Here is a 72089-nt window from a genome sequence, read left to right on the forward strand (position 1 = left end):
GAATTTTAATGTAACACTCCACACAAAGTTCTGATCAGTATTTTAAACAGTCAATTGAATTGGAAATGCAGAAAAGTTTTCCAATGAAACAACTCATTCCTTCTTTCACAACTTTTTGCTGTGTGAATCATATCGCAATCCATCATCCAGTCTGATCACAAAGTTGGCAACAATATAAGATCTACGAATTTTCTTTAGCAATGACAGCGTCTGCACATACCCATCTGTGGTGTGAATATTTCTTGTTCATCAGTTTATGAGCCGAGTTCCTGATCTGTCTGATCAGTTTGATAAACCTTTTATATCACTTCATCCCATCCCTCAGAATTCTAAACTTATCAATAAAATAAGGCGTTACATCAAATGATATAGGATTGGAAGTCGGCCATTCAGCCCATTGAGCCTTCTCCACCATTCAACGAACTCATGGCTGATCTGATGATCTTCACCTCCATTCTCCTGCCGAACCTCGAGAAGGCTTCATCCACTTTCTGGTTAAATATCTGTCTGGCACAGTTTGAAAATACACAACAAATCAGCCTCAATAACAGTTTCAGGAAAGAGTTCTACAGAATCACTGGGCCCTGAGCAAAGAAATTCCTCCTCATTTCTGAATTAAATAGGCAATATCTAATTCTGAGTTCATGACCTCTGATACTCTCCTCAGACCAGAGAGCAAACCGTCTGCCCGTAATTGCCCTGTCAAGATCCCACGAATATTGGAAGTTTATAATTGATATTATGTGATTATAGAGCTCCATTTTAGCTATTTAGCTACCCCATCTACCACAATGTTTTCCTGTCCCAAGCTGACTCGACAAACTAGTGATTAGATATTTAATGTCATGTCCTGCTACAAGCGTCTCAAGCAGGCTGACTCTACTATCAATTTATTATTTAAAGGCATGTCCTAAGTATTTATTGTCACGACTTGTCCCAGCCTGCCATGATGATATTTAGTAGGCGAGTCTGACGTTATTAATTGTTATTATCTCAGCCTGCCATAGTAACCTTTCAGACCAGTCTGACTCTGCTAATTGGTGTAGCAACATTCCACTATTCTTATCCCATCCTGCCACACTGGTCCCATCCTGCCCCAGTGACCTTTTGACGCGAGTAGCATTCCGCAGACCCCTTGTAACAGATCGTCAGTAGTTTCCATGTCTTTACCCTTTCCATGTTTTCATGCTCTGTATTTTCTGTACAGTGTTTGGATTTTTCATCAGACTTCTATTTATCTTCACCCCACTTTCTAGTACCTGGTCCTGATCCATGTGTGCTCTAACTTCTCAAGTATTCGGCTAAATACTCCTGATGCATAGCTTTACCACACGTTCAAACAATGAATTCCAAATAATCAACACTCTCAGAGTGAAAACGTTCTTCCTATCTCTCCTCTGAACATCCTCTTACTGGGGTTTGACGGAGATCCCTGGTAGTTAACTCTTCCCATAAGAAGTTTATTCCTATCACACATATCTATCCCTTTAATGTGCAGTTTAATCACTTCCTCACTCAGCCCTCTCCGATCTCAGAGAAGGCGCCTGAGCTGAGCTCGTCTGTATTCGCCATGGCGAAAGTGTCGTGCTGGAAAAGTACAACAAGTCAGGCAGTATCCGAGGAGTGGGAGAATCGACGTTTTCTGGCATAAGTCTTTCATCAGAAATGAGTCTTGTGGGTGGGGACTGAGAGCTAAATGGGAGGGGGTTGGGGTTGGGTGTAAGATAGCCGGAAAAGCGAATGGTGGATGGAGGCGGGGAGAAGGTGATCAGTCAGAGCGGGGGGTGGGGGAGATGAACGGGTCCGGAGGGTGGTTCTGAGTTTGAATGCTTCAGACTGTGATAATGTCGGGGGAGGGGAAATGAGGAAGCCGCTGATATCTACATTTATCCCGTGTGGTTGCAGGGTCCCAAGGCAGAACATGAAGCGTTTATCTTCGAGGCGTCAGGTGGTAACGGTTTTATGGTGGCTTATGCCCGAAACGTCGATTGTCCTGCTCTGCAATTCACATGACAGGAGAGATGTGAAAACCAAGGACTGAAAAAATGGAGAAAAGCGTATAGATTCAGAGTTTATGGAATTCGACACAGTGCAGACAGAAACCATTTGGCCAGTTGAATCTGCACTGTGCCGTGGAAGAGATTCACACTCCCCCACTCTATCTTTCTAAACCCGCATTTGTGATCCCCCTACAAAAATAGAAATTACTCCAAAAGCTTAACGAGTCAGGCAGCATCAGTGGAGAGAAATTAGAGTTAACATTGAGAATTCAAAACAGTTCCGAGGAAGGGTCTGTTGTCCCGAAATGGTCATTCTGTGTTCCCCGAGCTGCAATTCTGACTTTTGTCTCTTATTTACAGCACTTACACTCCATTCAGATTTTGTTTGCCATTGACCTGAATTGCACACCTTTGCACTGTGGGAAGGAATCGGAGCAGCCAGAGGAAACTCACACGGGAGAGAGAGAGCAGAAGTGTGCAAATTCCACACAGTAAGTCACACAAGACTTGACTGAAGCCGGGTTTCTGACGCTGAATGGTACAGTTTCACTCACTGAGCCCTCCCAATATACCAGCGCACGTCCTTGAAGCGAATTGAACCCGACCTCACGCAGTGACAGGCGGTGGTACTACCCAGGAATTCTGTGCAAAAAGAAGCCGATTTGTTAATACTGGAAATTAACATTCGCTTAACTATCTGAACTCTTTTTAAAAATTACTTGGCCTATAGCCTTATATGTCTTGGCATCACAAATTCACATCTGAAAACTTCTGAAAGTTATGAGCATTTCTGCCTCTGCAACCTTTGCATGCACTGAGTTCCAGATTTTATTCAACGGCTGTTTCAAAACATTTGTCTGCACATTCTCTCAAATCTTTCCTCTTCTATTTTTATATCTATGCCAACCTACCGCTCCCCCCGTGATCGGTCTCACCATCCTAGAGAAACGTTTATTTCAGTCTACCCCATCCATATTCCTTATTACTTTGTACATCTCAATCATGTTTCCTCTCAATTTCTTCTGCTCTAAGAAAAACACCTCCAGTTTATACAATTTCTCTTCATAACTGAAACTCTTCTACCAGACAATATTCTGGTAAATCTCTGCTGCATCATTTGCAGTGCTATCATATCCGTGCTATCATGCGAATTGCAGAACTGCACACAATAGATAAGATAGAGCTAAATGACCAAGTGAAATAAATGATGTAGAAGTCCACAGAAAGAGGTAGTTTCGAATAAAGTTTCTTTTCCTCAGTTCTACCCTGTGTCCTTTCCCAGAGCCTGATGTTCCAATAATCTCTGGTCTATGAGGTAAAAGCTGCTACATGTGAATTGATGTCACAACCATTGTTTCGAAATCGATTGACTGATTTGAACACGGACACGTGTTTCTTCTATGACGGCACAGAGGCGCAAGAAATACCAAAGCTGGGAGTGCTCCTGGTCAAAGGCGGGCAGGAGGATCATATTTGTCTCCGTTTATTAGATTATTAAAATACAACAGCAGCATTAACCGCACTGCAGAGTAGCTCAGCTGAAGCATGCTGGAGCCTTGAGCAAGAGGTCAATTAATTGAAAGCCTTCTCTGAAATTTTCCTGAACAATGCGCTGTTTTGTTACTTTGACAGTAAGGCCTGTTTTTGATCACATCGTCTCCACATAATCCGCTTGCTCCCAGTAAACACTCCAATCGAGCGTACATCACTTACATTCCGACACAGCCACATATTATATTCTCATTCCCTCTGTGATAATTAGAATTTACAATGTCATTCTCTGAGATGCAGCAGTGTAACATGAAGTTGGCAGAGTATTAACAAAGAAGAACAAAGAACACAGAGAAAATTCACAGCCCAGGAACAGACACTTGGGGAGTTGGGGAGTTGAAACAATAGCAGTGAGGATTCTGAGTGGTGTACAGGAAAAAAGAGATCTTGGAGTAAACATTCAGAGATCCCTGAAGATTGTTGGACAGGGAAATCAGATGTTTGTGAGGCTTTTTGGATATTTTCTATTGGTGACCACAGGCTCAGGATGAGATTCGATCTTTATCAACCGCCAGTTTAGGGAACAACTTAATGAATGGGCACAAGTCTGGTCCATGCAATAATCAACATTTTTAAAAATTGTAAAATAAAAGGTGGATGGCTGAAGTATAAGTCTTTGCCCATCAAGACCGCTTCATCACTCAATGAATTTACCACTGATTCCTCTCCAAGTCATGCTGGTATGTGCCTTGGAGGGTAATTTGTAAATGGTGACGTTTCAGTGCATCTTCAACCTTGTCCTTATCGTCGGTAGAGTTTTTGAGCTTTGACGGTTGTGTCAACAAAACCTGGATGACTTACTTCAGGGAATCTTCTAGGAGATGGTCTCTGCTGAAATTGCGCCTTAGCAGTTCAGGGAATAAATATTCCGGTGTTGAACAATGTACACTTATGTGACTGTATTGTCGTGGAGTGTGTCCAGTTCCTTCAATGGTATTGAAGCGACACCGACCTAGGCAAATGGAGAGAGTTCTGTTAAACATCTAATTTGTGCGTTGCAGACGATGTATCCTTCACGGTGAGAAGAGTTGAATTAATAATCAAACAAAGTCGACCGACGGACATTATTTTGGAGTCAACTTCTTTATATGGGCGATCAGGTTCCATTTCTCCTAAATACTAGCTCCCAGGACGATTACACGGAGGAATCCAGCTACAATGAAGCCTTTAAAGGCCAATCGAATATGATAAGATTCACATTGGTCAGAGTAATCATTGCTGTATTTGGTCCTTCTATACATCAATCCGATTCCAATTACTTTCTGATTTCAAGTTCCAATTCCGTCTGCGCCTGAAATTTCAACCCGTTTCCTCGCCGACATTTCTTCAGCTTTCTTAATAAATGTAAGGACGCTGCAGGGGACAGCAGATATTTACAAGGATGTTGCCAACTCTGTATCAAATGGAGCTCGTGAACGGAATGGTTAGGCTGGGCTTTTTCTCCTCGAAACAAAGGAGGTGGAGGGGAGAATTATAAACGTTCAATATTCGTGGAATCTTGACTGGGGAGAAACGGGCTTGTGGTTTTCCCCATGCTGTGAGGAGAGCACCAGAGGACATATCTCAGAATTAGATATTGCCCATTTAATTCAGAAATGAGGAGTAATTTCACATGGACCAAAAGATCTGTGGCATTTTTCAGCAATCGCTGTTGAGACTGTGTTGGTGGGCATTTTTAAACTGTGCCAGATAGTTAATCAGAAAGATGATAAAACTTTGTCGAGGTAAGTGAGCAGAAAGGAATTAAAGATTATCAGATCAACCATGATTTCTTTGAATGGTGGGGCAGACTCCATGGGCTGAATGGCAAACTTCCACTTGCTTAACATTTGCTTTAACGCCTTATTTTATTCATAAATTCAGAATTGTGAGGGAATGGGATGAAGTGATAGAAAAGGTTTAATAAACAGATCAGACAGATCAGGAACAACGCTCATAAACTCAGGAGGAAGAAATGTGCTATGACCTGGGGGCAACAAATGACACTGGGCCCAGCACACGTGGTTGTGTACTGAAGCTGTGATTGCTGAAGAAAGTTGGTAGACCTTATACAGTTGGCAAGTCAGTGAACACGCTGGATGATGGATCATTGCATGATTCACACACAGCAGAAATTTGTGAAAGAATGAGAAGTTCATCTCATTGGAGAGGTTTTCTGCGGTTCCAATGCCGAGTGACTGTTTGAATAACTGATCAGATCATTGTGTGAAGTGTTCGTTTAAAATACTCATGAACGACCCCACTGGATAAACTTGCGTCCGGTCTCTTGTTATTTGTTTCTCTTTCTTTCGACGAAAATTCATAGAAAGACAAGATGGAATGTGGGGCAGAAAGAAAAATGCGTTCAATCTCATTACACCAATTTAATCGAAAATTGAATGGAATGACTGCTCTCACTCATCATTTCGACTTTAATGTGGTGTCGATTATTCCTGAATCACCTGTGCAGTGAACAGCAAGAACAAGATCCTCGAACCAGTGTATACGAGAGGTGCAAAGAAAAACTGCTGGAGAGGTTTGTGAAGTTAGCAACCAGAGTGTGACTCTAACCCGTGAATTTGGAGCACAGTGGTATAACAACCCACCACCATAATCGCTCAGTCTCCTCAGCACGGTTTGTAGAGGTGTGACTTGTAACCTCATCAGGTTAAATGTGGTGAAAGTCATGGAAATTTCCAGAGTGGAATCGAATCCACACCATGGTGTTTCTGCTTTCACCAGAATTATAATAATAACAACAAATATCAATAAATACCCATGTTCGCAGAATGAATAGCTGTCATTGATACATTCTGAGTCAGAACTATGTCAGAGTGAAACATAGAACAAGAATTTGCCGTCATCTTCACAACTACGTTTGACTCGTAATTTCTTCAGTCACTTTCTCTCTCACGTGAAGAAGCAGCCATGGAGAGGGAAGTAAAAACGATGTTGTGGCTCAATGGCCTTTCTCATATGGCTGAACCTGAATTGGACTAAATCGCAAAAAACACTGTTTTGTTCATTTCATTTTATTTTTGCTGCAACCTCACAATGTTCATTGTAATAATCGGAAGTGAATTAGACCTATCCCATTGGAATGATAAATGTTGTATTCAAATTTGCTCCGACTTTATTTCAGCTTAAGGAAAATCCTGCATAGAAAAACAGCGGGTTAAAGTGCAAAAGAAAACCCAACAGTTTTATTGCTCGTTGCTTTGGCAGATTTCACCGAGTATTAAATAGAACAAACATCATGGTGTTTGACCTCACATCCTGAACGCATTTGATTAAAGCTGGAAGTATATCTCCAAGCAACTGATCACTTCCTTTTCATTATGTAATATTTTCCTTTCACAATAAGAAAATCCACTCAGTTCTATTTACAATGGTTTAGGTGCAAGATTATGCCAAATCTTTCAAAATCCAGAGTTTTTGGAACCGAATCTTATTCAGCTGCACGCGTTCACGAAATGTCTTTATATTTAAAGTCAACCAACTTAGGCATTTTTCCCCACAACTTCTGACCAACTACATCCCACCCCAATACCTTTATCTAGCCACACGCTTCTCTCTCTCCTTGTGAAATTTATTCCTTGTGTGTCACCAAATGTGCCTTTCCAAATATTTTGAAAAACAGATTATCAGAGTGACAGCGATTCTGTTCTCATCATTTCTTTGTCCTTCAAAGGTTTAATCAAAGGCTTTGAATGGCTGACGTCGAGATGTTTACTTACTTGAAAGAGGGGATTTTCCACCTATCTACTCTGTCCAAACATTTCATAAGCCCCATTAAGTCTTCCTTAGTACATGGATAACTGTTGTAAATTTTCTAAGGCATCAAGTGAATAAAATCTCATCCTCAGTACACCCCGTCAGCATCGTCTCTCATGGTGTTACACCCCATTATTTACCGTCATTTCCACTCCGATAGAATCACAGAATCCTACAGTGCAGAAAGGGCATTTAAGTCAATCGAGCCGGTGTCGACACCCTGAAGAGCATCTCACCCAGACCTAGCTCTCCTCCCTATTCCCGTGTATTTCACCTGAAGAAGGGGCAGCCGTCTCCCTTACGATTTCAAATAAACCTGTTGGACTATAAACTGGCGTTCTGTGACTTTTCACCTTGTCCCCGTGTAACCCATGGTTAATTTACTCTTAACATGCTTTATTCATTCCCTGGACACGAGAGGGCAATTTAACTTTGCTAATGAACCTAACCCTCCGACCGAACAGCAGTGCGAATTACTGAGTCAATGTTCCATCATAGTGAGCAAATGCTATATCATTTTTATTAGCTTTATACCCTGGTAACTCAGCCTCATCAATGCAAATCAACCCAAATTCAATGTATCGAAACACTACCCTCTACTCTACAATTTCATTCGTGCTGCGGGAAGTGTTTCTGCACTTATATTTGAATGTTTTTATCCTGTTTATTCCTCACCTTCGTGCTTCCGCTAAACACTTCAATCCGGAACAAATCTGTCAAATGGTTTTCATTCCATCACAGTCACAAGATGCAGCTTGCAAAAGTCACATGTTTGCACGTTCACTGACACTCTGCCTCCCTGAGAGCTGTAGCTCTTCCCAACATGAATCAGGCAGCAGTGTCCTACCTGTGACATGCCCCATCGAGAATAGAAGGACAGGTATCGATACCCGCACTTGGAAATGGAATGACAGTTTTAAAATATTTCCACTGTCTCCAGCGGAGAACTGAGCCCTGTGACAGGCGGGGACACAAACCATTATACTACCAAGGACAAGAGTGTCAAAGAAGGCCACACTAGTCAAAAACAACTGCTTAATGAACTGAATCCCATTTGACTATGTTTATCCCACAACCTTATATGTTTTGGCATCACACATTCACATCTGAATATTTATTCAGGTCATTAGGGTTTCTGCCTTACTGAACAATACAGACAACGTATTCCAAATTCCACCCCACCCCCTCTCCCCCTCCCCCCGCGCTGGCTGATAAAGCTTTTCCGCACATCTTTTCAAACTACTCAGCCTTTCTCCTTAAATCTCTGGTCCCTGCTGATCGATCCCTCCATCAATGGGAAACCCGTTCAGTCAACCCTGCCCACACCCTAACTAAATCATGTCTTGTCTACATCTCCTTTGCACTGCGACAAACACTCCACTCTGTCCTGTCTTTCTTCACAAATGAAACTCTTCAGCCCAAACAATATCCCGGTAAATATCTCCTGCACTTTTCTCAGTGTGATCACTTTCCTGCTATAATGTGACTTGCAAAACTGCACAACAACACTCTTGCGTGAGCTTTATGAACAGTTGTTTTAAAATTTCTGGATTAGTATGAGGGCGAATCTGGCTAAGCAGAATTTATTACCCATTCCTAATTGCCTAGAAGGCAGTTGAGACTCAACCATATTACTATGAGTCTGAAGTCACATGCAGCCCAGACCAAGTAAGGATAGCAAATTCCATTCCGAAATGACATCAGTGAAACAGATTTTTTTTCAACAATTGTCAATGGATATATAGCAGTCATTAGATTCTTCATTGCAGATATTTATTGAATCCAAATTTGACGATTATGTTACGGTGGGATTCAAGCTCGAGTACTGAGACTATTACCTCGGTCTCTGGATTATCAATCCTATGAAATTATCACAAGACCAACGCAGAAAGCCACAAAGCTGATGTTTTCCGATAAAATGTGTTTTCACCAAAAATGCCCTGGGTCTTTTCCATGAGCCTGACGCTCCAATTGTCTCTGTCCTATGTCAGTAAAAGCTGCTACATGGGTATTGATTTCACAACCGCGGGATCCAAATGGATCGATTTGTTTGAAGGTCCCGATGGTGGGATTGGGGCACGTTCACCCAACAACAGTGACCGCAGCAGCAGCACAGACAGAACAGTGTGAATGTGAAAGAGAGTGATAGATTGGGCATTGCCTCAGAGAAATGGGGGGAGGGACGGAAAGGAGGTTTAATGATCGTGGGAAGGAGAGAAATCTCCGACAACGGCTGTGTTTGAATCCTGATATATGAAACGCAGAGATGTGAGAGAGCGGAATTTGAAGGTAAAACAATTAATTTCTTAGCATGTGTCACAAAAAAAAGACAACGAAGGGAACACTTAGTGTTGTGATTTGGATTCAAATTGAAGTTGCTGTGGTCACAATGCAAAATACCGACAACCACGATCACAGTAACCACAGAACAGGATGCTTGCAAGCAGCAATAAATATACTAGCAGAGGAAATGTTCCAAAGAACAGCAAGTGTACAATATCAGTACTCAACGAACAGTGACAGATATGTGGGAGCTGAGAATGAGCTGAATATTTCAGTTCGATGTCTTCAGAGGCTGTGGAGATCCCTTGAATGAGAATGTTGAAAACTGAGATTGATAGCTTTTGACAAAACATCAAAGACTCAGGTGACAGTACAAGATATTGTTGAAACGTATGCTTCAATAGCATTTTAGCATAACATCGGCGACTTCACCAGCTTCCTAAAGTTGTAATCAGTGTTGCAGATAATCACACACAATCCCAGTTCCCAACCTCGGAATCAGAGAAACTGCGGCACAACCGCCCAGATCCCAACGGAATTGGGATGGGAATGAGGTGCGGAGTTACTCTCTGGCTCCAGTGATGCAACGGGTGAGCGTGCAGTCCTTTTATGATGATATGGAGACGTTCCTGATCAAGGGAATGGTTGTCCCCGTTTATATTCTCATAGCGATCTACAGTACATCTTGCTAAGACAGCTGAGTGGCACAACTGGAGCGTGTTGAGCTGTGAACTTTGCAGTGGTGAGTTTAAAAGATGATTTTGCTTTTGGATCTGTGTTTCCGACACTGGCGGTGGCAGCTACATTTGCTTGCATCAGCTCAGTATCAGTTTCTTCCACACAGTCAAGACTTCAACCTGGAGAAGGTGGTGTTGGGGTGATATTTTAAACTGGTCATCCCTGGCGACTGGGACACGGAAAGGGTGATGTTTAAGTTCGACGAATAAAACCTGGAATGCAAGCCTGACCTCAGGAACAGAGATAATAAATTTAATTTCCTGCAATCCCATTCATTCATGTCCCTTATGCAGGGGATTCTACCATGTTCACTCAGTCCTGCCTACTAGGGACTCCACGAGCAGAAAAACATGAGCTTACCCTTAATTCAGGAATCCCCACCGTGTGGGGAAGCAGGCAAGTCGGCACGGTCCATCCGAAGCGCATTCCACCAGACCCCACCACGGTATTCCCTATCCCATAAGCCTGCATTTCCCATTGTTTATCCCTGTAACTGGCACATTTTTGGTCAGAGGGAGAAATAAAAACGCAAACACACAGAGAATGTGCAGACTGCCCACAGACAGACACCCGAGGCTGGGATCGCACCCGGGTTTGTGGTGTAGCCAGACAGCAACGAACGAGGGGCGAAGAATAAATGTTATCCTGACCAGTCATACTCACACCCTGTGGGTGAATGAGAAACAATGAAAACACATTCACAACATGGAAAACGGAATTTATATCTGTGTGGACACAATTTGAAAGGATCGTTCACCCTGTGTTGTAAAAAGGACACTGATACAACAGAGAAAGCAGGGCAATGTGAGAACTGCAGGAAGAGATTCAATTAACCACAGAAATGGAAAATCATTTAATCAGTAACACTGGGGAGAGACCGTTCACCAGTCCCGTGTGTGGGAAGGGGGTATCACAGAGCAAAACAACCTCTGGAGACTCCAGCAGGATTACATATCCCATCAGGTGTTCGAATATGCTGTCAATGCTGCTGTTAATCCCAACCAGCTATTTGTTCGATAGTGTCAATCGTAGAATCATACAGCATGAAAACAGGTCCGTCAGTCCAACCAATCCATGCTGAACATACTGCCAAACTAATCTTGTCCCATCTGTCTCCTGTTGAATCAGCTGAGTGGTTATCATGCCCTTGTAGTTTTATTACTGTGTTGCTAATCCAAAAACCCAGGTAATATCTTGGGGACAAAAGGTTCAGGTCCTGGCATGACAGATGGTGGAGTTTGAATTCAATAAGCACCTGCAATTGAAGTGTCTCGTGGTGACCTGAGTCAGTTGTGTGGAAAATCCCATCTGATTTCAGGAAGCAAACTGTTATATTCAGCTGCTCTGTCCCACATGAGACTCCAGATGGATAATATCGTGGTTGACTCTTAAATGCCCTCTGGGAAATAACTGATGTGCTAGGCATGAATAAATTTATTTTAAAAATCCCACTTTCCCATTCATTTTTGGATCCAATTGTCATTTAAATGTTGCAAATATACCCTCATCCATCACTTCCTCAGCAGGTTAATTGCGCACGTAAAACACCTTCTCTCGAAAAATGCCTCACATGTCTTTTTTTTTAAATAATCTCTCTCCATCTTGAACATATGCCCTCTCTTCTTGAAATTACCCTGCTGGGAAAAGGCAGCTATGGTTAACTCTAACTTACCTCTCATAAACTTCCATCAGGTCGCCGCTCAAACCCCTCACCTGGAGTGAAAACAGTCGCAACGAGGAGACCGTGAGAACTGCAGATGAGAGATCAGCATCGAGATTGTTGTGCTGGGAAAGCACAGCAGGTCAGGCAGTATTTGAGGAGCTTGAGAATCGATTATTCGGGCAAGAGCCTGATGAGCGACACTTGTGCGAAAGGCTGATTCTCCTGCTCCTCAGATGCTGCCTAACTTGTTTTGGTTTTCCAACACCCCGATCTCGAATCTTAAAATAGACTCAGCCTATCCAGCTTTTCATTATAACTCAAACATTCCACACACGGCAATATTCGTGCATTCCTTTTCTGAACCTGCACCAGCTGAATAATATCATTCCTACAACTGGGCTACCAGAACTGGACATAATATTCCAGAATCGGCCTCATCAATGACCTGAAAATTTTAAACTTAACGTCCCAACGAGTGTATACTGAAGACTAAGTTATAAAGGGAAGTAAGTTAAATGCCTTTGAACCATCCTGTCTGTTTGTGATGCAAACTACAAGGAATTATGTACCTGCATCCCTAGCTTCCGTGTGCTCCAACACGACGTAAAGCCCTGCTCCTTTTGCTGTACCAAAATGGAATACCTTCCATTTATCCAGATTGAACTCCATGTTACATTTTTCAGTCCAACGACTCATTGGATTAAGATCCTTTTGAATCTTAGATAATCTTCTTCATTGTCTACAATTCTGATGTCGCCTGCAAACCTACGCAGCACACCTGCTGTGAGTTCCACTGCTTTCTCATATAGATCAATGATTCATATTTACTTGCAGTGGCCGTATTTTAGCTGTGTGCAGATCATACAATAGTTAATCATGCAGTTCACCATGAGGAAGAAAGCCGCAGGCTACAGGGTGAAAGCAATTCATTCCAGGGAAGTGGGTGAAAGTGAAGTAAAATCAAACTTCAAACCAGCTGTCCACGCTCCAGTTGTGGCACTCAGTTATCTCAGTAAGATGCACTGTAGATTGCTGTTATTATAAACGGGAACAAAGTTTCCCTTCTGCCCCGCCTTTGACCAGGAGCACACCCAACCTCGGAATTGCTTGCGCCTCGAAACCGTCATAGAAATACCGTGCATTCTCCGGTTGTGTCACTGGAGCTATCGAGTATCTCTGTGACCTCATTCCCATTCCGATTTCAAGTTGGATCTTCGGGACTGCGTCACTCAGTTCCTCTGATTCTGGGGCTGGGAATTGGGACTATGTGGCAGCAGTGGTTACTGCCTTGTGTGGGGAGCTGGTGAAGGAGCCGATGTTAAACTGCATTGCTATTGCAGCATACATTTCAACAAAAGCTACACTGTCTCCGGAGTCTTTGATGTTTTAGAGAAATCTATTTGTCTCAGTCTTCAGCATATTAATGATGGAATCACCACAGCCACTTGGGGCACTGAAGTTAAACGGTCAGCCCATTCTGAGTTCCCACATGTCTGGCACTGTTCGATAAGCACTAATATTGTGCATTTGGTGCTCTGCCTAACATTTCTAATGATACTGTACTTATTGCCGCGACCTTGTGTGCTCAACTGTGGGGTGCCGTGATCGTATAGTGGTTAGTACTCTGCGTTGTGGCCGCAGTAACCTCGGTTCGAATCCGAGTCACGGCAGCCATTGCTCCATTTGCCCCAGTCTTTTGTGAAACATAAAAGAATCAGTTATTTTAACATGGCAATTTTCTCCAAAGTGATGACTTTTTCCTTCAAGTTCTGCTCGCTCACATCTCTGTGTTTCAGAATTCAAATCCAGCCGTTCTCAGAGATTTCTTCCCTCCTACGATTACTAACCGAACTTTCCATCCCATACCCCCATTTCATTAATTTGGGGATGCCGGTGTTGGACTATGGAGTACAAAGTTAAAAATCACCCAACACCAGGTTATGATCTTACAGGTTTAATTGAAGAACTAGCTTTCGGAGCGCTGCTTTCATCATGTGTTTGTCGAGTCATTTCCTATTTCATGAAGGCACTGCAGAATCTAACACTGACTCTCACGTTGATACCGTTCAGTCTTTGTGGCTGTGGTCACTGTTGCTGGGTGAACGTGCCCCAAACCCCACCATCGGGACTTACAGACCATTTGATTCATTTGGTTACCACTGTTGTGAGATCAATCCTCATGTAGAAGATTATGGTGGGGTGGAGTGGGGTGGGGCGGTCAAGCTCAGGAAAATGGCTCAGGACAGTATCGGCGAAAAGCGACTTCACTGGAAAAGATCAGTATCTCCGCTTTTCTGCAATGGCCGAGCGCTGTTACCACTGACCACTGGACTGTTTATTCAGAAACCACGGACTCGGGTTTGACTCCGACTATGCTAGGTGGTAGAATTTGGATTCAATAAATATCTGGAAATACGAATCTAATAGCTCCTGTTAATCTATAGCCAATTGTTGAAAAAAACAAATCCATCTGACGTCATTTAAGGAATGTAACTGCCATTCTTACCTGTTCGGGCCTCCATGTGACTCCAGACTCACTACAATATGGTTGAATCTCAACTACCCGCTGTGCAATGAGGGACAGCAATAAATACTGCCGAGCCAGCGACACCCTCATACTGTAAAAGAATCGTAAAATAAAAGTTCATTCGGCTCCAGCTAGGTTAGTGTGTGCAGTCTTGCAACTCACACAAGAGCATCGATGTTATCGCACTGGGAATATTGCAGGAGTGATTCACTGGGATATTGTCTGGGCTGAAGAGTTTCAGTTGTGAGGAGAGATTCGACAAACTGGGGTTGTTTGTCGCCGAGCAGAGGAGATTGGAGAAGATATGACTGAGATGTATAAAATAATGTGGGATATGGATAGGATAGACTGAAAGAAGCGTTTCTTATTGATGGAGGGATCGAACACTGGGGCCAAGAGACTTCGGGAAAAGGCAGAAAAGTTTGAGTAGATTTGCGGAAATGGTCAGAGAGGCGGAAATCCTTCTAACCTGAATAAAAAAAGGGTTGTGAATTTGTGATGGCAAAACATATAAGACTATGTGCTAAATCATGGAAAACTTGATTCAGGTCGTTAAGCAGTTGTGTTGGACAAGTGCGGCCACAACAGGCTGAAGGGTCTCCTTCGATGTTGTTGTCCTCCACAGTATCGTGGTTAGTGTCCCCGCCTGTCACTGGGCTCAATTCTCCGCTGGGGGCATTGGAAGTGTGTTAAACCTATCGCTCTGTTCCCCACTGAAGGTCATGAATGCCTGGCCATCCATTCTCGATTTGATATGTCACAGGAAGGACAGTGCTGTCTGAATCAGCTGGGGAAGGACTGCAGCTCCTGGGGAGAGAGAGTGTCAGTGAAAGTGCAAACACGTAACTTCAGCAAACTGCATATTGTGTTTATGAAAACCATTATATAGAGTTGTTCCTGACTGATTAGTTTATTTAAACCAGGAATCTGAGGAAGAAAACAGAGTCAACCCATTCAGATCTGAGTGCATAAATATTTCCAGCAGCACTAATGAGGATGGACAGCGGAGAACCGCGTTTGGATGCATTGAATTCTGGTTGGTGGGCGCAACTTGCTTTCACTATGTGGGATTACCAGCGTGTACAGCCATTACACATGATTCAAATAGTGTTCAATGTGATGGTACATTTGCTCAGTGGTTCTCACTGCTGTTAATTCTGTAGGTTAGGTGGATTGGCCATGTTAAATTTCACTGATGTGTCCAGGGAGTGAATTCAGTAAGTTAAGTGAATTATCCATGGGTAACGCAGTGATAAGGTAAGCAGTCACACGTTGCCAGGTGTTATTCCAACAGGTTTATTTGAAATCGCAAGCCAGAGGCCTGCGGAGATAGAGAAGGGAGCTCGGTCTGGTTGAGATGCTGTTCAGAGTGTCCCAACAGACTCGATTGACTGAACTGTACTTTCTGCATAGTAGGGAATCTGTGATTCTATCAGAGAGGACACTGTCAGCGTTTAATGGGCTGATAAGGCATTAGAGACGATGCTGATGGCGTTTAGTGGGGATGGAATTTTATTTATTTGTGTTTTGGAAAATTTGACACTGAACCAAGCAAAACTGAAAGGAAGTTTTCCAGAGTATTTGAGGTTTAAAGAGAGTAAATAGGTGGTAAATTCACTCTTTCAAGTTCGTATATTTCTGAACGTCAGGTTTTCAAAACCATCGATGTAGGACACAGAAATGATGGGAGCATCATTTCTGTCACTCAGAGAATCCACTTCCAAAATATTTGGAAATGCACATTTAGAGACACACAAGCAGTGAGTTTCACCAGGGGAGAGACAGCCTGTGTCAGGTAAAAGTGTAAAAGTGGGGTGTAGGGGGTAGAAGGTTCGAGGAAACAATGTCTAATTTGGACGACTTTAGATGTAAAGAAATATCGGAAACGTATGCAGCTGAATAAGATTCAGCAAAAAAAAGCTCAGAGTTTTGAAAGGTTTCTATTAATATTCCACATGAAGCATTATAAATGGAACAGAGCAGATTTTGTATATATTCAAGGAAAGCTATTCCATAATGAATAGGAAGTGATCCATCACTTAGAGATCGATTTTCTGCTTTAATCCAATAGGTTAAAGATGGGAGGACAATCGCCATGATGTTGGGTTCATTTGAAACCCAATGAAATCTACCAAAGTAACTGAGACTCAAAACTGGTATCTTGTTTTGTAGGTTAACCTTCTGTTTCTCTCATCAGTATTTTCTTTAAGCTGAAATAAATTCGGAGCAAAATTGAATGCAACATTAAACGTTCCAATCACATAAATCAAATTCACTTCCGATCATTGCAATGAACAGAGTGAAGTTGCAGCAAAATTAATAAAATGAAACCAACAAGACTGCATTTCCGGGAATTTTATCCACTTCAGGTTCAGCCATATGAGAAAGACCATCGAGCTAAAATATCACCTTCACTTCTCTCTCTGCATATACTTCTTCACGTGATAGAGAAACTGTCTGAAGAAATTATGCGTCAAGACTAAATGTGCGTGTGAATGTGACGGGAATTTCATGTTTGCTGGTTCATTCTGAGACTGTTCCGACTCGGAATAAATCAAGGACAAGGTATTCCTTCCAAGGACGAGGTCAATTCCTTGGATTTTGCTGGTATTATTATTCTGCTGAAAGTAGAAACATAATGGTGTGGATTCGATTCCGCTCAGGGAATTTCTTATCCCCTCGGTGCCCCGTATGTAATCTTGATGTGGTCACATGTGAGCCACTTTGCAATGGGCTGAAGTGGCCCAGAGGTGAAGGTGGCGGGTTGCTCTTCCATTGCGCATGTGTGGATTTGAATCCTCCTCGGGCTGTTACTTCTATCAAACGCAGCTGTGGTTTCCCTTTGTGCCTCGCATCTTTAGTATACATTGGATGGAGAATCTTGCTCTTGCCCTTCATTGCACCGGAGATTTGTGACAAATCAATACCTCATCAAAGCTGTAATTAAGCAATTTGTTTCTGTTATAAGTTAAATTGGGATAATGAAAAAGAGTGCAACGTTTCTTTCCTCCTTTCATTCCATCTTGACTGTCTATGAATTTACATCGTATGAAAGGGTAACAAATAAGGAGAGATCAGGTGCAATAGTTTATCCAGTGGGATTGTGAATTTTAATGTAACACTCCACACAAAGTTCTGATCAGTATTTTAAACAGTCAATTGATTTGGAAATGCAGAAAACTTTTCCAATGAAACAAATCATTCCTTCTTTCACAACTTTTTGCTGTGTGAATCATACCGCAATCCATCATCCAGCATGATCACGAAGTTGGCAACAATATAAGATCTACGAATTTTCTTTAGCAATGACAGCGTCTGTACATACCCATCTGTGGTGTGCATATTTCTTGTTCATCAGTTTATGAGCCTAGTTCCTGATCTGTCTGATCAGTTTGATAAACCTTTTATATCACTTCATCCCATCCCTCAGAATTCTAAACTTATCAATAAAATAAGGCGTTACATCAAATGACATAGGATTGGAAGTCGGCCATTCAGCCCATCGAGTCTTCTCCACCATTCAACGAACTCATGGCTGATCTGGTAATCTTCACCTCCATTCTCCTGTGTAACCTCGAGAATGCTTCATCCACTTTCTGGTTAAATATCTGTCTGGCACAGTTTGAAAATACACAATAAATGAGCCTCAACAATGGTTTCAGGAAAGAGTTCCAACAGAATCACTGGGCCCTAAGCAAAGAAATTCCTCCTCATTTCTGAATTAAATAGGCAATATCTAATTCTGAGTTCATGTCCTCTGGTGCTCTACTCATGCCAGAGGGAAAACCATCTGCCCGTATCTGCCCTGTCAAGATCCCACGAATATTGAAAGTTTATAATTGATATTATGTGATTATAGAGCTCCATTTTATGCAGGGTTGGCACCATGTTTGTCAATCTCTGCTGTCCCTTATACCGTCCTCACATATTATTAAGGCAGGTGGAGACCTTTTTTTGTGACGCAACGGTTGAAATTTCAAGCACAGCCGAGAATTGGAATTTGAAATCAGCGAGTGATTGGAATCAGATTGGTCCACACAAGGACGAAATAGAGTAATTATAAATCTGACAAATGAGAACCTAATCATATCCCATTGACATTCAATGGCTTTACTGTAACCTAATTCCCCTGTGTCATCGTTTACGGAGCTAGAGTTTGGGAAAAACGGATTGAGAACGGCTATATAAACACTTTCACAACAAAAACATGTCCGTTGGTACACAGTTTCGGATTGTAAACTCAACTCATTGCTCCGTGAATCCTACATCGTTTGCAAGGTACAAATGAGATGTGGAACAGAATTCTCTCCATTTGTCGAGATGGGTGTGAATTAAAAAACATTTAAGGAACTGGACACCATCCACGACAATGCAGTCACTTGATTGTCCCCGATTTAATACCTGAATATTTATTCCTTTCACCATTAAGGCACAATAGCAGCAGAGTGCACCAACTACACGATGCACTGGAGTAAGTCACCCGAGAATTTTTGACCGAACATTCAAAGCTGAACAGCTGTACTAACGAACAGAACAAGGTTGGAACATTCAACGGAACGCCACCATTTGCAATTCCCCTTCAAGGCCAATAGCAGCCTGACTTTGAACGGAATCAATGATAAACTTATTGAGTGGTGAATCAGTCTTGATGGGCAAAGTTGCATACTTCAGCCCTCCATTTTTAATCTAAAAACTTAACAAAAGTTGATTAATGCAGTGACCACACTTGTGCTCCGACCTTGATCTATTCCCTAAACTGGTGTTTGCTCAAGTTCGACGAGCTAAAACATTCTGTGGTCAACAACAGAGAAATCCGAAATCCCTCTCAATCAACTTATTCCCCTCAAGATGAAAGTGGTGCTGGAGAAACACAACAAGTCCGTCAGCATCTGAGGAAAAATCAAAGTTTCGGGCAAAGGCACTTCATCAGGAATGAGACAGTCTATAGGGTGGAGAGATAAATGGGAGGTCGTGGGTTTGAGGAGTAGGTCGCTGAGAGTGCAGTAGGTGGATAGAGGTGGGGGTTGACGGTGATATGTCAGAGAGGAAGGTGGAATGGATAGGTGGGAATGAAAATACCCAGGTGGGGCAGGTCAGGAGGACGGTGCTGAGCTGGAAGGTCAGAACTGGTGTCAGATGAGGGAGTGGGAATGAGGAAACTAATGAAGTCCACATTGATGCCATGGGGTTCAAGGGTCCCAAGGAAGAAGATGAGGCATTGGGTAGTGAGGGAATGGCGAGGGGGTGGCTCAGGACCTGCATATCTTCAGGAGAGTGGGAGGCGAAGTTGAAATGTTTGGCCATAGGTTAGTGGAGTTGATTCTTGCAGGTATCCTGGAGATTTTCTCTGAAGTGCTCTGTCAGAAGATATCGGGTCTACCCAATTTAGAGTTGACCGCATCTGGAACAGCAGATACAACAAATGACATCTGTGGAAGTGTAGGTGAACCTTTGATGGATGTAGAAGGCTCCACTGGAGCCTTGGACAGAGGTGAGGGGTACGATGTGGGTTTAGGTTTTGCAATTCCTTCGGTGGCAGAGGAAGGTGCTGGGAGGGAATGGTGGGTCACTTGAGGGCATGGGTAGTCACGGAGGGAAAGGTCTCTTAGGAAAACGAATGGGTTTGGGGAGGGAAATATATCCCTGGTGGTGGGGTCAATTTAGAGGTAGTGAAAATGTCGGCAGATGATGTGATTTTTGCGGAGATTGGTGGAGTGGAACTTGAGGACCTTCCTCGTGTCCTTGATCTGTAATTGTTGTATTTGGAGATATGGGGTTCATGGTTGGACGTGCAGAACATGGATGAGATGCGTCAGATGGCATCTTCAACCACATGGGAGGTAAAGTTCCGGTATTTAAAGAAGGTCATCTGTTGTGTTCGGTTGTGGAACTGGTCCTCTTGGAGCAGATGTGGCAGAGGCGGAGGAGTTTGGAATACAGGATAACATTGGTGCAGGAGGTGTAGTGGGAGGAGTTGTAGTCCAGGTAGCTGTGAGAGTCAGTGGGTTTCTAAAAAAAACATCAGTAACACTGACCTCCAGGGATATGTTTCACTCCCTACCCCTATCCGCTTTCCGCAAAGACCATTCCCTCCATGAATACCTAGTCAAGTCCACGCCCTCCAATGACCTACGCTCCCCTCCCAGCACCTTCCTCTGCCACCACAAGAATTGTAAAACCTGCTCCCCCACAACCCCACCTCTGCCCTCTGCCCAAAGAAGCTTCCGCATCCATGAAAGATTCACCTGCACTTCCACACATGCCAGTTATTGCATCCGTTGCACCCGATGCAGTTTCCTCTACAGTGGGGCCACCAGACACCTTCTCACAGAGCACTTCAGAGAACATCTCCAGGACACCGGCAACAATCAACCCCAACGCCCAGTGACCGAACACTTGTCCTCCCCCCTCCGCCACCCTCCCGAGGACATGCAGGTCTTGGGCCTCCTCCACCGCCACTCCCTCACCACCCGACGCCTAGAGGAAGAACGTCTCATCTTCTGCCTCATGACAGTTAACCCCATGGCATCAATGTGGATTTCACCAGTTTCCTCATTTCTCCTCACCTCCCACCTTACCCGAGTTCCAACCTTCCAGTTGGCACCGTCCTACTGACCTGTCCCACCTGTCCATCTTCCTTCGCACCGATCCACTGAAACCTCTTCTCCGAACTAACACTCTTATCTCCACCTCCATCCACCTATTGCTGTCTCAGCTAAATTCTCCCAAACCCCACCCCACCCATTTATCTCCCCAACCTCGAGGCTCCCAGCCTTATTCCTGATGAAGGCCTTTTGCCCAAAATGCCATTTGTTTTCTGCGACTCGGATGCAGACTGACCTGCTGTGCTTCTTCAGCACCACTCTCATCTTGACTCTGATCTCCAGCAGCTACAATACGCACGTCCGTCCAACTAATTCCCCTGCCCATTGACCTTCAGCGATCATGAATGTCCACTCCAAGATCTCGTTGTCTGTCTACACCACACAGAATACTCATTGCTGTTGTTTATTCTCCCCAATTTCGTTAACACTCATTGGCCTGAATTCAATGCAATTCGCCATTTTTCCTTTCCATCTTATTGATCCATCCCTGCAGTCTCTGTCATTCCTCGTCATAGTCAACGACACGACCAATTGTTAAATCATCAGTAAATCTCTGAATCATGGCTCCTACAACTAAGTCTAAATCATTGGTCTACATCAAAAAAACAGTGGAACTCCACTGGAAACACGCATCCAAACATGGTTCATTGCTGGTTGGGGTTAACAGCTGTGATAACAGCAGAATCGGCCTCCTGCTGTTATTTGCAAACTTGCTGTTCACTCTGTCAGTTGTTCTCCAGAGTGATCACTTCCCACATATGGGTGTGGTGAGTGACCTGTGCGCATTGGGACTGAGAAAGTGAGTTTACACCTCAGTGGGTAATTGAATCCATTCCTGCAGTCACCCCATGGCCCTGACTTCTTGGCGTTGCGGGTATCCTTTTGTCTACTTAGTTTGATAAACAGTTGAATTCGAGTCCACACAGGCACGAATCCCATTTCCCCGTTGTCCATATATTTTTGTGCTTCCTTATTTTCGCACGAAAGGTTGTTATCATTGGTCTGAAGACCATTAGTTCTTCATTCTTAATTCGCCTTGAACTTAGTCAGGGAGAATTTATGGGTGAACAACATTGTTGTGGGTCTTGAGTCACATGTTGACAGGACTCGTTATGGTCGGAGACTTCCCTTTCGAAGGGACATGAATGAATGAGTTTTCAGCAATGTAATGTTATTGTCTCTGTTTCTGAGATTGGGTTTATTTTCCAGATTTTTTTCATCGAATTTAAATAACAGCAGCTGCCACGTTCCAGTCTTCAAAGTTTACTCGCCCAATATATCGCCGCTGCACTAACAACTCCCTGCTGCACTTCTCCATTCAAAGAATGACATTGTCAATTTAGATTATCCCAGACTGAGAGAGAATACTACGCGTTCCTGGAAGCAATGTACAATGGATTGGAGCGTTTACTGGAGCAAGAGAATGATGTGGAGACGATGTGAGCAAAATCAGTTCTTACTGTCAAAGTAACAAACTTCCACTTTGTTGAGGAAATCTCTTAGAATGCTTTCAATACATCAGCCTCTCACTTAAGGCTTCAGTAAGCTTCCTCTGAGCCAATCCTCAGTGCTGGTTAATGCTGCTGCTGAACCTTAATAATATAATAACTTGAGACCAAGATGCCCTTCCACCTCGCCTTTGACCAGAAGCACTCCCATCCTCAGCATTTCACACGCTTGAATAAATAGACAATGTCGTTTCACTGGTGTCGGGGAGTCCAGAACTAGAGGGCATAGATTTAGGTTGAGAAGTGAAAGATATAAAACAGACCTAAGGGGTAACTTATATATCCAGAGGGTTGTGCGTCTGTGGAATAAGCTGCCAGAGGAAGTGGTGGAGGCTGGTACAATTGCAACATTTCAAAGGCATTAGGATGAGTATAGGAATAGGAATGGTTTGGAGGGATATCGGCTGGGTGCTGGCAGGTGGGACTAGACTGGGTAGGGATATTTGGTCGGCATTGACAGGTCGGACCAAAGAGTCTGTTTCCATGCTGTACATCTTTATGACTCAATGACCACACCTTTACCAACCGTGTCACTGGTGCCACAGAATAGCTTCACGTGCTCATTTCCTCCCCCACCTCAGGATTGATATTAGCGGACCTGCCACAAAGTTTGCCTGATTCTGGTTCTCGGAACAGGGGTTATGTTACTGACTGCAGCAATGGTACCTCCATGTGTGGGTATGCTCGTGAAGCAAAAGTTTTAAAGCTCATTGTTATTGAAACATACATTGCACCAATATCTCGCACTATTCCCTGAAACTTTCTGTTTCTCGAAATCCATCAAACTCAGTCTTCAACATGCAGTCTGATGGAACCACCACAGCGTCTGAGGATATCGAATTTAAAATTCAGCCAATTCTGAATTCCCACATACCTCCTGTCCCTCGCCTAATATTATTGTTGTGCATCTGCTTCTCTTCCTAACATATATTCTGTCACTGTAATTATTGTTGTTTTTAAACGCGTGTCTCTGCATGACTCAGTGATGTTTCAATGATAAAATGTTCTGCATTGTGGCCGCAGTAAGCTCGTATGAATCCGAGTCACTGCATTTTATTCCTTGTGACTCATGCAGAGGAAGCACACAAAGAAATTAGTTTATTTTACTTGAAAACATTCTCAGACATTATGATTACTTTGCCAACAAACCCCTCTCACACACACACACACATCTCTGTGAGTCATATATCAGGATTTAGACTCAACCCTTCTCAGAGTCTTTCCTCCCTCCCGCAATCACTTAGGTCTTTTACGTTCCCCCTCCCATTTCCCTTACAATCATTTTCACATTGACCCGGTTCAGTTGGTGTTGTTGCGCTCACTGTTGCTGGGTGACCATGCCCAAGTCTCACCATCGGGACCTTCAAAACAGTTGATCCATTCGGATACCCCGGGTGTGAGATCAATCCTCATGCAGCTGCTTTCACTGAAATGAACCAGTGATTATTGAAACATCAGGCTCAGGAAAAGTGCACAGGGCAACATTGAGGAAAATAAGCTTTATTCAAAAAAAAACACCAGTTTTTTGTCGAAATGCACATCATTTATTTCACTTGTTCATTCGGCTCAAGCGAGATCAATGTCTGTAGTTATGCCATTTATATTAGAGCAGGGATGTGATAGCACTGGAAACGATGCAGGAGAGATTTGGTAAGTTCTTGTCTGGGCTGAAAAAGTGAGATTCGACAAAGTAGAGTTGTTTTTCTTTGAGCAGAGGAGATTGTGGGGGACATGATTAAGATGTAAAAAACAACTGAGGGATATGGATAGAGTAGACTGAAATACATGTTACACTTTGATGGAGGCTTCGATCACGGTTGGCCATCGATTCAAGGTCAGGGGCGGCAAGATTAGAGTGACGTAGAAAACCGTTTTCAAACAGTGGGTGGTTGAAATCTGGAATCCAGTGTCTGCAAGACTCGGAGAGGCAGAAATCCCCATAACCTTCCAAAATATTCCGATTGGAATTTGGGATGCCAAGACAAACAAGGCTATGGGTCAAGTTATTTGAAATGGAGTTTGGACAGTTCAGTGATTGTTATTAATAGCTGTCCTTCCATTCTTGAAGGGACATTTCACAGGAAGAACTATTCTGTTTTAATCAACGTGGGGGAGTACTACTGCTCCCGCGGAGACAGAGTGACAGTGATAGTGCAAACACGTGACTTCTGCAAGCTGTACCGCGTGTCAGTGTTGGAATGAAAATCATTAAATACTTTTGCTCTGTAGTGAGCTGTTTTTTTAGAGCAGGTAGCTCAGGAAGATATACATTCTGCCCTTTCCCACTAGCCCCTACCACTGAATACCGGCGCTATGCAGGAAACTTTCGCTGTGTACGCCATCGTCCAATCCTTCTTGACCTCCAGCAATTCCCCATATGGCACATTCCACGAAATCCAAGAAGGTGTAATGCTGATCGTTTATGATGTCTCTCCTCACTGTGTAAGGCTCATTGATTTATCTGCCCATCACTCAATTTAGCAAACAGATTTTCCAGCTCACAATGTGATCTCGTCCAGACTGGGGAGAGAAAAACAGAGCGGATGACAAACGTGTGTACACCTACGTTCTATCTGCAAGCAATAAAAGACCATGAGCTTCCAGGTTCCTGTCACTACATCACCCCACTGTGTTTCCATGTCTCCATTTCAGTTTGGTCTCCTGCAGAGCTCTCGCATTGCACAGCGCGAGTTGAAAGAGCGGCACGTCATTTCCTGCTGAGAGACTGTGCAATCTTCAATACCCAGTATCGAGTTCAATTATTTTAGATACTGTACACCTTCTTTCACGTTACTTCACCACCTACACATATCATTCGTTCCAAAGGTGGATGGTTTGGCTCGGAAATCTCTCCCAGATGCACTAAACCTGCTGATTTTGTTCAGATATTTCTGCTTTTCTTTAGATAATTTTGTTCTGTTCTGATTGACAGCCTTCAGGAAACGTGTGTTTGCACGGGAGGGTGGTCAGAGGAGATTTACCAAGGTGGTGCCTGAGCTCGACCATTCCTCCTGCAAAGATAAGGGAAAGTGAGGACTGCAGGTGCTGGAGCTCAGAGTCGATAGTGTAGTGCTGCAAAATCACAGCACATAAGACAGGATCTGAGGAGCAGAAGAATCCATGTTTCAGGTACAAGCCACCGCTATTTCATTACCAGCCGATGCCTGGACGAAGAACGTCTCATATTTCACCTTAGGAGCCTGCAACCAGACGGGATAAATCTGTACTTCAACAGCTTCCTCATTTCGCCTCCCCATCATTATCCCAGTCCCAATTAGCCACTGCTCTCTGGACACGTCCATCAATCCCTCCTCTGAATTATCACATTCTCCCTCACATTCATCCACTTTCCCATCACCTGACCAATAACCCCATTCATCTCCCTCAATCTCGACTCAAAATCTTCATTCCTGATGAAGGGCTTATGACCGAAACATCGATTCTCCTGCTCCTCGGATGCTGCCTGACCTGCTGTGCTTTTAAAGCACTCCACTCTCACCACTGCAAAGCTCGACTGGGGCTCTTTATCTGAGAGCGGAGAAAGCTGAGAGAGGAATTTACTAACGTGCACAGAAAGGGGATAGATATGTGTGACAGGAAGAAACTTCTTATGGGAAGGGTCAATAACCAGGGCTATAGATGAAATGCTAGAGAGGGGATATTCAGAGAAGATTTAGGAAGAATGTTTACATCCTGAGAGTGTTGTTTGTGTAGACCTCACTCTTTGAACGTGTGGTGTCTTCAGGAGTATTCGGCCGTACACTTTAGGAGCTAGAGCATGCACGGATAAGGACTAGTTACTGGAAAGTGAGGCGAGGATAAACAGATGTTTGATGAAAAACTTGAACACCATAACTTTGGGTGCAGTAAAATGGAGGCTAGCGCAGCTCTGTGGCACAATGAGAGACGTGTTGGACATCTACTGCATTGTTAAGATTGCGATTCAAAGTTTGTGGGCTTGAGTCCCACCAGAATCGGAGTTTAGTTCGGATTTCAGCTGAATCAATGATTGTTCCACTGACTCATCATCAGTTCCCATTGTCTGGAATTCTCGTCCCTGCTCCTGACCAGAGAAGTTTCCTCACTTTCTGGGTGGTGAGTTTTGAAGGAATCGTATCATTTGAAATATGATCAGCCCAGAATCGGCTGTTCTTTCATAAAACCCCCACTGCAGAAGCCCACTGTCTCTAAACACATTTCCCTCCCACAGTTACACAGAGGTTTTCAGTTTATTCAGTGTCTTTTTCCCTTTGGGCGACAGGTTGTTGTGGATGGGCTGGGAAAAGACATTGACGTGTTCGGTCAGCCATAAGGATATCAAATGGCGGGGAAGCTCTGGCGGGTGTAATGGCCCCCTCCTCTTCCTCTCTGTCTGTGCTGTTTCTGACAGAGGGTTTTAAACAATAACATCATGAGAACCCTGTGAATCTACACCACGGAATACCAAGGACCTCCCCTTTATCCCACTACTCACAGCTGGAATGCACAGCTCCTGTTGCAGCTTTAGATCAGACAGTGGAGGGTTCTCCCAGGCGCTCTGTCAGACTGCATGCTCCTTCACACAGGTTTCCAACTGGGCACATGGAGCAAACGGCCGTGTAGGCATTGGGGATTCAGGGACAGATTTCCCCTTTGCCTGGCTAGAGTTCTGGCCGCCGTAATAAACATGAATTTGGGACATTCAGTACCTTACCCTGGATTCTTATCACTTTAAAATGTAAACTGAAATTTAATTTACTCTTCTATAACATTCTTATATCTTCAATATTCACGAAAACTGTGCAACATGTCCTTGGATGTCGCCATGGTGAAGTTTGGTGATGAGTGCAGTATGTTTCATGTTGTCGGTAGGAACTTGCAGAAGGAAGTTCGGGAAGTGTCGATGAATCGAATTCTGTGCTAAATTGAAGCCGACCCAATGAGAAGCCCTGCGACATCGATAATGTCACATTGTAAACAACGCAGCGAGCCACAGAAACCCAGTTTTAAATCCCATTTTTCTGTGTCCCGGTTCCTGAACCTGATGCTCGAAAAGTCACAGGTCCATATCAGTTCCTCCTCTTCTGCCTTAGCATTAATTCCAGAACTGCAGCAAAAGTAGAACAGGCGGGTCGAAGGTCCCAGAGGTACGAGTAGGGCACTTTGTGGGCTTGCTGCCGGTGGGCTCCAGTGGAGCAACTGATCAGCGCTTGGTACTGAACAGTGTGTTAAAATGCCGCAGTTGTAATTTCAATCCTTATCGAAAGCTGCTTTTCCTGACGTTGATCAGGAATTATTGGAACATCAGACTGAAGTTTAGTTGAAGAGTAATGTCAAATAAAGCAGAATCTATTCGAAAACGCCAGTTACTGATTTGTGGGATTTTTCTGTCTTTGGGAAGGGTGTCAATTATTAACCGTAAACCTGCACATATTCACCAGGTGATTATCCATCTGTGGATCGAGAAACAGAGGTGATATTTTAGCTTGATGACCTTTTTCAAATCTCTGACACTGCACTGGATTACATTCTTGAAAAGGCTGTTCAACTTGTTTCATATCATCCTGTTTGCTGCAAACTCACACAGCTCATTCAACCATTCGAAAGGAATTAGATTTATCTCTTTGGGTAGATTGAATGTTGTCAGCGTATCTGGTAAAGTCATGACAAATAGTTTTGCTGCTGTGTGGAACAGAGGGTTCCAACAGGAATAAGGATGATTCTTGTCGCTGGATTTTTCGGACAGAGATCAGTGAGAATTAAATGGACTCAGTCCCGTTCCTGGTCATTGTGAACAAATGTTCAAGGCAACAGATGGCAATGATAATGATGTTTCACATTGACAGGTCCATTCCTACTCACTAGAATCACATTGTATTACAGATCACGTGAGCGGAGGAGTTGATGATCCTTATGGCAACCTGAGACAGTGCGACAATTAATCCCATGTTGTTAGTCTCACTCTATCCCATAAACCAGTTAGCAACGGACTGAGCTAACCGGCTCCCATTTAATGCAAAGCTAAAACAAACAGCTCAGTGCATTAACAATTTGTAGTAGTTCACGTCGAACCAGCTGCTACACCTTTCCACATCACCAGCTCTTCTTACACTTAACATGTTCAGTTGCAGGTGTTATGCAATTCCTTTCTGATGAACGCTAAACAATTCGTGAGTGTGTCACCTTTGCCTCCCCATCCAGGAAACCCAGAATCCCTGTCCCTGTTAAATTCGCTCCTTGTGTGCCTGCACGGGGTTTTTCAACTATTCTGGGATCATCTTCTAAAATGATTTTTTTCTTTCTGAATAATCAATTCCGATACATGGATACAAAAAAAAATCGAATTCGGCCAATCAGTTTAAATTATGCCCCAATCAAGTTTGAATTTGATATTTTTACAATGTTAAAACCAATGAAACGATCCGGCGTTTTGTGGGACAAATATCGGACATTTTGAACAGTTATCCAGAGCGGCAAAGAGCACCAAAGAGAGCAGCTAAAATACCAAGAGATGGAGAATGCTATTAAAATCTCCAAGAGGTGCCTATCTGGAGAAATAGATTGCATAGAAAAAAAAACATTAACACCGACCTGGATAAAAAATCTACAGAGGAAGATACAAAGAGAAGATTCGACAACTAGCTGATTTTTAAAATTGATTTTTTCATAAAATGTTAATGGGCTCGGGGTTGGGGAAGGTATTGTAGAGCAGAAGGTTAAAGAGCGGTTGAGAGAAAATGAGTTAAAAGTAGTTATAAGTTGATTATTCTCTGTCAAATGTTAAAAAAAACAATAACGTTGTTATTTTTAACTTTAAATGGTGATTTTTGGGATCGTTGTCTGCCTCTTGAATTTTAACAGAATACAGCACGGCGTGAATCCTTTCTGTTTTGCTGATTGACATTAGAGAGGGGTTTACCTCGTCAAGTAACACCAGTTTCTGTGGTTGCTTTGTTGTTTCGCTCATTTGTGCATTTTGCCTCATTAACGATTTTGAAGTTGTCCCCTCTACACAAAACGTCCGTGCTTTTGTACCATTGTACAAGAGGTGCAGTGTGTCTAAGCGACAGGACACCTGACAATAACATTCGACGCTGATTCAATCTATCTATCCTGATATTGACCCAGGAAACAGCACTGCGCTCTCTCCTCGAGTCTGGAAAACACAGATAATGTTACATCCCGCTCTCAAGGGGGCTTCTCATTCCATTGCTTTCAATTCCTCACAAAACCCGTTTCAACAGATTTTGTCACTGAATCATTTCTTTGTTTGTGTTCAAATCCTGTGAGCAGAGGGTCCCAGTTGGAGCATGATGAGCCCATAACCCAGAGGGCTGACCATATTCTGTGCACTGTAGTCTGCTGTTCATCCTTTCACTAACAGCAGGTAGACGGATTTATGCTCTGCCAATTTTCACGCCTGTTTTAAGAAACAAGATAAACATTTCCTGGTTCCTGCTTTTGTTGTCACACAGACCAAGATTGTAAATGCTGGGAACATGCACTGGTCGAGACTGTTTGCTCTCCCACATCTGTTTTCTCCCCAGGAGGTGTTCAGATGATGGTCTGAATCGCTTTATTCTGTTCCCTGTCACTCTGGGATGATGTGAGCTGTGAAATCTGTTCTCTGCACTGGGGGTAACGTGATAAAGCTTATGCACATCAGTTCCAATGTAACTGAGCAACAGGACTCGCTGCAGTAACACCCCATGCTGAGTCAGACAGCAGAGCCCTCGCTGTGACTTCGAGAAGGACACAGACATGTTCCCGATGACTGCGAGAGATTCTCTCTTTCCCAGCAGTTCTGCACTTTTCTATCAGTCTCAGATGGCGTTATTTGCACAAGGTTCCCAAAAGAATGAGTTCCTGTGCATGCACAATCTCCGTTTTGTTCAGCTTTCCAGAGGTTCCATAACTCCTACTCCCTCTAACCCCCTCCCGCGCTCCATAAGCCTTAATCTGGTTGATAGGAAACTGAAGAGCGGACACACATTGCTCTCCCACGACACTGATTGCTAATAGAAGACGAGTTGATCCAGCTCCCATGGTGGGAGCCCGCTCGTGGGGGAACTGGCCAGCACAGCCTCCTGGGAACCGGGAGTCGGAGCGGCAAGGAGCTGTTATTAAAACTCAGTGCTGCCTTCACTCCGAAACAACAGAATAACCTTTTTTATTAAGAACAAGGAAACTCACCTGATTTATGGATCATGCTTCTGCTGCGGTTCTGGCTTGTTGGTTTTGGGTGTGATATCGCCTCAGGTGGGTGATGTAAATGCGAGCCCTGGAGTTTTGCATCCAGCTCCATTTTGGACTCAGGTATAATTGTGATGGATCGAGGTCACATTAAGGTACCGAAGCTTAAAGACACACAACAGTACCTTCTTGTAGACCGTTACTAGAGGAGAAATGGATTCCCTAACTTCAAATGATGCTGATCCTGTTAATGTGGATTTTGCCGAGTGCACGTCCTGTGCGGAGTAACCTGAAAACCTTAATCTATCCAAATTATTGTTTTTCTCATGCTGTGATCTGCATGCCCTTGATTACTATGATCTGCATTTACCAATCGCAAACAAAATTTTTCACTGTACTCAGGTACACGTGACAATCAAATAAAGTCAATCAATCAAACTACACAGACACTTCCCTATTGTTTGGTACCAGCACAGCGAAGGTGGGCTGCATGGCCTCACTTTGCACTGTGACATATTTTGTGATTCTGAGTGAAATCACAGTTAAATTAACAGAATGTGGCAAGTTAGTCGCAGGTTGTATTGACACAGCCGGGACACATCTGCACCACAGAGTGTCGCACAATAATAGTGAAGACCTTTTGAAATCATCCTCTGAGGTACATGCCACACGCCAGACAAAAAGCTGAAGTCTGTGTGAAACTGTTATTGTCAGCGCTAACAGAGCGGCCCAGTCGGAGCGTTTTGGGCTCATAACCATGAAATTAATGGATTGAAAACATCCTCTGCTCGTTGACAATTCCATGTTTCATTGTGTGCACTGTACCCGCCAGTGTTTCTCCATAATAATTCTCCATTCTACGCATTACATGTTGTTTCACTTTCTGCTTCCTTTCATTCAATGTATCTGAAATGAATATTTCATACCGATACACACGGGAAATTTACACAAATGAGGAAACACACTTGTAAAGTACTGGAAGCTCTTTACCTGTTCTCTGTCGGTGTGCTCTGATCTGATTCACAAAATCTCTTGCCAGAGCTGGGAATAAACTGATGAAGGTGAGACACATCAGTTGTAGAGTGCTCTATGCGCATGACGCCCTGCAGTTATTCCCCACGCCGTTTCACACAGCAGTGTTCTCCCTGTGAAATGAAAATCTGTGAATTACAATTTGATCAATTTGTTGGAGACAGAATTGCGATCCAGGCACAGCTCCACATTATTAAGACATACATCACCAACTATGAATAACCACAGGGATTCACATGCGGCAGAGAGTCGCTATGGATTCGATGGGCTGTACAGCTTCTGTCGGCGCGTGAGTGACGCCACACATTGATGCTGTCCCTCTTCCTGTCTCTGGGACAGAGTGGCTGATGGTGAAACAAAGTTTCATTGTTCACTCTATATTCTGCGTTAACCTGTCTGCAGCCCCGCAGCTCAGGGACGTGGGGATGGCTCTCAGTGAGTGAGACTTTCACTAGGATTGTCTTTATCTGGGAAAGTTGGGGCTCGGATGTTCACTGCTGCCCGATTGCAGCAAAGAAGCCGATGTTATAGTTACAAATGCCTTTCTGCAGGATTGCTGTGTGAAGATGGATTTTGAACAGCAAACAGGCTGCACAAAAATGCCCTCACATGAATTTACCTGAGGGTAGAGATTTGAGTCTTACCCGCCAGCTCAACATCTTTATCGTTCGCTCAGATAAATGATATTTGCAGGAAGCTCCCAATCAAACTTGCTGATTCCCAGCACTTGATGGAACTGGCCGTGCCGATGAGAGCGAGCTTTAGAGTGTAACCGCGCTTGCCTCTCCTCACACTGCTTGTCGGTGGAGGGAAATAGCTGAATACTCTGCCGATGGAGACAACTTAGTCCAAACAGAAGGGATAAACAGCACTGTCCCGTGAACAAGGAGATGGAATGACAAGGCGATATTCTTTATATACTTGGATGTTTAGAAATCTGAGAACAAATTGGGATGTATTTGGACCTGAACGAATCTCAGCTGGTTTGGTGTTGGCAATGTAAGAGTGTCGAGGGCATGATCTTCACTTAGAAGCTGGTGTTAATACTGGCATGGGAGAATGTCTGACTTCAAATCGCCATCGAGCCTTAGTTGTTTGGTTTCACTGTTGCTTGGTCGTCCTATCAACTGTTTGATAAAAAGATGTAAATCATTAAGTTGCACCCTTTGAAATACCTTTGAGTTTTGGGATCAGAAGTGTCATTGTTGTGGGCATGGCACAGTACCACATGTGGTGAAAGTCAAACCAGTGTTAGAGGATGTTCACCCACAGAATTCACTCTGAGTAAATACACCATCTGGATATTCACACAGTTCTGGGGGTGAAACTTTAGGAAGTGGGGACGTGAAATGATTGAAAACAGCGCGGAACAGGTTGATGAGAATGGTGCTGTGTACGAGGAATGTCAACAATAAAGGTCATTTGGAAAGTTGGGACAGGTCTCCTTGGAGAGCAGAAGGCCAAAAGCTGGCCTGGTTAAACCTTTCCAAGACATGAGTGGGTTACGTAGAGGGAATAAGGAAGGGGGAATGCTCCCTACGCCTGAAAGGATCGAGAACGATTCGGCAGAGTTGTAAAGACATTAGTAAAAGCAGAAAAATGTACATGAGGAGAAATGTTTTCACAAAGGGAATGGTTAGAGTCTGACATTGACAAAGACGCAGTTTCAATCGAGTTGTTGAAAAACTAATTCAATGTTCATGTTGAAAGTAAAATGTGTAGAGTTACAGGGAGAAGGCAAGAGAATGATTCAAAAAGAGAAGCACATTTATCTCTGCAGAGAGCCAGCACAGCTAAGGTGTTTTGTTACACATTTGTGTTTCTGACTGGAATCACAGTTCAACCAACAGGATGGAGGGAATTAAAACAACGGTGATATTGGCAAAGCCGGGACACATGACACAACAGAATGTTATCCAGCACGAACATGCCACAGGGAGGATGGCGCTGTCTGAAAATCCTGCAGGGTCTCCTGCGGATCAGACACAGGAAATTTCACTATTCGAACCGAATCAGCCTTATGAAGGATAACCAAGGAGCCGGAGGATCCAGCTTCAGAACTCAGTTACTAAAGAAGCTGAGGGTCGAGTCCCCCCACTGCAGTTTCTGTGGCTGTGGCGTGTTCAAATAAAAAGCAGAACCGGGAGTTTGCTTGAGGAGAGGGGGGTCAGTTGTCCATCTTATCATGATCGTGTTCGCCTCCCACACGGTAAATCGCGGGCTCAAGGTGATTTTCGTTCCATGCAAGCTGAGATTTTAACAAATTGGGAACGATTCCTGGAGAGTTAACTGTGGTGTGGGAGAGTGCAGATTTTCTCAAAGTGTTTGTGCTGTCATGGTAGTGCTCACCTCCCGCACGGAAAACCGCAAGCAGCTCTCCTGCTGCTTTATATTCCAGGCAGGGTGAGTTTTTACTGGAACCGAATGGAGAGTGTCATTTCATCGCTGTTGTGAAACAAAGTCCTGCAGTGGCTGGACTCGTCATTATTTGGTTTTCTGGCGAATGGGAAAATCGTTCCAATGAATTTCGGTGTCATATGTTATTGAATTTCTACCATTTCCTTCATTTCCGTCCTGGAGACATCAGAAGGGAAAGGTAATCTAATCGAGACTGTGATTGGTGAAATACACTTTTTATGGCCCATTCTTATTAGATTCTTTTTTTCTCTCTTTTGAGATTTGCCTGGTAAGTGTTGGTGCACTAAGGCTGCAGTGTGTTTGAAAGAGTAGTTTGGAATTGCCCTGTTGTTAGTTGTGAGATTACTTTATGACTCATGCCCTCGGACTGTCTCACATTTAGCATTCATGCATCTCTGTGTCTGAAAATGCATTAGGCATGCCAGTTTTGTTTGTGTTCCGTGTTAAATGCTTACTGTTTTGCGATTCGCTCAGTACATTACGAGTTAACAGGGTTTCTGAGGTAACTTCCAGCAGCAGAAATCCTCAACTGAGGGTCTGGGAAAATTTCACGGAGTATGGTCAGTCGGAGCAAAAGTAAGGAAGTCGTTCGTTTCTGCAGTGTTTCACAATACTACCTTTCCCGTGAGCAGTCGAACAGACGAAACGATTGTGCCACAGACTGCGACGGCAAGCTCTGCTAAAAAGTAATCCTTTAAAGCCGGTGTAAGCAACACGACGGTATTGGGGTACACCGCGTGGAATCAGATACTTCGGTGTATCTCGTCCATGCTCACCACCTAGCCAAAGTTAAACAAGTCCCGTTCCCCAGCATTTGGCCCCAATCCCGCTAAACCCATCCTATCCAGAAACTCATCCGATTACCTTTGCAATTTTCTGAGTGTAATCGCCTCCTCCACTTCCTCTCGTAGCTCATTCCAAACACGCACAACCTTCTGTGTGGGAAATGTGCCGCAGGTCCTTTGTCAATTTCAGCCCACTCACCTTAAACCGATGCTCTCGATTTTTCAACTCACCCCAACTTGGGTAAAACACATAAATACTCAGTTTACAACCCTTCCATAAGATCATGTCGCAGCCGTTATGCTGCGGGGAAAGTCGTCCCAGCTTATTCCACCTCGCCCTACGGTCCAAACATTGACGACATCCTTGTCTATATTTTGTCATCAATTTCACGTGGTTTTTTTTACGTTTTCAAGATGTTAATTTCGCTGGACAATAACAAGCTATTGGAAACAGAAAGGTGAAACGTAGAATTGCTTCAACTTTCAGTGCTGGATGCCACCGAGCTGCAGTACGGTAGCCTCGGCTGGTTTCTGGTGGTGTAGTGGTCATCACGTTCGCGTAACAGGCGAAAGGTCCCCAGTTCAAAACTGGGCAGAAACTGCTTTCTTTTTCAAGTGCAGCCTTTCACTTGCACAAGAACGGAGCTTCCTTGCTTGCTTTCCCATCTGCAAACCTGCCTTCGAATTTGCTTGAACGAATCTGCTCTCGTAGTGAAATGCAAGGCAACTCCATTTAATTACTGTGCAAAGCATTATAAAGTTTTTCTCCAACCTGGTTCTGATCATATGCCATTCTGTTTGAGAGTGTAGTTGCCGCGTTCTGATCCTTCCACGAAAAGCAGTACCGCATTTGCATTCCTTGCGCAGGCGGCCCGGTTCAAAGGCAGGGAAGAAGCTGATGCACTGGTGTCACAGCGCACCACGAATTCCTGAACTTGTCTGTCTGTCAAACGTACCCCAAAGTCGTCTCTGAAAGGCTTCATTTGGAAGCTGTCTGTCGTTATTCAACGCGCGAGAGTTGGCACCGGAGGTCCTGAATCATGTTTTGGAGCAGTTCGCACGTTAGTGGCTCATTCAATCAGCAACAGCAATGAAAAAAAACATACACTCTGAGAGGAACCTCCGGACCTGTGCTGTCATAGCGTCGCTAGTATTAAGGTGCGCCCCGAGATCTAAGCCATGTTGGAACTGAAACGGAGGAATCGACAGAGAGGCTACAGAATGACATCGCATCCATTTAATTTTCTTTAAATCACTGACGAGCAGGAAAATGTTCACGGGGAGGGCGAGTGGAGAAGTGTGGCAATTGAAGCTCTGGTGAAACTCCTTCTTTGTGATTCTCTCAGCAAACAGAGACGTGAAGGTGACTCAGGCGTGAGAGCTCTTCACATCGAGAACAAAAAGCAATCAAGGGCAGTTAGCACCTCTTCCGGAGTGGCGGTGGGGTGAGGTAATTACCTTTTGAGTTCTGTTACTATGTTCAGAAACTGCCTTTTAGATTGAGGTGAACAGAAACTCCATTTCTAATAAGCACCATGGAAGTTAGCAAAATGTATTGAGTCGCTTCTCGTCGATTCCCGCACAGGTTTCCGACTCACTTGGTATCCATGTGGCTCATGTCCAGGAGTGAACATCTCTGCAGCAAATTGCCCGTTTAAGGTAAAAGGCACGGAAAGTGTCATCTCGAACAGGCTCCGAGGGCAGAGCATCCTCACAATGTGATCTGTCGCTCTCGGAATGTAATGCGACTTCCGGTTTTAGGGTAGAGAACATTCTTTGGGACCCTTATTCTGCAAAACAGACACAGTGACTGAATAAATGCTGCACGGTATGATTTGGAACACGGCCTGCTCAGCTTTGTGCATTTTCCCTGTAGTCCGGCGTGTTTCGTGTTCCGTGTAAACGTGAAAGTCGTCCTTTTTCGAGCAATGGGTGAAATCATTTAGCAAAGCAAGAATCGAAATTGCAGTAATGTCAAGCAGCTCATGGTTATTTGACCAAATCATAAGCGAACATATATTGTCACGCACTCACAGATACATTTGTAGCTGAAAAGAGTCCGAGAAGATAGACTCAGCTTAAAATTGATTTTTGTCTGGATTGATGGGCTATCATTATCTGCTGCGACATTGACATTGCAGCCGGGCACATCCCAGCAGCTGTGCGAGTCGGAGAGGGATCATGGAACCCTTTTCATGTGACTTTGCGTCTGTTGTTATGCAGGGGCACAATTGGAAATGCAAGAAAAGGGGCCGTGCCGTCGGCTGGTAGTGTGGCCGAGCGGTCTAAGGCGCTGGATCCAGGTTCCAGTCTTGAAAGGGGCGTGGGTTCGAATCCCGCCACTGCCATTTCTGCTGTTTAACTCCAATGCTGCAGCTTGTTAAAATGCTGTTTCCGCCCCCACTGTATTGATGTTGAAAACAAAAGTAAAATGGGTTTGCCTCCCGGGGAATTAACTGTGGTGTGGGACAGTGCCAGGCGGAAAATCGCAAACAGCTCTGCTGTTCCAGGCAATTTGAGCGTTTACTGGAACCGAATGGAGACTGTTATTTCATCGCTGTTGTGATGAAACACTGCAGAAACGAACGACTTCCTTACTTTTGCTCCGACTGACCATACTCCGTGAAATTTCCCCGGACCCACAGTTGAGGATTTTTGCTGCTGGAAGTTACCTCAGAAACCCTGTTAACTCGTCGTTATTTGGTTTTCTGGTCAATGGGAAAATCGATCCAATGAATTTGGATGTCACATGTTATTGAATTTCTCCCATTTCCTTTATTTCCGTCCTGGAGGCAACGGAACGGAAAGGGAATCTCATCGAGACTGTGATTGGTGAAATTCACTTTTTATGGCCCCTTCTTATTATGTTCTTTCTTTCTCTCTTTTCAGCATTGTCTGGGAAGTGTTGGTGCACTAAGGCTGCAGTATGTTTGAAAGAGTAGTTTGGAATTGCCCTGTTGTTAGTTGTGAGATTACTTTATGACTCATGCCCTCGGACTGTCTCACATTTAGCATTCATGCATCTCTGTGTCTGAAAATGCATTAGGCATGCCAGTTTTGTTTGTGTTCCGTGTTAAATGCTTACTGTTTTGCGATTCGCTCAGTACATTACGAGTTAACAGGGTTTCTGAGGTAACTTCCAGCAGCAAAAATCCTCAACTGAGGGTCTGGGAAAATTTCACGGAGTATGGTCAGTCGGAGCAAAAGTAAGGAAGTCGTTCGTTTCTGCAGTGTTTCACAATACTACCTTTCCCGTGAGCAGTCGAACAGACGAAACGATTGTGCCACAGACTGCGACGGCAAGCTCTGCTAAAAAGTCATCCTTTAAAGCCGGTGTAAGCAACACGACGGTATTGGGGTACACCGCGTGGAATCAGATACTTCGGTGTATCTCGTCCATGCTCACCACATAGCCAAAGTTAAACAAGTCCCGTTCCCCAGCATTTGGCCCCAATCCCGCTAAACCCATCCTATCCAGAAACTCATCCGATTACCTTTGCAATTTTCTGAGAGTAATCGCCTCCTCCACTTCCTCTAGTAGCTCATTCCAAACACGCACAACCTTCTGTGTGGGAAATGTGCCTCAGGTCCTTTGTCAATTTCAGCCCACTCACCTTAAACCGATGCTCTCGATTTTTCAACTCACCCCAACTTGGGTAAAACACATAAATACTCAGTTTACAACCCTTCCATAAGATCATGTCGCAGCCGTTATGCTGCGGGGAAAGTCGTCCCAGCTTATTCCACCTCGCCCTACGGTCCAAACATTGACGACATCCTTGTCTATATTTTGTCATCAATTTCACGTGGTTTTTTTTTTACGTTTTCAAGATGTTAATTTCGCTGGACGATAACAAGCTATTGGAAACAGAAAGGTGAAACGTAGAATTGCTTCAACTTTCAGTGCTGGATGCCACTGAGCTGCAGTACCGTAGCCTCGGCTGGTTTCTGTAGTGTAGTGGTCATCACGTTCGCTTAACACGCGAAAGGTCCCCAGTTCGAAACTGGGCAGAAACTGCTTTCTTTTTCACATGCACAAGAACGGAGCTTCCTTGCTTGCTTTCCCATCTGCAAACCTGCCTTCGAATTTGCTTGAACGAATCTGCTCTCGTAGTGAAATGCAAGGCAACTCCATTTAATTACTGTGCAAAGCATTATAAAGTTTTTCTCCAACCTGGTTCTGATCATATGCCATTCTGTTTGAGAGTGTAGTTGCCGCGTTCTGATCCTTCCACGAAAAGCAGTACCGCATTTGCATTCCTTGCGCAGGCGACCCGGTTCAAAGGCAGGGAAGAAGCTGATGCGCTGGTGTCACAGCGCACCACGAATTCCTGAACTTGTCTGTCTGTCAAACGTACCCCAAAGTCGTCTCTGAAAGGCTTCATTTGGAAGCTGTCTGTCGTTATTCAACGCGCGAGATTTGGCACCGGAGGTCCTGAATCATGTTTTGGAGCAGTTCGCACGTTAGTGGCTCATTCAATCAGCAACAGCAATGAAAAAAAACATACACTCTGAGAGGAACCTCCGGACCTGTGCTGTCATAGCGTCGCTAGTATTAAGGTGCGCCCCGAGATCTAAGCCATGTTGGAACTGTAACGGAGGAATCGACAGAGAGGCTACAGAATGACATCGCATCCATTTAATTTTCTTTAAATCACTGACGAGCAGGAAAATGTTCACGGAGAGGGCGAGTGGAGAAGTGTGGCAATTGAAGCTCTGGTGAAACTCCTTCTTTGTGATTCACTCAGCAAACAGAGACGTGAAGGTGACTCAGGCGTGAGAGCTCTTCACATCGAGAACAAAAAGCAATCAAGGGCAGTTAGCACCTCTTCCGGAGTGGCGGTGGGGTGAGGTAATTACCTTTTGAGTTCTGTTACTATGTTCAGAAACTGCCTTTTAGATTGAGGTGAACAGAAACTCCATTTCTAATAAGCACCATGGAAGTTAGCAAAATGTATTGAGTCGCTTCTCGTCGATTCCCGCACAGGTTTCCGACTCAGTTGGTATCCATGTGGCTCATGTCCAGGAGTGAACATCTCTGCAGCAAATTGCACGGTTAAGGTAAAAGGCACGGAAAGTGTCATCTCGAACAGGCTCCGAGGTCAGAGCATCCTCACAATGTGATCTGTCGCTCTCGGAATGTAATGCGACTTCCGGTTTTAGGGTAGAGAACTTTCTTTGGGACCCTTATTCTGCAAAACAGACACAGTGACTGAATAAATGCTGCACGGTATGATTTGGAACACGGCCTGCTCAGCTTTGTGCATTTTCCCTGTAGTCCGGCGTGTTTCGTGTTCCGTGTAAACGTGAAAGTCGTCCTGTTTCGAGCAATGGGTGAAATCATTTAGCAGAGCAAGAATCGAAATTGCAGGAATGTCAAGCAGCTCATGGTTATTTGACCAAATCATAAGCGAACATATATTGTCACGCACTCACAGATACATTTGTAGCTGAAAAGAGTCCGAGAAGATAGACTCAGCTTACCATTGATTTTTGTCTGGATTGATGGGCTATCATTATCTGCTGCGAAATTGACATTGTAGCCGGGCACATCCCAGCAGCTGTGCGAGTCGGAGAGGGATCATGGAACCCTTTTCATGTGACTTTGCGCCTGTTGTTATGCAGGGGCACAATTGGAAATGCAAGAAAAGGGGCTGTGCGGTCGGCTGGTAGTGTGGCCGAGCGGTCTAAGGCGCTGGATCCAGGTTCCAGTCTTGAAAGGGGCGCGGGTTCGAATCCTGGCACTGCCATTTCTGCTGTTTAACTCCAATGCTGCAGCTTGTTAAAATGCTGTTTCCGCCCCCACTGTATTGATGTTGAAAACAAAAGTAAAATGCGTTTGCTTCCCGGGGAATTAACTGTGGTGTGGGACAGTGCCACGCGGAAAATCGCAAACAGCTCTGCTGTTCCAGGCAATTTGAGCGTTTACTGGAACCGAATGGAGACTGTTATTTCATCGCTGTTGTGATGAAACACTGCAGAAACGAACGACTTCCTTACTTTTGCTCTGACTGACCATACTCCGTGAAATTTCCCCGGACCCACAGTTGAGGATTTTTGCTGCTGGAAGTTACCTCAGAAACCCTGTTAACTCGTAATGTGGTGACTCGACTCGTCGTTATTTGGTTTTCTGCTCAATGGGGAAATCGATCCAATGAATTTCGATGTCACATGTTATTGAATTTCTCCCATTTCCTTTATTTCCGTCCTGGAGGCATCGGAACGGAAAGGGAATCTCATCGAGACTGTGATTGGGGAAATTCACTTTTTATGGCCCCTTCTTATTATGTTCTTTCTTTCTCTCTTTTCAGCATTGTCTGGGAAGTGTTGGTGCACTAAGGCTGCAGTATGTTTGAAAGAGTAGTTTGGAATTGCCCTGTTGTTAGTTGTGAGATTACTTTATGACTCATGCCCTCGGACTGTCTCACATTTAGCATTCATGCATCTCTGTGTCTGAAAATGCATTAGGCATGCCAGTTTTGTTTGTGTTCCGTGTTAAATGCTTACTGTTTTGCGATTCGCTCAGTACATTACGAGTTAACAGGGTTTCTGAGGTAACTTCCAGCAGCAGAAATCCTCAACTGAGGGTCTGGGAAAATTTCACGGAGTATGGTCAGTCGGAGCAAAAGTAAGGAAGTCGCTCGTTTCTGCAGTGTTTCACAAAACTACCTTTCCCGTGAGCAGTCGAACAGATGAAACGTTTGTGCCACAGACTGCGACGGCAAGCTCTGCTAAAAAGTAATCCTTTAAAGCCGGTGTAAGCAACACGACGGTATTGGGGTACACCTCGTGGAATCAGATACTTCGGTGTATCTCGTCCATGCTCACCACCTAGCCAAAGTTAAACAAGTCCCGTTCCCCAGCATTTGGCCCCAATCCCGCTAAACCCATCCTATCCAGAAACTCATCCGATTACCTTTGCAATTTTCTGAGTGTAATCGCCTCCGTCACTTCCTCTGGTAGCTCATTCCAAACACGCACAACCTTCTGTGTGGGAAATGTGCCGCAGGTCCTTTGTCAATTTCAGCCCACTCACCTTAAACCGATGCTCTCGATTTTTCAACTCACCCCAACTTGGGTAAAACACATAAATACTCAGTTTACAACCCTTCCATAAGATCATGTCGCAGCCGTTATGCTGCGGGGAAAGTCGTCCCAGCTTATTCCACCTCGCCCTACGGTCCAAACATTGACGACATCCTTGTCTATAAGTTGTCATCAATTTCACGTGGTTTTTTTTACGTTTTCAAGATGTTAATTTCGCTGGACAATAACAAGCTATTGGAAACACAAAGGTGAAACGTAGAATTGCTTCAACTTTCAGTGCTGGATGCCACTGAGCTGCAGTACGGTAGCCTCGGCTGGTTTCTGTAGTGTAGTGGTCATCACGTTCGCCTCACATGCGAAAAGTCCCCAGTTCGAAACTGGGCGGAAACGGCTTTCTTTTTCAAGTGCAGCCTTTCACATGCACAAGAACGGAGCTTCCTTGCTTGCTTTCCCATCTGCAAACCTGCCTTCGAATTTGCTTGAACGAATCTGCTCTCGTAGTGAAATGCAAGGCAACTCCATTTAATTACTGTGCAAAGCGTTATAAAGTTTTTCTCCAACCTGGTTCTGATCATATGCCATTCTGTTTGAGAGTGTAGTTGCCGCGTTCTGATCCTTCCACGAAAAGCAGTACCGCATTTGCATTCCTTGCGCAGGCGGCCCGGTTCAAAGGCAGGGAAGAAGCTGATGCGCTGGTGTCACAGCGCACCACGAATTTCTGAACTTGTCTGTCTGTCAAACGTACCCCAAAGTCGTCTCTGAAAGACTTCATTTGGAAGCTGTCTGTCGTTATTCAACGCGCGAGAGTTGGCACCGGAGGTCCTGAATCATGTTTTGGAGCAGTTCGCACGTTAGTGGCTCATTCAATCAGCAACAGCAATGAAAAAAAACATACACTCTGAGAGGAACCTCCGGACCTGTGCTGTCATAGCGTCGCTAGTATGAAGGTGCGCCCCGAGATCTAAGCCATGTTGGAACTGTAACGGAGGAATCGACAGAGAGGCTACCGAATGACATCTCGTCCATTTAATTTTCTTTAAATCACTGACGAGCAGGAAAATGTTCACGGAGAGGGCGAGTGGAGAAGTGTGGCAATTGAAGCTCTGGTGAAACTCCTTCTTTGTGATTCACTCAGCAAACAGAGACGTGTGAAGGTGACTCAGGCGTGAGAGCTCTTCACATCGAGAACAAAAAGCAATCAAGGGCAGTTAGCACCTCTTCCGGAGTGGGGGTTGGGTGAGGTAATTACCTTTTGAGTTCTGTTACTATGTTCAGAAACTGCCTTTTAGATTGAGGTGAACACAAACTCCATTTCTAATAAGCACCATGGAAGTTAGCAAAATGTATTGAGTCGCTTCTCGTGTTGGTGCACTAAGGCTGCAGTATGTTTGAAAGAGTTTTTTGGAATTGCCCTGTTGTTAGTTGTGAGATTACTTTATGACTCATGCCCTCGGACTGTCTCAAATTTAGCATTCATTCATCTCTGTGTCTGAAAATGCATTAGGCATGCCAGTTTTGTTTGTGTTCCGTGTTAAATGCTTACTGTTTTGCGATTCGCTCAGTACATTACGAGTTGACAGGGTTTCTGAGGTAACTTCTAGCAGCAAAAATCCTCAACTGAGGGTCTGGGAAATTTTCACGAAGTATGGTCAGTCGGAGCAAAAGTAAGGAAGTCGTTCGTTTCTGCAGTTTTTCACAATACTACCATTCCTCCTCTCACCTCCAACCGCTCTGTCCCCTCGAACTGTCCTCGCCACCTCTTTCTGCTTCCACCCCCTCCTGCTTTCTACTCCCTCTCTCCGCGCGACCACCTCCTCCCCCTCTCCTCTTCTCTCCCTGCTATTATCCACCTCTGCTCTCCTCCTCCTCGCCCCCACACCTCTCCCACTCTCCTCCTCCCCATCTCTAACACTCTCCTTTCCCCCTGCTGCTCTCTACCCCATCCTCCCACTCTCAGTCTTCCACCTCTCTCTTCCGCCCCTCTCTTCCGCCCCTCTCTTCCGCCCCTTCTCTCCTCCTCCTTTCTTCTTCCCCACTCCATCCTCCCCTTCTCTCCTCCCACTCCCTCCCCTCCCCTCTCTCTCCTCCCCTCTCTCTCCTCCCCTCTCCGTCTTCCCCCTAACTTCCCCCTCTCTCCTCCCTCTCTCCGTCCCCACTCTCTCTCCTCCCCCTCGCTCCGCCCCCTCTCTCCTCACACACCCTTCCCTCCCCTCTCTCTCCTCCCCGCTCCATCATCCCCTAACCTCCCCTCTCTTTCCACATTCTCTCCTTCCTCCCCCTCACTCCACCCACTCTCTCGCCTTCCCCTCTCACTCCTCCTCTCTCTCCTTCCCTCTCGCCCACTCTCTCTCCACCCCATCTCTCTCATCCCCTCTCTCGACCCCCTCTCCTCCCCTACACTGTCCTCCCCTCACTCTCTTCCCCCTCTTTCTGTCTCTTCCCCTCTCTCTCTTCCCCCTCTCCCCTTTCCCTCTCTCTCCCCTCCAGTCAACTCTCCCGTCTCCCCCTCTGCTCTCTCCTCTCCTCTCTTCTCCCCCTTCCCATCTCTCATCATCCCTTCTCCCCTTCCTCCTCCCTCTCTCCTCTCTCCTCTCCTTTCACTCCCCATCACTCTCTCCTCTCCCTTCTCCCCCCATCTCTTCTCTCTCCTCTCCCCTCTCTTTACCCCTCTGTCCTCATCCCCTATCCCCCTCCTCCTCCGTCTCTACTCTCTTCTCTCCCCTCTTGCCTCTTCCCTCTCTCCTCTCCCCTCTCCTCTCTCTCCTCACTTCTCTCTCCTCTCACTCCTCACCACTGTTCGCTCTCCCCCTCTGCTCTCTGCTCCCTCCTCTCTCCTCTTCCCTCTCTTCTCTGTCCTCTCACCTTTCCACTCAGCTCTTTTCTCCTCTCTCCCGCTCACCTCTCCACTCTCTCCTCTCCTCCTACCCCTCCGCTTACTCGTCACTACTCACTCCTCTCACTCCTCACCACTGTTTCCTCTTCCCTCTCCCCTCTCCTCTACCCTCTCCCCTTCCCTCTCTCAACTCCTCTCTCCCTGCTCTCCTGTCCACACTCTCCTCTCTACTCTCTCCTGTCCCCTCTCCACCCCCCTCACTTCTCTCTCTTCCCCATATCTCTCTCATCTCCCCCTCACCTCTCCCCTCTCCTCTCCTTTCTCCCCTCTCCCGCTCACCTCTCCTCTCTCCCCTCTCCCCTCTCTATTTTGGCCCTGTCTCCTCATCCCCTCACCGCACCCCTTCTCATCTTCGACCCTCTCCTTTCTTTACCTCCCCTCCTCTCCTCTCCCCTTCCCCGCCCTCTCCTCCCCTCTTCTCCACACTCACTTCTTCCACTCTCCCGTCCCCTTCTTCTTCATCCCTTCTCCTGAACCCCTTCCCTACCCCCATGTTCTCCCCTCGTATCCTCTCCTCCCACCTGTCCTCCCCTCTACTCTCCCATCTCTCCTGCCCCCTCCTCCATAGCTCTCCTCCCTGACTCTGCTCCCCTTCCCTCCTCACCTTCCCCCTCCTTCCCCCACTTCTGCCTCTCCTCCCACACTCTCTCCTCCCCCTCTCCTCCCACTGTCCTCCCCCATGCTCCCCCTCCTCATCATCTTCACCGCTCTCCTCCCCAACCCTCCACACACCTTCCACCCCAAGTCCCTCTCTCCTCCACCTCTCACCCGCTTCTCCACCCCCTCTCCTACTCCATCCCAACCGCTCCCTCGCCTTAACACCCCCAACTTCCCCTACGTCTTCGCCTCCTCCCCTTCTCCTCCCCCTCCTTCCCCCTCTCTCCTGCACCCTCTCCTCCTTTCTCCTCCCCATCACTTGCCCCCCCACTTCATTCACTGTCTCCTCCCCCTCCTCCACCTTCCACTTGCTCCTCACCCCTACTCCTCTCCTTCATTCCTCTCCCTCTATCCTATAACCCCCCTCTCCTACACCCTCCACCCCTCTACTCCCCCTCACGCCATTCACGCCTTGCTCATCACCCCATGTCCTCATTTTCCCTCTCCTACCCAACTCCGTCTATTTTCTTCTCCCATCTCTCCTCCTACTCTCACCCACCGTTCCCAGCTCTCTCCTACCCCCTCTCTCCTACAGCCCTCTCTCCACCCCTTCTTTCCTCTGCGCTGCCTCTTTCCCTTTTCCCCGCACCACCCCCTCCACAACCCTCCCTTCTCCCCCATCTCCTTCTCTCTCCCTCACCCCCCTCACCACTTTCCCTCCCCATCTCTCACACTGAAAGATGAGGCATACAAAGTGATCAAAACTGTATGAAACTGGAAGATTGGGAAAGCATTAAAGGTCAAAAGAAAGCCACAAGGCGAGCGATAAAGAACCGTAAGAAAGAACAGGACAGAAAAATGCATCACAGAATTTAAAGACAGATAGCAGAAGTTTCTATGAGAACTTTAAATGAAAAAGAATGGCGAAGGTAAATGTTGGTCCTTCAGAGGATGAGAAGGGCCATTTAGTTATGAGATGTGATGGAACGGCTAAGACCATTGAATTTAAGACCTTTACAGATCTTAATTTTTTTTTTTCACCACAGTCAGCGGAAAGGTCTCTTGTCAGTGTAAAGTCACTGGTGTGACATGAAGCTGGATGACAAAATAAATCTCTTCACACAGAATGTCTGTGACAATGAGTCTCCAGTAGGTCTGGGAATTTGCAATTCTTCTCACAATCCAGACATTTCCATTGTGCTCATCTCCTCACATATCTCCAAGTTGGATGATCTGGTGAATCCTTTCCCATAAACACAACATATTTATGGCTTCTCTGATGTGAATGTTTTTAGATTGTTAACAGGATAATGTTAAATAATTTCTGCAGTCAGTTCACTGGAACACTCACACTATTGTGTGTGTGTGTGTGTGTGTGTGTGTGTGTGTGTGTGTGTGTGTGTGTTGGTGTTTGACCACACACAATGTTGTTTGAAACCTTTGCTCACTGATAGACCAGATAATCATGTTCCCTTTATGTCTAAATGAATGTAGTGACTCTGTTGGATCTTTATATCATGTTGATTTGTCTCACTTCTTGCGAGAGGTGCAAGTGGAATTCATTGCAGCTAAATGTGAGGTTATGCACTTTGGGAAGAATAACAGGAAGGCAGAGTACTGGGTCAATGGAAAGATTCTTGGTAGTGTGGATGTGCAGAGGGATCTTGGAGTCCATGGAAATAGATCCCTGAAAGTTGCCACCCAAGTGGATAGTGCTGTTAAGGCGGCATCCGGTGTGTTAGGTTTCATTCGTAGAGGGAGTGAGTTCTGGAACCACAATATCATATAGCAACTATACAAAACACTGGTGCGGCAACAGTTGGAATATTGTGTACAGTTCTGGTCGCCCCATTATAAAAAGGATGTGGAAGGTTTGGGAAAGGTGCAGAAGGATGGTGCCTGGACTGGAGGGAAGGTCTTATGTGGAAAGGCTGAGAGACTTGGATCTATTCTCATTGGAAAGAAGGCGGCTAAGGGGGGATTTATAGATACATATAAGGTAATCTGAGGATTAGATAGGGTCGAGAGTGAAAGTCTTTTTCCTAGGATGATGACGTCAGCTTGTACGAGACGGCATAACTACCAATTGAGGGTTGATAGATTTAAGACAGATGTCAGAAGCAAATTCTTTACACAGAGAGAATGGAAAGTGTGTGTAATGCCCTACCAGCTAAGATAGTTAACTCAGCCACTTTAGGGAGTTTTAAACAATCCTTAGATAAGCTCATGGATGATTTTGGGATAGTGTCGGGGGACGAGTTGAGAAAATTCCACAGGTCGGCGCAACATTGAGGGCCGAAGGGCCTGTTCTGCGCTTTATTGTTCTATGTTCCATGTTCTATAATCTTAATCTTTTTCCAAGGTAGAAATGACAAATTCTAGAGGCCATAGATTTCAGGGGACAGGGGGAAATTTAAACAAAATAAAAACCAAAAGAACAGAAGATGCGGTAAATCTGAAACAAAAACAGAAGTTTCTGGAAATCCTCAACAAGTCTGGAAGCATCTGTGAAGAGAAATCAGAGTTCACGTTTCTGATGAAGGACCCGAAACATTAACGGATTTTTATTTTCTCAGAAGCTGCACAACCTGCTCAGGATTTCCAACAACATGTGGAAGTTTAAAGGGAGTTATGTCAGGCAAGTTTCTTATGCAAAAGGTGGTAGATGACTAGAATGTACTCTCCTGGGAGGTGGTAAAAGCAGAAACAATCATAATGCTTCAGAGGCATTTGGGACGACACATAAGCCGGCAGGGGTTGGCAGGGACATGGATCATGTCCAGGCAGGTGGAATTAGTTTGGAATGGCATCATGGTCTGCACAGACATGATGGGCCGATTATTCCGGTGCTGTACTTTTCTGATTTCCAGGGGGTACAACGTATGGAGCGAGAGTTAATATTTTTTATAACACAAAGTGAGTTGATACATTTTTAGAAAAGCAATGTAGAAAGGAAATATATATTTGGATAGCACAGACACAAAGAGTAGAGACTGAGGGAAGGGGGGACAATGTGTACAATTCTTTAAAGGAGAGAGGACATAATCAAAGAGTTTTGATCAAATCATATGGGATCCTGGGTTTCATTAAACAATTTCAGTGACTGATTAGGTCACAGTCAATCATTGTATCCAATTCAGGTCAACAGATTCCTGCTCAGGAAGGATCTGAGTGATCTTCAGGGTGTGGAGGACAGAATTACTGGTGTGGTGCATTGATGAAGAAAATGCAGTAACAGGATTGATTTGGAAAAAAAATGCCATTTTCTTTGAAGAAATCAAGTTGAATATATCTTGATAGATTAAAATGGATAAGATTATAACACATCTAGATAGATCAGACAATAAAATAAATTGCACTTGATAGGTGATGGCTCAAAATGTAAGATATAACGTTATGAGAAAGTGGGAAATGAGCAAGTGTTCCCGCTGACTGTATTGGCTGGAAATATGCAGAACATGCTGCCTATTATGGTGGTGCAAGTAGGGCTGATCAATGATTAACAAATACGATTATATCAGATCTGAGGGAAATAAACTTCCAGGGGCTTGGGGACAGTTGGAGAATGAGAATAAGGGATTCTGCTACAGAGAGACAGCTTAGATTTCATGGGTACCTTTCTGTGCCATAACACTTTTTTTTGTACTTGCTTAACTTGTTCTGGTTATTTGTGTCCAGGGGTTAAATTATCATTAAGGTAAATCTGCTCTGTGTTCATGCTCAGACCAACACAGGTTGTCCTTCCACAGCAGGAGATAATGTTTACTGATTTATACTTGGTTCTGGGGGAGTCCCCAGGTCGGGTACACGGAACTGAAAATCTGCTCCAGGGTGATTTAACCAGGATTGTGAATATCTTGGAACATCTAGTGCCACTCCAATACCTGAAATGCTTTCCGACTGACTGACTAAATGAAATATGTTCAGCTCCTAAGATCCGAAAATTCTCCGGGTCCACAAGCTATCAGGAGAAATACTTATTGCTTTTCATTGGCCCCAACGTCATTTGCCTCGAAAAAAATAACACATTCCTTCCACATACTGGGGCCAGTCACCAAAGACAGGTTTAAATGAGTCAAGCTTCCCAAATAATGGAATGATGGCAGAAATGCTTATCCCAAATCACACTTTTCTCTTGTCACGACTGAAATAACTCCACAGGGGCTGGTATCTCATCACCAAGTCTCCCTTTATCTACATGTCGCTGGCTGGAGTTCTGTGGTCAGTGTTGTTCCACAAGGATCAGAAATAGAACATCTATTGTCAGTAACATATATCAATGATTATCATGAAAATGTAAACGATTTAATTAGTAAGTTTCTAGATGGTGCAAATAGATGAAGTTGTGAATCGTGAAGAATGTTGTCAAAGGATACAGCAAGAAAGAGATCAGTTGGAAAACCCATACGAAGATAGATTTTAATCCAGACAAGAGTGAGGTGATGTATTTTGGGATGCTCATTGCAAGAGGAATGTATTCACTAAACCGAAGGGCTCTCAGCAGCATTGATGAACACAGGGATCTTCAGGGGCAAGTTCACAGTTCCCTGAAAGTGATGAAGGATCTGTATGGCATACTTGCCTTCTTTTGTCAGGGACTGAATATAAAACTGTCATTCGGCCACCTTTGGAGTATTGTGTGCTGTTTTGATCACCACATAAAAACGAGGATGTGGAGGCTTTGGACAGCGTGAAAACAGGTTTACCAGGATGTTGCCTGGATTGGGAGAGGTTGGAAAGACTTGGATTTTTGTCTTGGGAATGTCAGTGGCTGCGGGTGATCCGAAAGGTTCAGACAGAGTGAATAATCTGAATCTTTTTCCAAGGTGAAAATGGCAAATTCTAGAGGCCATAGCTTTAAGGGGAGAGGGGGCAAGTTTAAAGGAAATGAAAACCAAAACAACTGCAGATGCTGTAAACTAGAAACAAAAACATTTTCAAAAAAGGTTCAGCAGGTCTAGCAGCTTCTATGAAGATAAATTACAGTTAACGTTTCTGAGGAACAGTGACCAGACCCAAAACATTAAATGTTTTTCTTCACAGATGCTGCATGATCTGCTTAACATTTGCAACAACATGTGCAAGTTTAAAGGGAGTTGTGTCAGACAAGCATCTTATGCAGAAAGTGGTAAGTGACAAGAATGTACTTTACTGAGAGATGGGAAAATCAGAAACAATCGCAACGTTTAAGAGGCATTTGGGCAGACACATAAACAGGCATGGATTGGCAGGGATATGGATCATGTACAGGTAGATGGAATTAGTTTGGAATAGCATCATGATCCGCACACACATGGTGAGCCAATTATTCCAGTGCTGTCCTGTTCTGATTTCCAGAGGGTATAATGTGTGGAGCGAGAGATAGTATTTTGAGTGGAATATGTCTCTTCTTTAGACCACACAGTAAGTTGATGCATTTGAGAGAAGCAATGTAGAAAGGTAATATATATATTTGAATGGCTCAGACACAGAGAGCAGGACAGCACGAATGGGGACAATGTGTACCAATCATTAAAGGAGAGAAAACAGAAAGTGTTTTGAGTAAAACAAATGGGACGCTGGGATTCATTATTGGTGGAATGATAACAAACTCATGGAAAAGATGTTGACCCTTGACAAATCTCCAGTTAGGTCACAGTCAATCATTGCATTCATATTGATCAACAGATTCCTGGTCAGAACGAGGAAGTTAAAATACCATAGAGGGGCCAGTTCCTTACCTTTTGTTTCTCTTTCAGGACACCGTGCGGTCTCAAGGGTTAAACAGTCCCCTGCAAAAGGCCTTATTTCTTCAAGTGAAGGCCTGTACTCTGACAATACAGACAGAACACTACAGAAGGGGGGAGGCTGACAGTATCTCAAAATAGAACTTCTTGCTGCTACACATGTGGATTGCCCCGGAACCCCAGACAGAGGAATTTGCCCTTTCCAGACAAGACTGAGAGCCCTGTGCAAAACCCTGTTAAACTGCCTCTCACTCCTATTGTCTTACCTCCATAGGGCAGTGAATCCCCCATTTACTAAAGGAGGAACCTTTCTGCCTTAATCTCTTCCCATCAACACATAGTCACATAGTCATGAACAATATGATAATCAATTTCTGTAATCCATTCACACGGTATCACAGGACATCGTCATTCATCAAGCTTTGTAAGGTCATAATTACCTGCTTTAAACTATGTAATGACAATCGCCCATTTGACTGATATGCCTTTGTCTAATTCCTATTCAATATACTGTCTCTGTGGCTAAGGCAGAGATTCATGAAGAAGAGTCTCTACAAGTAGACACTCTGCTACTTTAGAGATGCTTTGAAACTCTCGCCAGCTGTCCGATAATAAAGCTACTGTTATTGTGCAGAAAACTTGTCTCGTCTGGATTTGTGGAACAAAATGGGCATTAACAATGAAGGATATGACTGATCTTCAGAGTGTGGAGTACAGACTTACTGGAGTGGTTCACTGATGAAGAAAATGCAGTCACATGATTGATTTGAAGAAATGGCTATTTTCTTGGAAGTGAAGAAGTAAGATATAGTTTTGATAGAGCTGTATAAGATTATAACAGACCTAGATATAGCAGACAAAAAATATCTGCATTCGATAGGTGATGACACAAGAGTTAAGGTCAGATGTAAGGTTTTGAGACAGCGGGAGATGAGCAAGTGTTTCTGCTGACTGTATTGGCTGGAAATATGCAGAACATGTTGCCTATTATGGTGGTACAGGCAGAGGAGAAGATGAATGATTGATAAAAACAATTATATCAGATCTGAGGGAAATAAGTTTGGGGGATGTATGGGGAGTGAGAATATGGGATTCTGCTACAGAGAGCCAGCTTGGATTTGATTGGCCTCTTTCCGTGCTATAATGCATTTTATTTGGACTTGCTTAACTTGCTCTAGTCACCGATTAAGTTGTCATTTATGTAAATCTGCTCAGTGTTCCTACTCAGTCCAATACAGGCTGTCCCTCCACAGCAGGAGATAATGTTTACTACTTTATACTGGTTCGTGTGGGGGTGGGTGGGGGGGGGGGGGGTGGGGTGAGCTAATAGTGTTTATAACAGTCTGCTAACATTTATCTGAAATGGCAAAACAGCAGTGCAGCCACACTAGGGACAGACTCTGGAAATGTGGGGATTTCTTTACCCATCCCAGCTGGAAACTGGCCAAACCAGTCAGAATGGGGAGCTGTTGACCTGCTCTGTGTGTGTGTGTGTGGGGGGGGGGGGGGGGGAGGGGTAGGGGGCGGGGGGTGTGTGGACGAGGGATTCACTCAGACATCCATCCTGCTGAGAAACCAATGAATTTACTCATAACCACAGCTGAAGGATTTTTTCTCTCTCTTTTTCACACCAAGGAATGAACAATGGTTTTGGCAGTTCATGAAGTTTTGCATATAGAGAACATAGTTTTGAAAATGTTCACAACATCGTTGAACATGTACAGATTCACACTGGGTAGAGACTTTTATTTTCCTTTATTCATTCACAGGATGAGAGTGTCGCTGGCCCGGCAGCATTTACTGCCGATCCCTAATTGCCCAGAGGGCAGGTAAGAGTCGACCACATTGCTGTAGGTCTGAGGTCACAATGTAGGCCAGACCAGGTAAGGATGGCATCTTCCTTCCTGAAAGGGCATTACTGAACCAGATGGCTTTTGCTGGCATTCGATTAATGGTCATCATTAGATTCTTAAATTCTCGAGATTTTTAATTATTGAATTGAAATTCCCCCAGCTGCTGTAGTCGGCTTTGAACCCAGGTCTCCAGAACGTTATCTGAGGCTGTGGATTAACTGTCTAGCAACAATACCACTGGACCAAAACTTCCCCACATCGCTTTCCATCTGCACAGAGTGAACAGTGATTTTCTGGTTCATCACACATAAGTTTGCTGAATAATTGCAGGTGTTGGATGTTGATTGGCTATTGATATTCATCTATGAACAATGTATTCTGGGGTTTGATTCTGATGATGATTGGAAGCACCATCAGTCTTGTTATCTTTTGGGGATAAAAACAGATTTAATTAGCTTTCTGTTAAATGCATCACAATCGAGTTGATCCCATGACTTTCAGGCAGATTAGTTTCTTTTGAAGGGCTCTTCATTACCCCAACCTCCTCCATCCTCTCTCCAACAGTACAACAATCTCACAGAGTCTCGTTATGATTATGAATGAGACAATCTGATCAGCTGCTTCTTTCCCAACTCCTATGTTAAGTTGGATTTTAAACTCCCCTTGCTGCAGGTGTGATCCTGCATCATTGTACAGTGTTGCTCGTATTTCATGTCTTGGCCTATCAGTGTTCATGATACTGCATGTAGCTTCTTGTGCATGGGGCTGACCGTGTAAGAGTTCAGATCTTTCCTTCCACCAACAGCAGTAGAATTGTACTCCAACAAAATTAACAGAATCACGGCCCAGCATATTCCCCAACTTACCTCTTACCATCTAACCAGAGTATCAATCCTCATTCAACTGAGAGAATCCAGGAGGGCATGCCAGTAACAGCAGCATGAATACCTAAACATGAGGTGTTAACCTGATGAAGTTCCCAAAGAAGACTACTTGTGTGCCTAACAGCATAAGCAGCAAGTGATAGACAGAGTGAAGCAATCCAGGAAACAACAGAACAGATCTAAGATCTGCAGTCCAACCAAAACCAGTTGTGAATGAAATCAGAGCACAGCTGGAGTTCTGAGGACAGTTCTCTTCAAGATATGAACCAACAAGAATGTCAGACTGGATTAATTATCATAAAACTCAAGTCCATTTGATATTCATATATTTACAATCAGTGTTCAATTCACCAAATGTAGCTGAAGGTAAAGATAATCTTCAAGTGATTGTAACAGTGGAGACATCTGAATACTTGATCAGCAAATTAAAGCCTGTTGCCTTTAGATAGTAATAATTTTAAAGAGATTTTAAAAAGTTAGGTGACTTGAGTATAATAGAAGAAGTTGATTGGTCGGTAGCTGATAATATTGTTTTAATCTGAAATTAATTTAGGATGAGTAAACAAATAAACACATGGTAGGGAATCCCAGCCCCATGGAGTGCACATCCAGTTCCATGTGGGAAAACCAGGACACTTCTTGTGTGAGTGACAACCACAGGAACACAGAGGTGACATGGGAAATGTCAGGAACACTCCTTTGACCACGGCTAAAGTACTTCACACATTTCTGATCCCCTTGTTCCAGAGTTGATGTGATCACACCAGAGAGGGTACAGAGGAGATTGATCAGAATGATTCTACAATTGGGAAATTTCTGCTCTGAGGAAAGGTTGGATAGATTGGGGATGATTTCCAAGGAGGATGAGCTGAGATTTAATTGAAGTGATAAAATGCTGAGGAATCCAGATCGGGTGGTTAGGAAGGAGCTATTCATTAACTGAGAGGTCAGAAACTGGAGGATTTAGATTGAAACTAATTCTCACAAAGAAGGGGAGGGGAGAATTCATTTCACTCGGAGATGGTGGGGAGCAGGAACTCATTGATGGGGTGGCAGAGGCAGTAACCAGCATCACATTAGAATAAAAGGACATGGATGTAACTGAGATGCTGGAACATGCAGGGCTGCGGACTAAAGTCTGCAGAATGGAATCATTGCGATTTACTTTACATTTCTCCAGAATATCAAACTCAAGTCCAATTTGAAAATTTATGAACATCATCCAACCTAAATTCCAAATGTCAGAATAAATTTATCAGAAAGTTACAGCACAGATCGAGGCCACTTGGCCTGTTCTGAATGTGTTGGCTGTAATAGAATGACCCAGGCTTTACAGCGTTCGTACTCACCAACGAGAGCAACAATTTCAGACTGTGAACTCTGCCCTCTATGTTGTTATAATCTGCTTTTATAATGTATATCTTTCACAGCTGCATAACTTGTTTCCTGGTTTCTTTCCCAGCCCTCACTCTATTCCCTGTGGCCTTGAGGGACTACCATTTCTGCTGTTTAATCTCTCCTGCCTTCCCCCGTGTAAAGGACTGTCTTTTTGTCCTTGTCTCACCCTCACCTTGCTCACAACCTGTTACATTTATGATTCCCAGACCTCTGTGACTTCACTGCGCCCTTTGGTCAATGGTACGAATTTTGAATTCTCTTCCTCATGAGATAATCGGAAATTTTTCTGGCTGCAGTTTCCCCTAGATTTTATTTTGATAAAAAAGACGATTTACATCAGAGTCAAGTATTTTGAGCCTTCATCCACAATTCTGAGCACTTAGACATAATTTGAGACCGTCCCACAGATGTGCAGGTTTGATGGATTGGCCGGGCTAACATGGCCTGTAGTGTGTAGGTTAGGTGGGTTGGGTTAGCCATGGTAAATGTGGGGTTATGGGGGTAGGGTGGGACAGCAGGTCATTGCAGACTCGATGGACTGAATAGCCTGTTTGTGTGCCTAAGGGATGCTGTGATTCTAACTAATTGTGATTGTTGTCACAGTTTCCTCATGCCAGGTTCATTTAGCTAAGGTACACATGCTGCGTTTTGTGTTTCTCTGGGTTCTCACTCAATCCTTTCCTTCAGTTTTACATCAATTTCACACTGTATGTGAGGGTGGGAATGAATTTGTAAATATAAATACTCCAACCGAAACCCCTCACAAGTCAGGAACTGTTTCTGCTAATAGCATCACTCACAACAGGAAAATAAAGGTTCAGTCAGAAATCTGACAGAAATGCAGCGGTTATAATCACTAGGAAAGGCTAAACAGCTTAAAACTCTTTTCTTAAGAAAACAGGAGGTTGAGAGACAACCTGGTACAAGTAGGAAGCTTTGTGTCTGTGTTTTCAGAGATTTGAAGCTGAAATCATTGGGTTGAAGCATATTTCATTACCCCAGGTCATCAAGGGTGCTATCGAAATGTGCATCTTTCTTTCTGCCTATCTGTCTGAGTTAACAATCAGATGGATAGGTCATTGAGTGTTTTCCCGAATCCCTGATTGAATCTGCCTCCCCCCACAATCTCACGTGCCTCACCACTCACTGGGTCTCGGAGAAACTCTGCTGTTATCATGAGAGCTTTCTTTGCTGTCACCTCCCTTAGTGTTTCTGCCTAATCCCCACTTCCCTTCATTAAATCCCAGTTGCCTCTAGTCCACCCACATGGGTATGTTGAAGAGCATGACAGGAGAATAGATTGAAACTCACAGTTCAATAGCCAGAATGAAAGAGTGAGGAGGAAATAAACGGGGTGTATGGATCCCGGGGATACTGACTCCATGATTAGGCCTTGTGGGCATTCCCGCAGTAATACTAGACAGCATTCCATGATATGAGTTAAACGCGGGTGGCCGGAGATGGAGCCACTGAACATGAACAGGGTTATTTCAAACACAGGAGGTTTGTTCAGTTAATAACAGTGTGTTCAACATGGATGTGAAGTGAACAGTGAGGGGAAATGTTGCCACAAGCTGCAGATGGATAACTTCCATTGGAACAGGGGGAGGCCATTCAGCCCCTCAATCCTGCTCTGCCATTCAGGATGATCATGGCTAATTTGTGGCCTAACTTGCAATTTTCAAAACCCTCCAAACTCATCAATAAACTCCTCTGCAACAGACAAGATGAACATTGAAAAACTGATCATCAGCAAATGCTGGGATATCAGGAACAAAAGCAGACATTGCTGTAAAAATTCAGCAGATCTGGCAGTATCTGTGGAGAGTGCACCTTTGCGACCAGTGACAGGTCAGGTCACCAGCTGCATCTGACCATTCTGCCTTTTCTGTAACACTCTCTGGAACAGGTTCCGGTGCAAGGGGAATGAGACTGTCAATAACAACTGAGAAAACAGGAGGATGTGCTCAATCAGGCTAAAACCCATTTTGGTCTTTCACTTTTAATTCAACTGGAAACATTATTCATTAATATTTCTGAAATAGGATAACAGACCAGACATCAACTCTTCATGTCATTGGGCCTGGGAAATTGTGCTAATTCTGACCTGGTCCAGCCGACATGTGAATCCAGACCCTGAATAATGGGGTTGACTCTGAACCATCTCCTGGACAGTTAGAATGGATGACAAATGCTGCCCCAGCAAGTGATGCCATGATCCCATGAACAAACAAAACAAATCCAATCACTGTGGTTACTTGTGAACTCGCCGATGATTCATCAAGCTGGATATCTGAGTGCGTGGCTTCCCACACTCAGAGCAGGTGAATGGCCTCTCCCCAGTGAGAATTCGCTGGAGTACAGTGAGGCTGGATGGTGCACTGAACCCAGTACGAGAGTGGGAGCACCTGAATGGTCTCGCACTGGTCTCCAGGGACCGGGAGAGTTGATATTCATCATCCCAGGGGATACTGGGTAAAAATACCTCCAAGAGGGATCTAGTGAGAGTAGATCGGGAGGAACTGTTCACATGCATGGGGGAATCAATAATGAGGAGGCTCTGATGTAAAGGGATTGATAAAGGAAGCACGTGTGACATGAGACAAAACGTTTTCATGCAGAGAAAGTTTATAGAATGCACTGCCAAAAGAGCGAGGTGGAGCCAGGTACAATGACGAGATAGAATTGAACAATTATTGGAAGGGGATGAATGGGAATGTTTATGGGGTAAAGGTAAAGAATGGCATTTGGTGAGGTGATGCTTTGGAGAGCTGATGAGTCAATCAGCCTCGTTTTGTCCTTCTTTGAACATTTCATTCTGAGCCCTCTAAGGAATTATCAGAGCAGGCATTGTGAAGAGGTCAGATTGAATGAGAGTCTCGGTGAACAAAAGTGGGACACCTAACAGAGAAGTTTTGGGATGGAATAAATGAAATGTTATAAATTTACACGGCCACCAACATTACAGCAGTTACAAGTGGGACTGATCAAGAGAGTGGAATTAGAGCAGCAAATAAATCTTAAACATTTATGCAGCTAAAGGGGATGCTGGGTAAAGATACCACAGATGGTGCTGATTTCATTCCAGACACATCAGCCAGGGCACACATCCTTGCAGTGTCTACCATATTGATCTCTTTAAGATGTTTGTTCATTTTTAGATAGTCCAGAGAAGACAGCTTCATTCTCCTCAATCACTTCTGCCAAGGCAATGCTGCTGTTACAATTCAATTCATTGGCATGTTACTGGCTGCTTCAAGGACTGGAACTGGAAATTGAGACTGAAAGGTTACTGTATAAAATATCTTCGATTGTATTGCCAGATTGCCAGACACATGAGGGGCTTTAACAAAAATAACTTAAATGATGGGCACTGAGTGTCAGAGTGCCTACTGTTGTGGGGGCATCCCGTTCAGATACAATCTATTGGTAATTGTTAGAATTGACTTGCACTGGCTCCAGAGAAGTGGTCAGAGCATTATAACGGTCATCGGAGATGGTAACAAATTTCCCATGGGTTACAAATCGTAAATGACAGAGGAAGTATGAGTTCTGCTGGTAAAGTGTATAAAGTTATTCAAAATGGCGCCAACTTACTTTCAGATACAAGTGAGAGAAAGGCACATTAAGTAGGTCATTGCATTAGTCCAAATTTAGAAATTCAGGGGAACTGAAGGGAGAGCTGGTGTTGGGAGTTATAGTAATGATAGGGGAAACCTTGTTTTACAGACAGAGAGAGTTCCCAGATGGGAAACTCAGCTTTAACATCACATCAACTGCAGAGTCGTCCAATTCCACAGGTCCTGATCCTTATCGGTAATATGGAAGGGGAAAGCAGCATTCCCAGCCCAGAAAAATCATTCCTATGTTATGCAAGTGGTCGAATATTTAACTGGTCATGTGATCTGGGAAGACACCAATGTGTTTGGACCAAGGTGAGGCTGTGCACATGTAAGGACTGTGGGAAGGGATTCACTTACACCTCCCAGCGCGACACTGACTGACACAGTCAAACTGGGGAGAGGCCGTTCACCTGCCCCATGTATGGGAAGGGAACTACTCGATCTTACAGGTAAAAACAATGACTGCAGATGCTGGAAACCAGATTCTGGATTAGTGGTGCTGGAAGAGCACAGCAGTTCAGGCAGCATCCAAGTCGCTTCGAAATTGACGTTTCGGGCAAAACCCCTTCATCAGGAATAAAGGCAGTGAGCCTGAAGCGTGGAGAGATAAGCTAGAGGAGGGTGGGGGTGGGGAGAAAATAGCATAGAGTACAATGGGTGAGTGGGGGAGGGGATGAAGGTGATAGGCCAAGAAGGAGAGGGTGGAGTGGATAGGTGGAAAAGAAGATAGGCAGGTAGGACAAGTCCGGACAAGTCAAGGGGACAGTTACTGAGCTGGAAGTTTAGAACTAAGGTGAGGTGGGGGAAGGGGAAATGAGGAAACTATTAAAGTCCACATTGATGCCCTGGGGTTGAAGTGTTCCGAGACGGAAGATGAGGCGTTCTTCCTCCAGGCGTCTGGTGGTGAGGGAGTGGCGGTGAAGGAGAACCTGCTGAGGCACAAGAGATGGCACAGCGGATTAAGACCCTTCACCTGCTCCATGTGTGAGAAAGGATTAATTCAAATCTCTCACCTGCGAAGACATCAGTGCATTCCTATCGGGGAGAGGCCATTCACCTGCTCAGTTTGTGGGAAAGGATTCACTCAGTGACCTGCTGAAACACCAGCGAGCTCACTCTGGGGAAAGGCCATTCATTTGCTCCCAGTGTGGGGGGAGATTCACACAAATGCACCACCTGCGAAGTCCCAGTGAGCCCACACAGGGGGAGAGGCCATTCAGATACTCAATATAGGAGAATGGATTCAGTGATTCATCCCACCCCGAGTCCCCAGCGCGTTCACACTGGGTAAGAGCTGTTCACCCCTCTGCATGACAACGGATTTGCTGCGTCTTCAACACGATTGAGAGACCAGTGAGTGCACACAGGGAAGTTTTAAAGCCAAAATTTAAAAACCTTGTGTTAAAGATAAATGTTAAATAAAATCCATCAAACCGTACCTCACTGAAAACTGTTGTGAAAGTGCAATCTCCTGGAGAATGCCTGCCCACTTCTTCCTATCCGGGCTCCATGACTACATACATATCTGGGAGATAGCAGCAGGAGGCCATTCGGTCTTTCAATCCTGCTCCACCATTCAATGGGAATCAGCTGACCATCCAGCTCAGTCTCCTGTTCCTGCTCTGTTCCAATCCCCTTTCATGACTTTACCTCGAAGAACTATATCTAAGTCCTCCTTTGGTTTCACTGCCTCTTGTTCCAGTGATGTTGCTGTGTTACTGTGTGGGTATAGGCAGGGGTAATGTGATGGTGCTGCCTCCTGGAGGATGCACTCAGACCCCTCATCATCCTGCAGTAACATCAGTTGGATTTCATGCAACTAGAGATAGAAACCATTTCCAGGATATGGGCATCACTGGCTCAGTCAGCATTTATTCCCCATCTCTCGTTACCCTTGAGAAGATGGTAGTGAGCTGCTGTCTTGAACCATTCACAGTCCATTTGGTGCAGAGAGATCGACGATGCTGGGAGGGAGAGTGTTGCAGGATTTTGGCCGAGTGATTCTCCATCTTTGCTTCGTCAAATGCTGGTTAACTTAATCACGACCTGCACGTGATTTTGAGATTTCAGTCTGCAAACCTTCACCATCTCGCACCCTGTGTCCAGGATAATGTACAGATTAGAAATTCAGAACAGACAATTCTTCTTGTTTCTCTGGAATCTTTTTCCCTTTCTTCCCTCAAAACTGTAATCCTCCAGTCCACTTACTCTCTCCCACCATTCTGACTCTGCTACCCCCTAATGTACACCCTCCACATTCTCATAGAGCTACTAATAAACAGATCCATGCCACCACTTCCCGTCCCTGGTTAGACTCTGCACCCTTTCTGGGTTCACTTCCTTTCCCTTCAGTCAATGATGTAACAGCAGAATGAAACAAAAGGAAACAGAAAGGGAGGTGGCAGATCCTGGACCGAAGAGGAACCTTCAGTCTGGGAGAATGGGTCAGATCCTTCTTTGTTCCCCATTAGGTGATTCCCAGCATTACAATGAATTGGGAATGGAGAGTGTTCCTACATGGATGTAGTGACACTTTGACCCCCGAACAGATCAATACTATAAGCAGATACATTCCTCCTCCAGCCAATCACATGTGAAATACTTTCCGCAAAGTATACTTACCATAAGTACATCTCAAAAACCCGCCCACATTCTGTACATGTATAGTGCCGGGTTTCCCCGCACACGTATGGTCCCTGCCTCACGGATTGTGGAAGTTGTAGTCCCCATGAAGCCACTGGAGCCCTGTCTCAGGAAAGTGAAAGAAAAGCGTGGACTGTTGGGTGTTGTGTATAGGATCCCCATTCAGATACACAGAAAATATGGACTGTCACTGGGTTTTACGGAGACATCTGCTTCCACAACCTGATTTTCTAATGTAAGGAATATAGATTCAGCCAACTGGGGCGTGGGGAGGTTAATAGGAGGAGCAGATTTTAAGCAGAGGTGGCTCAATGGTTAGCATTCCTGAGTTTCAGCGTCAGGGACCTGGATTTGGTTCCAGCCTTAGGCGACTGTGTGGAGTATACACGGTCTCCCTGTGTCTGTGCGGGTTTCCTCTGGGTGCTCCAGTTTCATCGCACAGTCCAAAGATGTGCAGGTTAAGTGGATTGGCGATGCTAAATTGTCCACAGTATCCATGCGTGTGCAGGTTAAGCCATTAACCATGGGAAGTACAGGAAATGGTTGAGTCTGACTTGGATGCTCATTGTAGGATTGGTGTGGACTCCATGGATGATTACCCTGTTTCTGCATGGTAGGGATTCTATTCTATACCCATGAAGAAGAATGTACCTATCTCAATGTGCTGTGAATCTGTGGAATTCCCTATTCAAAATGCGGTGGATGCCAGGACAATGAGCAAATTTACTGAAGAAATATAGATGTTGATTTTCCAATGAGATGAAGGGTGAGAGAGAGCAGGCAGGAAAATCCAGCTGACACCGAGGTGAGCTCAATCATCACCGTATTAAATGGTGGAGCTGGTTCGAAGGGCTGCATTGCCTCTCCTGTGCCCAGGGCCTATCTTCTTACGGTAATAACTGGAAAGCTGAATCTAAAACTCACCACCTTCACCAAAGGGGATTTTTGGAAAAAGCAGTATATTCAGGTGGATTAGCGGTCCAAACGTAGATAGTGAGGAAGCATGTGGGAGATAATGATTTTGCAATTTTAAACTGAGGTGAGTTAAAAATCACACAACAACAGGTTATAGTCCAACAGGTTTAATTGGATCATGATGAAAGAGCAACGCTCTAATCTAGTGTGCTTCCAATTAAACCTGAAGGACTATAACCTGGTGTCGTGTGATTTTTCAATTTCTTCACCCTAGTCCAACATCGGCATCTGCAAATCATGTAAACTGAGGGGAGACAGTGATTTATGGTTTTAGACTGTGTAGTACATTCACACCATCCAGAATACTCTGTTGTGAATATTTATCCTGTACTTTGTTACAAAGCTAAGGTCTCTAACAATGAAAACCAAAACACCCTGGTAACATCGCCTCATCCCGTAATCTGATAAAAAGACTTGTGATAAGTCTGGTTGAATTTAGAATACAGTTGGAAGGCGGGAATATTAAATCTAATCCCAAGATCCTGTGCTTAAACAAAGGAGACTACGATAGAATGAGGCAAGAGTTGGCTATTGTAGACTGGAAGCAAAGACTTTAGGGTGGGACAGTTGACGGACAGTGGAGGAATATCAGAGATTTTTTCCAAACTGCTCAGCAAAAGTGTATATCAGTGAAAAGGAAGGACTGTAGGAAAAGGAATAATCTGCCATGGGTGGCTAAGGAAATAAGGGAGTTTATCAAATTGAAATAGAAAGCATACAAATTTGCAAAGACCAAGGAGAAACTCGGAGATTAGAAAAACTTTAAAGATCAACAGAAAGCTAGATGGGATTGGGGGAGAAAAGTGATGAGTAGCTATCCACAGGGCCGGAATAGCAGTTTACACTGCTAGAGGGGAACCTATTGTTTGGTGAACATATGGCCTCTGTAACTTATCATAGAGATAATCCTGATCAAGTTCAAAATCACAGCACACTCCAAAAGCTTGTACTTCCAAATAAACCTGTTGGACTATAACCTGGTGATGTGTGGTTTTTAAACTTTGCCCACCCTACTCCAACACCGGCTCTTCCACATCAGAATCCTGACAGACAGCCCCACTGAGAGTGAACCGCCTGTCAGATACCTGATTGAGCCACAGGGGCGTGGGGGAGGGGTATGTGGTTTAACCACGAAGTGTTGAGCTGAACTCGACTTTTTAACTGCCATTGCCATGGAGATAATATTGAGAGACAGCATCCATTCAAAACCACAAACCACAAAGGTATAAGAATGGGAGCCATACGTCGGACAGGCGGGGAGTTACTTGATGCTGCCTGGAGGTGTTCTGCATGTACACTATCCAAGTAACTGCCATGTCTCATCAATAAAAGACTCAAAGAAGACCTCTCAGAGTTCTGTGCCTAGTTATTCCTATCCAGCAGGGTTCAGGAATATGAGCACACAGCAGTCAGTCTTCATAGTGGAGGATACGAAGAACATGCCAGTAATTGATAAGGAGACTAATGAAAGCGACAACCAAGAAACAACCATTATCACCAAAGTGTTAGAACTGGGCAAGCTAATGGAGCTAAAGGTAGACAAGTCTCTTTGCCCTGATCGAATACATCCCAGGGTGCTACCAGAGATAGCGGGAGAATTAGTAAATATACTTGGAGTCAGGGTCCTACAGCTGAGACAGGTTCTTTGGCCCAAGCCAATCAGATTGCCCATCCACACGATCCCCATTTCCCTGCACTTGACCCATTTGCTTCTGACCCTTTGCTATCCATGTATTTGTCCAAATGTCTTTTACATGTTGTTAGTGTACCCGCCTCAACCACTTCCACTGGCAGCTCAGTCCATATACATACCACCCTTTGTGTAAAACAGTTGTCCCTCAGGTTCCCTTTCATAATTTCTCCTCTAACCGTAAACTGATGCCCTCCAATCCTTGGTTTCCTGAGAAAAAGACTGAGTGCATTCACCTTACCCATGCCTCTCATGATCTTATACACTTCCAGAAAACACCCCCCTCTGTTTCCACTGCTCTAACCAAAAATAAAATCTTCACTTGTCCAACATCTCTCTGTAACTCAGACCCCTGAGACCTGGCAAATTCCTTGTAAATTTCTTCTGCACCTTTTTACAGTTTAATAAGTGAAACCTACACTGCATTCATCACATTTGCAGTGTTTCCCCAAGGCATTGGAACTGATGTGACAACGCCAATGGATTACAAGCCATGATCGATAATTAACCCCTTTACAACAATCCCGTTTTCATCGTATTTTCCATGGTGCAGGGATCCTGGTGTCTTTCTGGTTGCATGATTAATTAAAAACTTGTCCTCATACAAAACAAATCAGTAACTTAATTGTTCATGGGAAATGTGCCATGTTTTTTCAGACTTTAAAAAGCAAATGAACTCTTTCTCCACAGTCACCACACTAACATGGACATGGCTGTGTCTCGGTACTTTTTTTCCCAGACACACTGACATTTGAAATATTCGCCCACAGACAGAATACACACCTTTCCTTCCACATGAAAAGGCCAATGATATTCAGATCGGCACGGATCAAGTAACTATCAAAACTGAACAGGAAGTTCAGTTGGAATTTCTCATCCACAAATCCGCCCTTTCAGAACCCTACAACAGAGAAAATAAGTCACAACTGTTCATACAGGATGGAAATTCATAAGACAATTATAGGATTAAATTGTAGTTTCTTTGTTTCCCCCAAAGCTTTAAATCTCAGTCTCACAATTTCTCTCTTCTGTGAACTGAAATCCAAACCAATCTCCTCACTCCTTCCCTCCACACCCAGTTCTTACACTCTCTATTCTCTGAATTCATTTTCAGAGCTCCTGTCTTCAGACTAAGAACCAAAAAAAGAGGCGGCACGATGGCACAGTAATTAGCACTGCTGCCTCACAGCACTAGGGTCCCAGATTCGATTCCAGCCTCGGGCTCATTCTCTCCGTGTCTGCGTGGGTTTCCTCCGGGTGCTCCGGTTTCCTCCCACAATCCAAAGACTGGCAGTGCAGGTCAGTTGAATTAGCCACGGTAAATTACCCATAGTGTTTGGTGCTTTAGTCAGAGGGGAAATAGGTCTGGGTAGGTTGCTCTTCAGCGGGTCGGTGTGGACTGGTTGGGCCGAAGGGCCTGTTTCCACACTGTAGGAAATTTAATCAAATCAATGAATCTGACTCGGAGCCTCCCGGTGTTTGATGAATCCTCCCCCGACCTCCCAGGGTCAGACCCACTTGATTTTTTTCCCTCCAAACTGGAACCTCATACTCATTTCCCCCAGTCCAACCTCTGATGAGAACCATCCTGCACACACTGGCCAAATCATATCTGAACTAAAATGAAACAGATCAGAACTCTAATTACAGGCCCACCCCTGTCCCTTTCCATAACATTCCTGAATCTTCACAAGAGTTCTGATAACTTTCTGCAAAATGCTTCCCCATTGATACTTTGACCACTGGTCAGGATACCAGGGGAGGGGCCATTCACCTGGGTCCTGTTTTCAGAGGGAGGACGCTGCCATTGACAGATTAATCCCACACACCCACAGCCTCCCTGGCATTGACCCACCCTACACATACGCCAACAATTGCCCAGCTCTGCCCCCGTGCACTGGTCTCCCCTCCTACAGCACATGCTCCAGATCTCACAGGAGCCTGGGTGATTGACAGCAGCTGCTGCCTAATAGGATGGAGGGGGCGGGGCTGGAGAACTGGGACAATGGGATTGTAACCAATGAATGAATGTGGAGGACACTGGGGGATGGACAGGTCAGTGAGGGACAGGAACAGTGCAGTAGCAGAAGAGGATCCTGGACAAAGGGAGTAATAGAAGAGTCTGACAGGAGAGAAACTACGGGAAGGTTCTGTTTGGAGGCTCAGGCAGGGACAGCTGGAAGATAGTATCGAAAACATGACCAAGCCAATCAGCCTCTTCAAAGATGCTGTTACTCTTCTCTGAACCAGATCCTCCTGGTCCAGAGGTAAGGACACTACCACCATTTCTTGGTGGGCTAGTGGAAAGGAGGGAAGAATTTCTCAATCTCAATCACATGGAAACTCCGTGAGCTCCTCCCACTTACTGTCTATGTTAGGGAGGGAGGAGACAGAGCAGGTGGGAGAGGGTTAGGGATATAGGGACTGCCTTTCAAAAGGAACTCACCTGTGTTGGTGATATCAACAAGACTCAATACACAGTCACTAACACAAAGCTGGTGTACGTGAACTTTATCCAGAATATTAACACCTATAATTGGGTGACACAGACCCCAATGTACAGAGTTAAGTTCTGGATATTAATAACGGCTTTGTGTGTGAGAAATCACTTCTCATGAACTTCAGTCAATTTTTTTGAAGTAACAACAAGAGGATTGATGGGGGCAAAGCAGTGGAAATGATCTAGATGGACTTCAGTAAGGCATCCAACAAGGTTCCCCATGGGAGATTGGTTAGCAAGGTTAGATTTCATGGGATACAGAGAGAACTAGCCATTTGGATACAAAACTTGTTCAAAGGTAGAAGACAGAGGGTGGTGGAAGGTTGCTTTTCAGACTGGAGACCTGTGACCAGTGGAGTGTCACAAAGGATCGGTGCTGGATACACTAATTTTCATAATTTATATAAATGATTTGGATGTGAATATAGGAAGTAATGTTAGTAAGATGACACCAAAATTGGAGGTGTAGTGGACAATGAAGAGGATTACCTCAGATTACAACAGGATCTTGATCAGATGGTTGAATTTGCTGAGGACTGGCAGATGGAGTTTAATTTAGATAAATGTGGGGTACTGCATTTTGGAAAAGCAAATATTAACAGGATGTATACACTTAATGGTAAGGTCCTCGGGAGTGCTGCTGAACAAAGAGACCTTGGAGTGCAGGTTCATAGCTCCTTGAAAGCAGAATCGCAGTGAGATAGGATAGTGAAGAAGGTGCTTAGTATGCTTTCCTTTAATGGTCAGAGCACAGAGTACAGGAGTTGGGAAGTCATAGGAGTTGGGAGGTCATATTACCGCTATACACGGCATTGGTTAGACCATGTTTGGAATATTCAGTGCAATTCTGGTCTCCTTCCATCAAAACAATATTGTGAAAGTTGAAAAGGGTCAGAAAAGAATTACAAGTATGTTGCCAGGGTTGGAGGATTTGAGGTACAGGTAGAGGATGAATACACTGTTTTCCCTGGAGTGTCAGAGGCTGATGGGTGACCTTCCAGAGGTTTATAAAATCAGTAGGGGCATGGACAGGGTAAATACACAAGGTCTTTTCCCTGTGGTGGGGAGGAGGTACGATGGACGATGGGAGACAGAGGGGAGAGACCAAGAGGGGAGGGTGACTGTTATTTTCTAGATCTACAACACAACCTTGTTTCTGTTTTCTCCCCATCCCCTTCAATCCCTCTGAAGGGCTCAGAACAAGTGCACATTCCCAGGAAAGTAGAGTTTCAGGGTGATCAAGTGCTGAAGGTTACATTTGGGACGCTGACTTTTATTCGTCTGTCTACTTATCAATAAATAGACCTGGGTTCCACTGTCCTGGATTCATGTCTGTGGTCACAGACGCGTCTGTCTCTGACCCTGTCACTGTAGCTCTGCCATTCTCCTTCCTCCCGTTCTGTGCAGCGGAGCTATCTGTGGTGTAATGGACCTGGCTGTTGATTTCCCCTGAGAGTCCACCCCACCCAGTATAGAATCCCAAGCGGTGCACAATATCTGTCTGAGAAGGGGAATGATCACTGGGGAGTGCTGCACTTCCTTCCTGAACCTTTTACTTGATCTGATGGTCACCCATTCCCTTTCTGCCTGTGTAATCCTCACCTGCAGTGTGACTAACTCACTAAAACGGCTGTCTATAACATTCTCAGTATCACAGATGCTCTACAGTAAGTCCACTCACAGCTCCTGTTCTGAAAAGCAGTTTCCCAGTAGCTGTAGGTGGGCCCACTTCCTGCACACGTAGCCGTCAGGGACACTGAAAGCGTCCCTTATGTTCCACATCGTACAAGAGGAGCAGACCACGGGTCTGAGGTCTCCTGTAACTATGTGTCTCTAGATTCAGCTAGTTACTCCCATTAAGAGAATTTAAATGAGCGAGAAACATTCCTTCATTTCAAACATTTCCATCATAATCAAAAGCCCCAATCTTTACTGAAGCTGACATTTTATATTATTAAAAACTGTTGAAAAACAAACTCAGCAGGTTTCACTTACAAATTGCCTGTTCCCATTGGGACCAAGTGAATTTCTGAATGTCCTGAACTAAAACTGAAGCTGTAGTTCACCTTCTCCCTGTCTCCCCTCGCTCTGTTTACACCCAACTCCAAAACACACTGATTGAGCCAAACAGCCCTCACAGTGCAGCCCTGTCATTTTTATTGCCTTCTCCCATCTACACTGCCCTCAGCCTCCTGTACTGTTCCAATTCATCTCAATGGGAGATGAGGAATTGTATCTCATCTTTCACTTCAGCCCTTTGTAACCCCAGAGTGAACATAGATTTCAGCAGTTTCTGGATGAACAGACAGTTGTCAGAATCTGGAACATTCGAACCGAAATGGGGCTGCAATTTGAGTCCATAAGGAATTTTAACGAGAAGTTTGCAGTGAATTGAAAATAAGGAGTTTACAGGCAAACATCATGAAGTGGGTGACTGGGACAAAATCTGACATTTCCTACAAAGAGACGAGGTGTAATTTGGATCAATCTGTGCTCCCTCTCAGGGCAATATCTCCTTCCACAGCTGCAGGGCCCAGAACAGAGCACAAACCCAAAGGGTGATCCAACCACAAATTTGAATATCTTTTTGCTCGAAAAGAAACACTTTCCCACAGACAGAACAGACACACCTTCCTCCTTTCTACAGTTCAGTGTCAATGGTATTCAGATCCTGATGACCCTGCTGATGATAGAAAATTGCTTTTGAGATCCCTGTCTCAATTATTCTCAATTAATATCCTATAAAATGAATTCACAAAACAAAGCTCACAGTCAATGCAAGATGAATAGTGAAGGCAAACACTTCTCATGGTATGTGTTTGATGTGTAAATGCTCCTCTTCAAATCACCGCTCCCCCACCCAGGAAGAGGACATGTCTATGTGCCTCGCTGTACCTTGCCCCAAGTAAACATGGCGACCATAACCCAGGACCTATCACGGCCTGAGTCCCACAGCCGTTTTCCCATTTGCTGTAAACGTGGGAGCAAGAGTTTCTAATTCAGGCCTAACTACCTGTTCAGAGTGTAATTAAACCCTCTTAGTCAAAACTGGATCCAACTCCCCTTTCCAGTTTCCTCCCCCTGCACACATCAAGGGTCATTCTCGGTCCAGTGACCCTTCCTCAGAACCGACGGTAGCTGGGAAAATTAGAATCCCTACAGAGTGGAAACAGGCCATTGGGCCGAACAAGTCCACACCCACTCTCTGAAGAGTTGCTCAACCAAACCCATTCGCCGACCCTATTATTCTACATTTCCCCTGACTAATGCACCTAACCTGTACATCCCTGAACACTACGGGAAACTTAGCTTGGCCAATTCACCGAACCTGCATTTCTTTGGACTGCAGGAGATAGGGGTTGAAGAGTAAATAATAGGTGGGGACAGAGCACAAAGAGAGACAGGAACATTTGGAAAGAAAAAGGAGTGAATAACGATCTGGCTTGGAGGGTGCACAGCTGTTAATGGAGGGGACAGGAACCTGTGTCTGGCAGCATCTCAGTGGAGGTGCTGGAAATGGCAGCTGATGATCTACGTTCTGCTGCAAAACAGACCCCGAGCTTCCAGTTGCCTGTCATTTTAACACACGAGTCTGTTCCCTGGCCAACATCTCAGTCTCATGCTTACTGCAGTGTTCCAGTGAAGCTTGATGCAAGCTGGCAGAACACTCCAGAACATACCAAAACGTCCCGTATTTCAAGGACTGCAATTTCCCCTCCCACGTGGTCAACAATACTCTCCAGTGCATCTCCACCACTTCCCACACCTCTGCCATTGAACCACATCTCTCCAACTGTAACAAGGATAGAAACCCCTAGTCCTCACCTTCCACCCAGATACAACGCATCAGCCTCCGCCATTTCCACCACCTACAATCAGATCACACCAGATATATTTCCCGCTCCATTCCTTTCAGCATTCCACAGAGAACAATCCCTGTGAATTCCTAGTCAGATCCATGCTTCCAACTAACCCACCCTCCACTCCCAGCCCCTTCACTTGTCAAAGCAAGAGGTGTATAACCTGTGCCCACACCTCCCCCTCACCCCTAAAAGGACCCTTCCACATCCAGCAGAGATTTTCCTACCCATCCAAACACCTCAACTATCATGGCCTTTACTTTCGATGTGGTCTCCTCTCCACTGGGGAGTCAGGACACCAACTTGTGGAATGTTTCAGGGAACATTTCTGGGATGCACGCACCAACCAACCCCACCATCCTGTGGCCGACCACTTCAACTTCCCCACCCACTCCTCCAAGGACATGCAAGTCCTGGGCCAACCCCACCACCAAACCCCAGCCACCCGACGCCTGGAGGAATAAAACCTCACCTTCCACATTGGGACCCTTTAACCACAGAATCAAGGTTCCCTCATCTCCCCTCCCTTACCTTATCCCAGATCCAACCCTCCAACTCGACACCACCCTCTTAAACTGTCCCGCCTGTCCATCTTCCTTTCCAATTATCCACTCCACCCTCTCTCCATTACCCTCCACCTACATCTACCTATTGCCTTCCTTGCTCCCTTCCCACCAACCCCTCAAATTCCTCTTATTTATCTCTCCGCCCTCTTACTCCCCCATCCCAAACCCGGCATTCCTGATGAAAGGAATATGCCCAAAACGTCGATTCTCTTGCTCCTGAGATGTTGCCTGACCTGCTGTGCTTTTCCAGCACCACACGTTAACGCAAGCTGGAAGAACAACACCTACTTGGGGACCCTGCACCCCTCGAGCCCCAGTATCAAATTCCATAAGTTTCGGTCCTGACCTCTCCAATGTCCTAGCGCCCTAGTCTCTTAACCCACATACCAGGCCCTTTTATTACAGCCTACCATTACCACCTCATATTTGTCTGAAATGAACTCGATCTGATAATCCTCAGCCCAGTTGATTGAAGTCCCATTGTACTCTGAGGTAACATTCTTCGCTGTCTAGTGCACCTCCACTTTTGATGTCTACTGTAAAACTACTAACTATACCTCATATTCACATAGAAATCACTGATATAAGTGCTGAAAAGCAGTGGACCCAGCACCGATCCTTACAGCATATTGCTCATCACAGGCCGCCAGTCCTAAAAGCACTACACTCCGTCTCCAACCTTCCAGCCAATTTGTATCCAAATAGCTGGTTCTCTCCGTATTCCATGGTGTCTAACTTGCTAACCATTCTGTTATGTGGAACCTTTTTGAATGCCTTTCTGAAGTCCAAGTTAGTGATT

General features: G+C 44.6%; 3 non-coding genes across 3 annotated transcripts; all 3 read left to right on the plus strand.

Annotated features, from left to right (window-relative positions):
* Positions 1 to 13586: 13586 nt before the first annotated feature.
* trnah-gug (transfer RNA histidin (anticodon GUG)) lies at positions 13587 to 13658 on the plus strand. The gene has a single exon. It is a non-coding gene; the product is annotated as a tRNA-His (tRNA).
* A 23643-nt stretch (positions 13659 to 37301) lies between these two features.
* Positions 37302 to 37383, plus strand: trnal-cag (transfer RNA leucine (anticodon CAG)). The gene has a single exon. It is a non-coding gene; the product is annotated as a tRNA-Leu (tRNA).
* A 5016-nt stretch (positions 37384 to 42399) lies between these two features.
* Positions 42400 to 42472, plus strand: trnav-cac (transfer RNA valine (anticodon CAC)). The gene has a single exon. It is a non-coding gene; the product is annotated as a tRNA-Val (tRNA).
* The last annotated feature ends 29617 nt before the right edge of the window (positions 42473 to 72089 follow it).

Source organism: Chiloscyllium punctatum, unplaced genomic scaffold (assembly GCF_047496795.1).
Source record: "Chiloscyllium punctatum isolate Juve2018m unplaced genomic scaffold, sChiPun1.3 scaffold_229, whole genome shotgun sequence".
Lineage (NCBI taxonomy): Eukaryota > Metazoa > Chordata > Chondrichthyes > Orectolobiformes > Hemiscylliidae > Chiloscyllium > Chiloscyllium punctatum.